The sequence below is a fragment of the Denticeps clupeoides genome, chromosome 1 (genome assembly GCF_900700375.1).
Source record: "Denticeps clupeoides chromosome 1, fDenClu1.1, whole genome shotgun sequence".
In the NCBI taxonomy this organism is placed as follows: Eukaryota; Metazoa; Chordata; class Actinopteri; order Clupeiformes; family Denticipitidae; genus Denticeps; species Denticeps clupeoides.
In genome coordinates, this window is record NC_041707.1 from 21,625,028 (window position 1) to 21,697,116 (window position 72,089).

The 72,089-nt window shown below is 40.8% G+C and overlaps 3 protein-coding genes across 8 annotated transcripts in view; 2 read left to right on the plus strand and 1 right to left on the minus strand.

Annotated features, from left to right (window-relative positions):
* The first annotated feature begins 12,351 nt into the window (after positions 1-12,351).
* htr2cl1 (5-hydroxytryptamine (serotonin) receptor 2C, G protein-coupled-like 1) lies at positions 12,352-39,288 on the plus strand. Of its 2 annotated transcripts, XM_028980995.1 has the most exons (6): positions 12,352-12,529; positions 19,019-19,351; positions 19,448-19,669; positions 33,597-33,797; positions 36,904-37,067; positions 37,240-39,288. In XM_028980995.1, the coding sequence occupies exons 2-6, from the start codon at positions 19,258-19,260 to the stop codon at positions 38,119-38,121; spliced, it is 1,563 nt and encodes a 520-aa protein (XP_028836828.1). In that variant the 5' UTR covers positions 12,352-12,529; positions 19,019-19,257; the 3' UTR covers positions 38,122-39,288. The 2 variants fall into 2 exon arrangements, with proteins under 2 accessions (XP_028836828.1, XP_028836821.1); XM_028980988.1 differs by having other exon boundaries at positions 19,019-19,669.
* A 2,805-nt stretch (positions 39,289-42,093) lies between these two features.
* On the plus strand, positions 42,094-70,228 carry LOC114801801 (wiskott-Aldrich syndrome protein family member 3). Of its 3 annotated transcripts, none has more exons than XM_029000162.1 (10): positions 42,094-42,173; positions 54,657-54,811; positions 55,735-55,869; positions 62,201-62,354; positions 63,229-63,346; positions 64,112-64,189; positions 64,633-64,811; positions 65,819-66,091; positions 66,913-67,298; positions 67,478-70,228. In XM_029000162.1, exons 2-10 carry the CDS (start codon positions 54,679-54,681, stop codon positions 67,633-67,635), a joined length of 1,614 nt encoding a protein of 537 aa, XP_028855995.1. In that variant the 5' UTR covers positions 42,094-42,173; positions 54,657-54,678; the 3' UTR covers positions 67,636-70,228. The 3 variants fall into 3 exon arrangements, with proteins under 3 accessions (XP_028855995.1, XP_028855985.1, XP_028856004.1); XM_029000152.1 differs by having other exon boundaries at positions 42,101-42,291; XM_029000171.1 differs by lacking the exon at positions 64,112-64,189 and having other exon boundaries at positions 42,101-42,291.
* A 1,349-nt stretch (positions 70,229-71,577) lies between these two features.
* gpr185b (G protein-coupled receptor 185 b) overlaps positions 71,578-72,089 on the minus strand; it is a 6,458-nt gene continuing 5,946 nt past the window's right edge. For all 3 annotated transcript variants that reach the window (XM_028981230.1, XM_028981223.1, XM_028981213.1), the window contains exon 2: positions 71,578-72,089. This exon is cut by the window's right edge and continues 4,692 nt beyond it. The gene's annotated coding sequence lies outside the window, so the exon portion shown is untranslated.

A 72,089-nucleotide genomic window follows, 5' to 3' on the forward strand; every position in this document is an offset into this window, starting at 1 on the left:
CATTTTTTTATTTTTTTTTACAATCAGTCATTTTATACTTCATGTTCATTATCATGAAAATTGACCCCCAGAATGCAAATCAGCCATTGGACTCAAATCAGTCTAATACATTCACTCACGCTATTCATGTCCTACACTCTCACACATTCTGTTGCTGATGTAAATTCCCTGGTGTATTGTAAAATGAGGTGAAAATACATAATGATTTAACCTTATTGTTATGCTAATATCACTTACCAGTTAATACGTTCCTGATTTTTTTCTAGAGTGGGTTAATGGCAGGTGCCTTACATAGCACAGTGAAAAAAATTATTTCTTAAAATGGAGTAAATATTGAAAAAAAACTTCTATCAGAAGTTTTCCCAGCAATAATTATTTCTTTGTCGGTTCCAGTTCTAAGTGTGTGTATGCAGTTTCCCATGCCATCTGTGTTGCCACATGCATTATACAGAGAGAACGGCAAATCCCATAATGCCACAGCCCCACCAGCTGTTTATTTTTGTTGGGAACCATCAGCAGGGCATGTCAGTCCCTAAACTCGCTCTGACTGATTCACACTAAAACCTGCAGGCCTGTACTGAGGCCAGACGTCCAGGTCGGAATGCCATCTGTCACTGGTCATTGGCTCAATTCAGGTGCTTCCAAAGAAAAGAAGATACTTGAATTTAATACATTGAACATATTGATAAAACAAAATTAGTTTTTTGCTGTTTTCTGTGTTTGCATGTGTTTGCATGCATGGTTTTTTATTTAAACCCTTTCCACTTAATTTCTTCTTCTTATCTTATTTAATTCAGCTACACTATTGTGCTCCAAAGACCTATAAAAAGTTTATCTGTAATTAAAAATGAACACATCCCTCCAGATGATTGTTTTTGAAGTGTTAAGGTTAATCAGATAAATCCAGATTAATTAAGATTAGATTAAATTTACTTAACTTTTTGCATGAATTGTCTAAGTTGTGATACTGAACTGTCAATGTATGGACTTTTCTTTCACTGTGTGAAATTACAAAACCAAAAATGCTAATGCATTTATCTAAAAATTATTTGTAATATCAATACCTAACTGAAAAATATGAAAACAAAGATGTTTAGATGTAAACAAAATGTATTTGAAAATCCACATAATGCAAAGCATTCATAGCACAGAATAAACAAAAAACTAACTGTGCATATTGCTTGGGTAAATATAAAGAGGCTCTGTGTGATTACCATGGTGAATGACTGTCAATTCAGATGATAAATGGGTTACTAGAGTGGAATGGGAAACATGCTAACACAATGAAAATAGTTTTTTATAGTAATGTGCTTTAGCCATTGAAGTTTGAATGCAAATAATTAAAAACACTGATCTGGGTTAAGGTTTAAGATTACCATGCTTTCAACACAAATTACTTTCAGAGAGAAATGAGCTCTGCTTCATCTTACTTTCTCATTAGTATGCTACACTCTGCCTGTTATAATACATTTTTGAGCTGTTGTGATCACTGACCACCCCTGTGTCTGCAGTCACTGAGAGTCTGATTGTCCATTATTGAATTCAAATGCAGTTGGCAGAAATAATAGAACTTGAAGAACTTGCTGCATGAAGACCGCAGATCATAACAAAACATTGGACCCACAAATATGTGATTGTGGAAAGCATATGGGAATTTGAAGCTTTCTATGACAGCATTGTGTGTGATTATATTTTCTGAACTCATAAGCCTTTCTCTAATGATTCTCCTAAATCGTTTAGATAATACATGTCTAAATGGGTCATGTTATCATGTGATATTTGTCAGTCTGTTCATTTAGATATTCCATTCATTAACAGACATTTCTAGCTACCATAGTCAAGACTAGAATTTTGACCCATTTGATGTCTTTTTAATATACCAAACAACTGTTTTTCTATACCTTTAGATCAACAGAGGGCCAAAAGTCTAGCTTATGGAGAGTTCAGTCAGTGTGCTACTCAGGTTCCATTAATTGGTATTAATGGGTTAAATGATCATCTGAGGCTACTTAAAGGTGGAAAGAGGAGGCCTTGAGGAGTGAAGTGCTGCATCACGATGTTCTAACACATTGGTATTCAGTCAGAAACTCTTCTGCCCAGCATAGCAGATTCGAGTCATCAGCTAATTATCAAAACCTTAATGAGGTGAATTTTCTGTGTTGGAGTTGAACTGTTCCGCATAGCAACAACCACAGGACTGCGACTGAATATCATTGTAGGAGAAAAAAAGTTCCATGATTAAGTGTTTGCTGGTTTGATTCCCACAGGTCTTCAAACTTCAACTGACAGACCAATTTAACTAACTAGGGAGATAAAGCATGCAGAGTCAAACTCAAGAACAGCAGCTCTGCACATGTTCAGGTTCAAGATTATGTGAAGTTTGCTGATGTTGATCGTTGGCTAGTTGAACTGTTGGCTAGTACTTAGTAGACCTCCTTGGATGATGATAAAAGGTCCTATTGTTAACAGTACATAAACTAATGTGTAGTGAGGATGAGTCTAGTCGTATGACATATCTGGACTAGGGTTACCAGACATCTGTACAGTATAGTATGTTCAAACATGTAACAGCCTTACATCAATTGGAGATTGTCATTGGGTAGAATTATCAATGAGCATTGCTCAAACCACGAATTTCCGGAAGCAGAAAAGTATTTTAACATACAGAGCCATGTTGTCCTTTGTTCCTATCAAAGCTGTGCAGCTTTTTTGCTACTACAGTCCTCCTGACTGGCAGGTAAAAAGTTGTCACCTTTGCAGTTCCCTTTTTTCTGGGTTAATAAGCTGCCATAAGAGTTAAAGAAACTTTTAGAAATTGTCTTCGCTGAAAGGTCATGCTTCTTGTGCTTCTCTGAGATTACATCTAAAAGTCCTAAAGCCCCTCTAAAAGTTTCTCATTTTTGCCTCTTTGCCCAATTACATCTGACCAATTACTCAATCTATTGTTAAGCTTCTGTCATTTCCTAAAGGTGAAAGGTCTAGCACGTATGGCCTCTGATGTTACGTCAGCTTATAGTTTTTCATCTGTGAAATTGTGAGTGTGACTGAGGGAAGGAATCATTGAAAGTTCTGCTTCCCTGAGTTGGGGACAATGACTCAGATTTACATTTGTAAATATTTCTCTGTGCAGGTGAATCACAAAAGCAGAACTGGGACTTAAATTTGTTATTCCATTTCCATTTTGAATCACCCTGCCTTTTCTCTGCTTTCATAGTATGCTGTTCATTTCAGTGGTGTCTTTAAAATTTACAATATTTGTCAAATTTACTGTATGTTCCTAGTATACTTTCATGTAGTACATTCTCACATAGTGCATGAATTGTGATAGGATGGTGTTGTCTCATGACAACAAATGGAGGTTTAATATTTGATGTTTCTCACAATGGCACTGATGATGAGCCACTGTAATAGATGGCTGCTTCTCTAATGTCAGGTCATGCACATCCTCAGGATTTACCCCAATAAATTAATGAGAATGCTTGTCGTCACCGAGAGCATGAACTTTAAAATGGGAGGAGATCATGCCAATTATTGACAGCTCTCACCCACCCTACTTCCTCATTCTACACAATGTTCAATTTGTCACATGTGCATAGTAGTATTTAACTGCCACAGCTACTTAACCTATCTAAATGAGAATTGATTTTTTCAGTGCCTATTCTCGACAAGCAATATCAAATACACAATCTCAGCACAATCCTGTCCTCTCCCTAGGCAGTGGTTGGCCTAGTGGGAAAGGAAATGGACCCGTAATTGGAAGGTTGCCAGTTTGAATCCTGAACCGCCATGGTGACACTGAGCAAAAGTTATTCCAAAGTACCGTCCCCAGACACTGCTCACCGGATGCAGTTCAAGGCTGCCCCCTGCTCACTAAGCGTGGTGGTAAAATGCAGAGGACAATCCTTGCTGTGCTACATAATAACAATCACTTCACTTTCACCTCTGGTTTCACCTCCTTCATGGTTATTGATGGTGTTCCACTTAGAGATGTCCTGGGGTGGGGTCTATTCAGTAATTAGTAATTATAAAAAGCAACTCCATAAACTAGACCATGAGCTCTACTTGAATGAAAAGGTATAGAAAAACTAATCACTAATGTATAATCATCTTAGGACCACATCCTCTACCAAACCAAACCAAATTTGCGGTCAGATTATCAGTGCTTTTATAAAGGAATCCCAGTTGTCAGACTAATGAAGCCGCCATTTCTGAACACATCTAAGGTGGGATATCTTAAATAACGTCTCAAAAATATAGCCCAATGTGTTGTTTTATTTGTATGATGCATTGTCCATTGTTCCAACTGCTGGTTAGTACCACACTTCTGCTACACACTGTGACCACTGAAGGTTAAAAAATCTGATGAGCCAAAATCAGCCACGTACTGGCTGTCGTATCACTCCTGCTGCCACGTTGTGTTTAGAGCATCGAATGTACATGCTGTATACATATGAGGGGTGGGGTAGTCTTACAGGAATGTCTTTTGAAATTGCAATTAACAATTTAGGAGGTGCTATGACTGAACAGTAATGCACATCAACCAGAACATTCTTTCTCAGGCCTATAATTTGCACAGGTCCTGTTATTCAATCATTTGTTTTTATATTATAGTAACTATATTATAGTTTTTATATTATGAATCTCTTATGAAGATATGAAGTCATCAGTGTTGGCTTTATGTATGGAAGCACACAAATCACCCATTCATATTAGCTACATTTAACTGCATGCACCTCATGGTGATGTGGTGACGTTTTTATGCTCCCAAAGCCTCTGAGTTACAGTTATGGTCAGAGAATCTATTTAGGTGTCAGCATCTTTTCACATCACAGGTTCACAGTGCACAGTAAAAAACTGTAAATTCTTCTCAATTTAGTGTCAAAATTAACAATGTATTGTGTAAAAATATTTAACACTTGGGTTTATTCACACTATTAGAGTATTATGGAAATGATACACCTTATAGAGTTTTATTTTACTCCAAATTTAGTTTAATAATAACACTGTAATGAATAATGATATATTACTTTTATTTCTCATTAATGTTATTTTTTTACTTTTTCATCATATCATGCTATAAAGTCCATGTGTGTTCCTCCTTAAACTTTCACCTTATCATGGGTGGGTGGTAGTAGCCTAGTGGGTAAGACACTCGCCTATGAACCAGAAGACCCAGGTTCAAACCCCACTTACTACCAGTGTGTCCCTGAGCAAGACACTTAACCCTAAATTGCTCCAGGGGGGGACTGTCCCTGTAACTACTGATTGTAAGTCGCTGTGGATAAGGGCATCTGATAAATGCTCTAAATGTAAATGTATCATGGTGGAGGAGAGCCCTAGTGATCCGAGGAGCTATGTTGTCTAGGAGCTAGGGTCTCCAATGACAAATTGGTCTTAGGTAAAGGGTGAGACAAAGAACAGTTCAGAAGATCTTTCATGGAAGGAACAACAAAGAGTCTGAGTATCTGGCCCGGTTACCAGGGTCCCACCCTGGAGCCAGGCCTGGGGTTGGGGCCCGTGAGCAAGCACATTGTGGCCGGGCTTTCACCCTTGGGGCCCGGCCAGGCACAGCCCGAACCAGATACATGGGCTCATCCAACTGTGGACCAGTCACCCGCAGGAGGAACATGAAGGGTCCGGAGCAATGTGGATCAGGTGGCAGACCGAGGCGGGAGCTTTGGCTCCAATCCCCAGACAAAGAAACTTTGGCTCTGGAACCCAAGTCCTTCAGAGAGGTAGGACACTGTCCTTTATGTCCAAATGGCAGGGGAAGTTGCCACATACACTTCGAAGACCCAAACGTATAGTGAGGGTCTGCTGGGAATGCCTGGCAGAAGAACCTGTCAAGATGGCCTTCAATTCCCACCTCCGGCAGAGCCTTGACTGTGTCCCGAGAGCAGTGGGGGACATTGAGTCCGAATGGACCTTGTTCCGCTCTGCAATTGTTGAGGCGGCTGTTGCTATCTGTGGTCTACCTCTGGCAGCTCTGCAGAGCATGTAATATGGACTAAATAGCCTTATGGACTTAAGTGGCACTGAAGCAATCATTAATTTCTGTGTGAATGAAGGGCTTATTGTGACCTCAGGTTGGAGGGGGAAAAAGCAAAATAAAAACAATTAAGCTTAACTGAATATCTTTGCTCTGAGGTACTGAAAGAAGATTGAAAGAAGAACACATAAAAGGAGTCCACAGTGTTTTGCTGTTAAATGTTGTTCAATAGTTGTTTTTGGCAGCCTGTTTTAATTTTAGTTTTAGTCTAGTCTTTGAGTCAAGCTGTCATTTTAGTTATTATTAGTCTTAGACAGGTCCATACTCAATTTACTCATTTTCTATTCAAGTTTCAGTCAACTAAAACTTGTTTGTCTTAATTTAGTTGAAATTATCCATGACTATTGTAGTCAATAAAAAGTGATGACATTTTAGTCTAATTTTGGTGAATGTAGTCAATAATCCAGTCAATATAGTACAAGCAGACAAAAAAGACAAAAGCAACATTTTCTTTTAGTCAAGCCCATTTCATAATCAAATCATAACTAAATAGCTTTGTCTTTGACTAAATGTGGATGTTTTATTAATACTTTTATTATTAGGTTTGTTATTAAGATTCAGACATTATTCAAATTCATGACAGACAATTACATACAAATATTTAGCCTATTTACAGAGAACATGTGAGAACATATCAGTCATCCTGTGACAATGAAATATGACAGAGTGTCATGGCAGGGTGGGCTCACTCTGCACCGATTAGGGCTCTAAATCACGGACTAGGCATATGTGATTCAAACCCTGTAAAAGGGAACAACGGCCAACACTGCTGCATTAAATGACTGCTTACCTGTCTTTTTGTTTCAGTTCTTGATGACCGTAACATAGCTCCATGTTTAATTCTGTTTTCTTTGTGTTTCTTTGTCCCTTTTGGCCCTCGTGCCGTGTTTGTAATAAAATTGCCTCCTTTGGAATGTCACTCTTCTGCTCCTTCTTTCCCTTTGAGTCGTGACAGAATGCAGCAGAGGAGGAGCAGGAAGGCGCATTAAACCATTGTAGACGCGCTGACATGCGAGGAACTCTGCACCATCCTCACCCCAGGTTGATTGGCGCAACACTGTATATGATGGCTGTGATGATGGCGAATAGTGGTGGGGGAGTGATGCAGGGTATGGGAGAGAGGAAAGGACATGCGGGATTGCAAAACAGGGATTGCACATGCGCAGAAGGGACAGCCCTGAACAGTGGACAATGGTTGCTGGGTGGTCCAACACCGCTTCCCCAGGGCTGAGCTGGTAGGGGTCTCATGAAGCCTCCAGACCTCCAGCAGAGACATGCATTGAGAGGGCCTCAATCCATGTCCTCAAGCCATGTCTCTCAATCCACTGGAGGCAGGGACATGCAGTGGCAGGGGCTGAACAGCACCGCCCTGTGGTTGGATAGTCGATCTTGGGACTGCCTCCTTGCCAGATACAGAAAGGGACGATGGGGCACATAACGACTCAGAATTTCATTTTGATTTAATTTGTTTTCAATCAACATGACGTCACAGTCAGTGGACGGCATGTTATATTTAGAGAACTCAAGTTCATCAAAGACTGATCTGCAGGTCTTCAGAAAAAGAGCTGCAGATGGTCATCAGTCTGGAAAATCAGGTCAGAACCAGGTCAGAACCATGTGTATAACTTGGTCCTTGGTAACTTCCTCTTTCACAATGGCTAATGTTAATTTCACTATCATGAGAGCAATGAATAAAAATTGTGTTTGCAACAGGTTAGCTAAAAGAAGGATCTTGGAGAAAAACTTAAAAAAAATAGAAAGTTTTGAAAATGGAAAACGCTGCATTCCAGCATATGAATCTCATCCTATCTGTGAGTCAGAGTGTTTGTATCCTGCTTTGGACAAATGAAAGTTAATGTTTTGGAAGAGCCAAATCAAAGTCCTGACATTAATCCAATAGAAATGTTGTGGAAAGACCTGAGAGAAGCAACATTAGAAGCTGTTCCTTATGGTGGATGTGCATTCCTTCAAACCGATTAATTAGAATAATTTTTAGGCTAATAATTTTAGGTCATGTATTTTAGAAATTTGGAAATTTACAAAGGGTTCACTATACTGTCACGTCCATGCGGGCATGACGCGGCGGGTGAACGGAGAGGAGGATGAAGAGTGACGAGAAGACGAGGAATGGAGGACGCTTTCACCTGACATCACGGAACAGGGGTTTTAATGGTGAATCACAGGACAGGGGAGACATCCAAGACATAGACACTGGTGAACACGGAACATAACTTCAAAGACCTGACAGTGGACAGAAACGAACAGGGCAGCTTTATACAATTAACACAGGTGAAAACGATTAGGGAACATTACACATGACAACAATGAAACTCCGGTCTGGATCCTGGACCGGAGTAACCCCCATTTCGGACCGGATCGTGACATATACTGATTAATATAACTCCTATGACACTCTGTATTGTTTCTGTGGATTATCAAATGGATAGAAATCCCTAGCTGGAATTTCAATTTTGTTATCATAAAAGAAAATATGGTAAATGCTAATGATAATTTATGTATATTAAGGCTGACTGAGAAAGTCGCTGTTTTAAATTGAATTTTAATTATGCATTTGACATCCACTTCTTTTGTTCTGTGCATTAACATTAATAGGTAATGCAAAAGATTCTTGTGGGAAGTTGTAACTGGTTTCGGGCACCAGCACAGCACTCTTTCAGACAGGCAGCTTACTCATTCTTTGCTTTATCTGTCATGGTTGGAAGCGGAATAAAAGGATCAAACTTTTCCTTGATTGAAATTGGTAAATGTTCTTGTGTTGTGTGTGTGTGTGTGTGTGTGTGTGTGTGTGTGTGTGTGGCTGGGTGGGTGGGTGGCGGTGTGCACCTGTTTTTGGATGGAAAAATATTGAATTTGATCTCCTTGTGCGTTTTGCTGATAGCACATTGAAATTTGTAAAAGACCTTGTGTGTGTGAGTATATGGCTGTGAAAGTAAAATGCTGAACTAAATACCCTTGCAGTATTTAGTAGACCTGCTGTTATAAATGCATCAATGCACTCATGTGCGTAATGTGCATTTGTTGGTGTGTGTGTTTTTTAAGTAAAGTCAAATCTTTTTAAGCCATGGGCCTGTTGACCATTCAGAGCCGATTGAAAACTGTGCTTGAGAAGCTAGTTACTAGTTACAAAGATGGACCGTTGCAGTGTTTTAATTTTAATTTAAGAGAGAGATACAACACTCAGACTGGTAGAAGGAAAATGTTGCTAAAGCCATACATGTTAAAAGCAATACACAGAGAAAAAAAGACATGGCCTGAACCATATTCATTCTGCCTTTGTACATTTTCACTTTAAATCTAGGGTTAGGGTAGACTCTTGGAATTTTATGGGATATTATTTCTGGGTCCCATTCAGGCCATGCCTTCATTGCCCAGTGACATTTTGTAAAGGTCTGGCTTACCAGACGGATAAAGTATGAACCCCCTGTGGGTTCTGAATGTACCCACCACTTGGCCTGTGCTCATTACCACCCTTACAAAAAATCTCTGTCTGGCCCCTTTTCACCTCCCTGTGTTCATGATACTGCTGCTGACATTATCCCAGGGCTAAGTGTGCATGTCTTTGCAGGAAATGCATTGACTTATCCCATTATACATGCTACTGCAGTTTGACTCAACTGACTGTCTAATGAGAGTAATGGGTTTTACGGGCCCAACTCCCACACAGATCTGGGTTAGCACATGTGTTTTGAAGCAAGCTGTAGCTTTATTTCTACGCTTAATTGGACCTAATGCATCACACTGGGTTTATTGTTTCAATCTTTTCCAAGACACTGAAGGTGTATTAGAGCTAAGTGCAAAAATAAATGTAAATAATCATAGTACATGCAGGTTGCAGAATAAATATGAAACAATGGTGAGAAAATGTCATTAGTTACATTATCCTTTTACTTTCATCTGTTATGTAGACAGATGGTATCTCTGATTGCATTCATGAAATTAAAGGTGCCTTTGAAATGAAATCTTACCCTGACATAGTCCCATACAACTGATTGCCTCTCCTTCTTCTTCAACAGTTCACATGTAAATCCCCTATGAACAAAAGAGGGTACTTAACATCCTGTCAAAGCAGATCTCAAAGTACTGATTGTTTGCATTTGTCACCAAAATAAATATGTGAATAAACACATTAAGTTTTAAGCTTTAATGTCACTCATCCCTATTCCACATAAATGCAGAAATGTAGTTACCAGATCTGTCTATGGTGCTGACACCTAAGGGGTTAAGCTTTTCATACTAAGTGTATTAAAAGGAAACAAAATGTAAAAAATACTAAATCTTTAAATACATTATTTGACAATATAAGTTTTTCATCCATGCAACAATGGGGGGTATAGACACCTCTATGCTTGCATTAGGTGCACATGCTCATCCTGAAGTACATTTACCTCTTATTCAATCTACACCTGTATAGAGCTAATATAAGGAATGTTTGATTTGATTTATTTGTATAATATAAAGGATTATATTATTAAATTTCACATACTGTTAACATTGTCATTGAAGATAATATTAGTGATACTGTTTCTCCCCAGTGGATGTCACATTATGTTGTTTTAATGTGCTGAAAGCACAGAAGTGAACCATGGGAAATTATGTTGTATTTTTAAGGAACTCTGGGGCACCACAGAGCTGTAAGATAAGCTTCTGAGCTTTATCCTCTCTAAATACAACCAAGTCGACGAAGGCAGTGCTCATAAGCACTTTACTTGGATCCGATGTGGAAAGTCAGGGAAAGAGCTGAATGCTGCAGGCGTGTGACCCTCACAACGCAAAGTGTACATGCTTGTATGTAATTTAGCTGATGGCACATTTTACTCATGCACCACTAAGCTCAGCCACAGGGGGTTGTTGCAGCAGGGTGTTAAATTTGGTGGCGTTTGCTTATGACCTTAGTGCAGAATCCAAGTGTTATAATGCTCAGTTGGCTGAAAGCAATATAGAATGATCAGAAGGAGTGTTGCTATAAGCGAATGAAGCCAGCTGTATAATGATGTATGTACATACATACTAGATATTAGGGTTGGATTTTGGGTACATTCAACATTTGGTAATTCTCAAATGTTACAAAACTGTACTGTATATGGTTCTAAACATATTTACCCACAATTTGTCAGCACAGTGATTGTAAAGTGTGTGCCGAGAAGGGTTATAATGGTACACAAAGATCATGCGTCTTTGGATAAGAACCTGCTATCCATTAAAATTGTGCATTGGGTCTTAAAAAAATATTCTTCTCCATTGCTCTAGGAGCAACCAATGGGGCCAGACACCTTATGTCACATAGTTTCTGCATGAAAGAAAACAGTTAATAAATAATGAAGAGGAGGAATATATGGTGCTGATTCCTGGGCTAATAAGTGGTCAGGGACAAATCTTATTAAATAGTAAATGCTGCTAATTAATTCATCATAAATTCAGCATAGACTCGATCATCTCCTCAAGTAACCCTAAATGCCCATAGGTTTTGCTTCATATGGAGCATTATCCTTCCTTTCTTCTGACTCCCAGAATACCAAGGGAGCCTTCGCCTTCTGTGTGGTTGAGGGGTGTTCAGCATGAATGAGGCATGTTGGTTGCAATGCTTCAACGACATCCTCTCTCTGCTCAGGTCGGACCACACAGAGGAGACGACTGCTTCCTTTCTTCCTTACCCCCTCGCTCCACTAGGTATACGCACCAAGACTCTAAAAGGTCAAAAAGCTTTTTAGTAGTACTACTACTAGTAGTAGTAGTAGTAGTAGTATGCTGTTGTTTTTTTTGTAGCAGAAGAAAGTATAACCTCACGTGAGTTATTTAATAACCTGTGTCTTCAGTTTTGTTCTGTATTGTAAAAAAAATTAGTAGGTGTGTCCAAAATTTTGATTGTTAGCGTGCGTGTGTGGGTACTAGGTTCTGATTTCTCTGCAAGTGAATTAAAGGCTGTTGAATCACATTTACATTTATGGCATTTATCAGATGTCATTATCCAGAGTGACTTACAATCAGTACTTACATTGCCAGTCCCCCTGGAGCAACTCAGGGTTAAGTGTCTTGCTCAGGGACACAATGGTAGTAAGTGGGGTTTGAACCTGGGTCTTCTGGAATCCCAGCAGCATCTTTCTTTTCCTGGTAAGTGAATGGGCCAAATTCAGCCTTTTTGACCAAGCTTACAAAATGAGATCCTCTGACTTCATGGGGGGAATCCCAGTTGATGTTCCTAAAAGTGTGACAACAGCCTGTCTTTCTGCTAGGCTCTGAGTTGGAAGGTAAAATAAATTGGAAAAATCAAGCAATGGTTTCTCTTACGAGATCAGTCCTCATTCTCTTCATTTCTGTTTTTTTACCAAAAAATGTTTTTCTCTTTCTCACAGGCCAGGTATATGGCGGTAGATCCCTGGCTGTGCAAAGGTAACACGAGGAGGGCAGAGATAGAAGAAAGCTGCAAGTGTTTGTCTCTGGAGACCCATCAACCCAGTTGAGGTAAGATTTCACGTACGAGAATTTAACTAAATTCCACCAAAGAGAATAAAGCTGATCTGCGACTATTGCATGATATTAGTAACATTTGAGTGAAGAAAGCTAAATAGTTTTGGATTGTTCACATGGTTTGTTTGGGTGGGTATTATCACAGTTATCACACTTTTCCCATGTTAGTCACATTTAACAAACAAGACAAAACAAGTAAACATCAAATGTCCTTTTAAGTGAAGGGAGAAAATAAATCCAAAACTACAAGGCCCTGTGTTACAAAATGATTGCCCCCCTCTCCTGTTAAAAAATAACTTAAGTGGTTCATTACACATTACAATATCTCTAGCCACAACCAGGCCTATTTTCTGCCACATCTGTTCTGAATCAAGAAATCACTTAAATAAGACTTGCCTAATAAAGTGATATAGACAAAAGATCCTCTAAAGCGAGACATGTCGAGATTCAAAGAAATTCAAGAACAAATGAGAAAGAAAGTTATTGGTTGTAAAGCCAACCACAGTGACGCCATTATCCACAAATGGCGAAAACATGGAACAGTGGCGAACCTTCCCAGGAGTGGCCAGCCAGCCAAAATTACCCCAAGAGCTCAGCAATAACTCATCCAAGAAAACCCCACATCATCATCCAAAGAACTTCAGGCCTCACCTGCTTCAGTTAGGCTCATATTTCATGACTCCACCATTACAAAGGTACTGGGCAAAATGGTATGCATGACAGAGGACCAAAAACCACGGCTGAGCTTGGCCCAATTTTGCATTAAACTTTTTGGAAGGTGTGTGTCCTATTGCAAGTAGAAAAAGAACATAATACCAACAGTAAAGTACGGTGGCGGTAGTGTGATGGTCTGGGGCTGTTTTGCTGCTTCAGGACCTGAAAGACTTACTGTGATAAATGGAACCATGAATTCTGCTGTTTACCTGTGATAACATGGAGGGAACAGAACAAAAGGAGAATGGGATTGAAGAAACACACTTTACTGCTGGGAACTTGCCCACCTGCTACGGTGGCTCTGCCTCACACACTGGTTGTCACTTACACCTTACCTCTGATACGGTAACGGTTCCACCTACTGGCAGGGAGTTAGTCTATGGGTCTTTACGTCTATACATTCTCAGGACACCACACTACCAAGAAACCCTGAAGGAGAATGTCCAGCCATCTGACCATGACATCAAAGTGAAATGAACTTTGGTTCTGCAGAAGGACAATGATCCAAAACACACCAGGATCTCCACCTCTGACTGGCTAAAGAAAAATCAAATAAAGACTTTAAAGTGGCCTAGTCCTGACCTAAATTCTATTGGGGTGATGTGGCATGACCTTAAAAAGGCGGTTCAAAAACATCCAAGTGTAAAAGTGAAGTGATAGTCATTGTGGTACACAGGACATGGTTCACACAATGAAATGTGTCCCTTGGTGAGCAGCAGGCCATGACAGGCACCTGGAAAGCAGTGTGTGGGGACAGTGCTTTGCTCATCGGCACCTTGGCGGATCGGGATTCAAACCGACAACATTCTGATTACGGGGCCACTTCCTTGACCACTAGGCCACCACTGCCCCATGTAGGCCACCATTGCCCCAGGAAAGATGTGTACGTGTTGAAGAGAAGCCCAAGTGCCCATACAACAATTGAACATCTGAAACAACAACTGAAATACAACAATTCTGATGAGTAGGGCAAAATTCCTCCAAAGCACTGTAAATGACTCATTGCAAGTTATTGCAAACGCTTGATTGCCCTCTAAACCTAATAACTGGTTGGGTTATTAGCAACAACTGCAATCACTTTGTCAGCCAGGGCCATGTAGGTTTGGAATTTTATTTTTATTATAATAATAATAAAATAATAAAATAATAAAATCCTTCACTTTACTTCAATTTATGTATGCTTTATATCTGCCAAATATATATATTTTTAAATAAAGTGCCTGAGCTGCCAGAAAAATTAATTTTTATAACAGCACTGGATTGGATTTGGATTTGGACTGGACTGGATCAGAACATGTTCTCTACACTACACTGCAGATGCACACACACACATACACACACTTACTCTCTCTCAATCCCTTTGTTCAGACACTTTGCATTGTAATGCAAAAATGGTTGCCCTTTTTTGTCCCAGAGAGGGGCCGTTTGGCCCTAGGGTGGTAGTAGCCTAGTGTTTAACACACTCGCCTATGAACCAGAAGACCCAGGTTCAAATCCCACTTACTACCATTGTGTCCCTGAGCCAAACACTTAACCCTAAATTGCTCCAGGGGGGACTGTCCCTGTAACTACTGATTGTAAGTGTGGATAAGGGCATCTGATAAATGCTGTAAATGTAAATGTAAACGTATCCCCCTAGTTCTACCAGAGAGGGGCCATGTGGCTTGGTTGTTTTTACATAGGGCCAAATATTTTTTACATGTTTTTTATGGGGGGATGGGGAGTGACACATTCCAATGGGCCACCCATTTACAAATAAATGGGAGCCAACTGTCTGTGATTGAGTTTTAGTTTCAAATCAAGGGGCCATTTGGCCTACCTCTGGTAGGGCTGAGGGGGTCAGAAAAACCTGGGAGTTCTAGTGTTAACAGGGGAAGAAGAATGATTTCAAGCTTGACCCTCCTCTTAAGGCATCCAGTCTGATATTCTAAATCAGTCAGCATGACAGAATGATCTGCAGCCTTGTGCTTGTCAATATTCTCACTTGTGTTAACAACATGATCACTGAAATTATCTCAGCAGGTCCTTTTGTGACAGAGCTTAAATGCAGTAGAAAGATGGACAATTCATCTCCTCACTCTTTACAACATTCTGAAGTAAATGCAAATTGCCATAATAAAAAAACAGAAGCGGCAAACTTTATGAAAACCAGTATTTGTGTCATTCTCAAACATTTTGCCCATGACTTTACAAGATAAATAAACATAGGCACACAGACACATATATATATGTCAGCACTCAAATTGCAGTATATTGATACATCAGGTAAACAATGGGATAATGATGCAATTACTGCAATCTTATCAGATTCAGGTCTGGTGAAATGAATGCATAATAACATAATCCGTACCTTTTTTGTAGCAATAATTAGTTACTTGTCAGTCATTATGATAGAGACAAATCTTTGATGAATACATAACAAATGGCCTTTAATTAATAGGAAAAGCATCCTCATGTTTAATGAGTTGAACTCTGCTGGATATCATGGCCTGGTGGTATCTAAGGTTATAATGTCAAATTGGGTGAAGAATGAGGCCGTGTACATGACATCAAGAAAAAGGAGTGATTTTTAATAACGGGAATGCATGATGGCAAAAACAAATACCATAAAAACAATGTATGCAGCTTCACACTTGGTCAAAACAGGACAGGGAAGTGTGAAAAATGGGTGAAATTGTGTCACCTGGTGAGCAAGTATGAGGGGCCATTTAGAAAGTATTTCAGGCTTTTGTTACACAATCACATGTGAAACACATACACATTTACATATGAAACTGTCACGCATGTGTCCTTGAATGTGAACTTTCATATAGCAATAGTGAACCTTTTCACATGATTATATGCAGAAGATGTCTCACTATGATGGCATATTAGGTCGGTGATGCAAAAAAAAAAAAGGATTTTGAGGAAAATGTCATAATGAGGACCCTGAAAGAAAAGCATATAAGCAGTAGGAAAAAATCACACAAATTTGGGAAAAATTGTTCATTTTTTTGAAAATTAACTTGCAAGCAGATGTTATTTACAACTATAATAGAGGGTGACAGTTTCATATGTGAATGTGTTTCACACATGTTTGTGTAACAAAACATTATAAGGAGCCATTGTCTTAATTTCTAATTTTGTCTACTCAATTAACTCCATACAGTTTGGAGAGGCTGGACACCCAAAATCGTCTTAGTCATGTAACTATGGCTATTTATGGATATCTAACATGGATGATATTATCAAATTCATGTTATGTATATGTTCCATGCATTAATTCTCCTATCCATGACAGAGTCTAAAAATGTATTTCGACTTTCACTCCTTTGCTACGCTCTGTAAATTGGAATGTCTTGAGTACAGGATGGGGACTAAACTATAACGTATAAATATAGAAAGTATGTCTAATGAAAATGTCTCCCATTGTTTTGAAGAAGATTTTATTGCTCCCATGGTGAAGGAATTAAGCTATTTTTGATTATCTACAAATAATGTGTCACATGACACATTCCAGAAATGCTTCATATAAGGTGGAGCAAAAAAGTATTTGGCAGCCACCGACTGTGCAAGTTGTCCCACTTAAAAATATGAGGGGGTCTGTAATTTTCATTATAGGTACGCTTCAACTGAGAGACAAAATGTAAAAAAAAAAAAAAACAATTTATGATTTTTAAAGAATTTATTTATATACGGTACAGAAAATAAGTATTTAGAACCAACAAATAAGCAAGAATTCTGACCTCAAAGGCATGTTACTTCTGGCCTAGTGGGTAAGGAGATGGACCCGTAATCACAAGGTTGTGGGTTTCAAACGCAAATTGCCAAGGTGCCACCGAGGTGCCACTGAGCTTGGTGCCACCAAGCTGTCAAGACCATACACCTACACAAGACTGGACCAAGCTAATCTACAATAGGCAAGCAGCTTGGTGAGAAGAGATGGAACTGTTGGAACAAATATTACAAAATGGAATAAATACAAAATCAATGGTCCTTTGACCTGGCGATTGATAATGGTGATGAAACAGCCCAGAACTACATGGTCAATGAAACTAGTCAATGACCTGAAGAGAACTGGGATGACAGTAACAAAGGTTACTATTAGTAACACACTATGTCATCATGGATTTAAATCCTGCAGTTCTTGAAATGTTCCCCTGCTTAAGACAACACATATCCAGGCCCATCTAAAGTTGGCCAGAGACCATCTGGATGATTGGTAGAATGTCATGTGGTAGAGGATTGGTAGAATGTCACATGGTCGGATGAAATCAAAATAGAATTCTATAGAGTACTCTAGTAGTGAACTCCAATAGAGAATCTGTGCCCAACCACAGCCCCAAAACATCACAGCTCTTGAGAAGATCTGCATGGAAGAATCAGCCAAAAATACAGCTACAGTGTTTGCAAACCTGGTGAAGACCTACAGGAAACATTTGACCTCTGGCATTGTACACCAAGGTTACAAGTATTGAGGTGAACTATTAAAAAATGCTTATTTGCACCATTATACAATAATAAAAAAAATTATAATACAATTGATTTCCTATTTTTTTTTTTCATTCGGTTAAAGTGTACATTTGATGAAAATACAGACCTCTCGAATCTTTTTTAATGGGACAACTTGCACACTTAGGGGCTGCCAAATATTTTTTTGCCCCACTGTATGACTGTTGCCTCATAATGTATGACTGTTGCTTTTCCATAATAGTGACTACTAGCATGGCTGCTGCAATATAAATAAACCTAGATATAAATCTGGAGGGCTCTTACCCTCATTCATAGAATCATTTTGCTATTATGTTATGTTAATTTTTAGAAAATGTGACTTTAGATTTGCAAGATTCTGTAATAGAAGCACAGATTAATTCCATATTGATATGTCTGTATGGTCAAGAGAAATGGTGTCAAAATCTACAACCCACAAAAACAATTGCTTCTTCATTGGAAATTTAGGCATAACTTTATTTCAAAGCTCAATTTTCACTTTCATCCCAAAGAACATGCATGCATCCACTTTACTGACAGAATTCCCTTTCCTTGAAGTGAGATAAGTTAGGAACTACAAGAGCCCTGGGAGAGCATCGCAGGTCCTCCTGTATATCCAAACAGATTTCAAATGCTATTCTGTCAGAGACTTTTTTACATAGAATGAAATTCAAAATTGAATTTTAAGTGAAGGCCAATATTACTGATGCAATCAGATGTTATAGCCATATGTGACTTTCACTGCATGACGTTAGACATGAGCTGATACATTTCTTATAAATGAGCTGATACATTTCTTTTTTCTGTCTTGTATGAAAACGCTATTCAAGTGTTCAAAGAACACTGCCTTCTGTCTGCTTGAATTTTGACCACCCAGGAACATGGATTAACCAGCATAAATCATAACCATTACTGATGATGTGTTTGCTAATGAAAAAGGCCAGGTTCTGTGAAAGTGCTTCTTTCTTGATCAAAGATGCTTTGCATTTCAACTTGGCCAAATCCTCATCTGAATAGCCATTTTCAATGGAAGAAGTTAATCTGTACATGGACAGATTCTACAGCAAGTAGTTTGGACAGTGGTCGTTTATCAGAATCAGATAAATGTAATACAAATTGTAACTTGTTGGCATGTCACAAGGATGGGGTTGATACACACTGGTGTAAGGATTATGTATGGCTGTATTTAAACAATTATTTAGAAATTTTTTATATATGCAGTATGTTTTTATATGTAATTCTCTAAATTCATTTGAACAAGCTCAAGTTTACTCTATCTCCATTTCTCGTTCCATTTAGGAATCCATGAAGGAAGCTGGAGAGCATGAGAGATAAATGAGATCAAGAACAGAAGATGTCATGGAGATTGTCAGTCCAGTGCTTCTTGAGTTGACTTAACCCTGAAAGCAGCAACCCAGCACAGTCTTGGTGATCTTTGCTGGTGGTCCTACATGTTTGGGTGGGGTCAGTGGAGTCTCCTTGAAGCAGCACTAGGAGGGAGGATCCCATAGAACAGACAATCTCTATTTTCTCTGAATATGGGTGGTCCTCATGGTCTCGGGCCAGTTCTGGGAAGCTTTGGTGCCTCCACAGCAGCTTCCCTGGATGTAGTGGGGTGGATGTCTTGGCCAGGTAACACCTCAGCCAGCAGTCTGCTCAACCAGACTACTTTGCTATGGACAGAGCCTTCAAGGAACTCATCTTACTCATTATCGTCTTCCTCGCAAGCTATAGCACAGCTGGATACAATGAAAGCCAAGAACTGGCCAGCACTACTCATCCTGGTCATCATCTTCCTCACCATTGGGGGCAACATCCTGGTCATCTTGGCTGTATCACTGGAAAAGAAGCTACAGAATGCCACCAACTACTTCCTGCGCTCTCTGGCTGTGGCTGACATGCTGGTGGGCATCCTGGTCATGCCCGTCTCACTAGTCAACATCCTATATGGTGAGTGCCCACAGAGTGTCACACTGAATAAGCTGCAAATCACATATCATAAATCCCTGCTGGTGATGCTTTTACATTGCACAGATGCAGCACAAACCAGCCAGTAACAAACAGTGTGTGGGGTCCATCAGTTCTGGACCTTTTTTGTTATTTATTTGGTTAAGGCCATTGGCAGCAGGTGCACACTCACAAAATGAAACTCAGATGGACGGTTGGATCTGGAATGTCTCCCCTTATGTCATCATAAACATGTTGACGCTGAGGTCAGCATGGTCCCCAGGATTGTTTTGGTGGAGGAGGTGCAACAGTCTGGGCAAAAAAGTGAAGTGATTGTCACATGTGATACACAGCAGCACAGCACATGGTGCACACAGTGAAATTTGTCCTCCGCATTTAACCCATCACCCTGAGTGAGCAGTGGGCAGCCATGACAGTCGCCCGGGGAGCAGTGTGTGGGGACGGTGCTTTGCTCAGTGGCACCTTGGCAGATCGGGATTTGAACCGGCAACCTTCTGATAATGGGGACACTTCCTTAACCGCTAGGCCACCATTGCCCCACCTGTGGGCAAGTATCACCAGTCAGCCCAAAACAGATTTGGTTATTGTACATGGCTCAGTCACTGCACGTTCTTACCTCAGAGACATCATAAAATCCATCATCATCCCACAACATTCTGTTGATCTGAATGATATGCTCCACCACATTGTGGCAGAATTGACATGACTTCAGGAAGTTGGAGTGCCTCATATGGTATGGCCATCAATGTCCCCTGACTTGAACCCATATAGAACACGTCTGGGAAGAAGCAGAGACTGAATGATCATACCCCGCCCCCACGTGACCTGGCAGATCTGCGTGTAGCACTTGTGGAAGAGTGGAACGCATTGCCTCAGAACAACATCATGAGGCTAGTGAGGAGCATGAGACGTCGCTGTCAAGCTGTCATTGTGACAATGGTGGAAACATCTGCTACTGACATTGTCATTTTTTGGTTATTTGGAGCGAGCCCTGTTACTGTCTAAATTTTTGGGGTAATAAATACTAAACTTATTAAAATTGTGTTTCTTCTCATACATTATTAGTAAGGGAACGTATTTCATCAAAATTCAGAGCAAATAGGAAAAGCACTCATATCCCTAACTTATGGTGAGTAGTGTGTGTGTGTGTGTGTGTGTGTGTGTGTATGTATGTATGTATATATTGTATGTGTATACAGTACAGGTCAAAAGTTTGGTGAGCTTGAAGAGGTAATCACCTCAAATGGTTTTCCAACAGTCTTGAAGGAGTTCCCAGAGGTGTTTAGCACTTGTTGACCCCTCTGCCTTCACTCTGCGATCCAGCTCACCCCAAACCATCTCGATTGGATTCAGGTCTGGTGACTGTGGAGGCCAGGTCTCCACTTTTTTTAAGTACATAACTCCACATGTGTTGATTCATAGTTTTGATGCCTTCAGTGAGACTCTAACAATGTAAATGGTCATGAAAATAGAACACATTGAATGAGAAGGTGTGTCCAAACTGTATGTATGTGTGTATATTCAAATGTATTTTTATTTGTTGTCTAAACTCTATTGTTACCTTGAGTGCCTTGAGAGTTTGGTAATACATTTTTAATGAGCTCTCAGGGAGGAACATTTTATATATATACATAATGGGTCATTTTTCACAAGCCCTGGTCAGCCACTGTCAGCAAAAGCGCTCATTAGCAAAAGTCCCTGGAGAGAGGGAACCTGGAGTGTCCTTACCCTTACCCTACCCCCATTCCACAGGTTCAATCTGCCAGTGCACCTAAAGATAAAATCAAAAGCCCATAGGGGCTTGCTGTTCAGCACAACACATATATGGAGCACAGCCCTTAATGTGAGCTTGTGTAACAGAGACTGAACTCCAGCACTTCTTAAAATGTCCTCCTGAGCCCCAGCACAGGTACAGTGTGTGAGTAGCTTGAGCTAAAAAATGAACATGTTCATGACTTGGCCTCAGCACCTGTTTCTTTTCTTTTTTAATAAATGAAGCACCGCCTTGGCCCTTCTGTGCATTTCAAACAGCTAAAAAGATGCACAGTGGTGCTCGTTATAGTTGTTGTGGCTCATTAGAGGGACAAAGCATCTTTTGACTAAGCGTTTCTTGCCCTCTAGCAAGCAGTTACTCCTGATGGGTCTCCATTGATCTGGAGGTAGTGTAGCTACATCCACTTAGCTGTGGAGTGGAGCCGATGCTGATTGACTTACATGACAAAGCCATGTAGGGGACAAAAATGGGTATTGATTAGTGGGAGACCTCTTACTGAGCCCTGATTGAACGATTGATCTAATGCACAAACCTCAATATAAACATGTAGATATGAGGAACAAACTCACTGGAACACCTGTGGGGGTAGAGCATTGTCATCCCCCACACACAAACACACACACACACACACACAGCTCCACATTGAAAAAAGAAACGAAGCAGAAGAAGATTCACACACACTGTCACATCCAACGTCTGACACCCAGTCAACGCTCTATAGCTATTAACTTTTCACTGTCAAGAAAATCCACGAGATACAAGTTTGATGTGCTGCTTGCTGACATTCACACAGACAAACACACAAGCATAAACATTTTCTCTCTCGCTCTTACACCAGCTCCTTGGTTCCCTGTGTCATTAACCTAAGTAGACACTTAGCATGAAGATATGGTTCCAACCTAGCTCTCACTCTCACACACACACACACACACACGCACACAGACCAACATTAAATTCCGCACACAGCATCAACTGGAATGGAAATTTGTCCCACATAAATGGATGTGACATGACTTCATTAACACTGCGAGATAAAACACCTATCTCTGCTGCTGTACTAGCTGATACAGAAAAAGGCTTTAGAGACCTTTTTGTCATGGATTTAACTTGTGTAGTTTGGCCACATTTGAAATGCACATTTGATGGAGCCTGCAAGCCTCTGACCATGGCCAAGACTTCCATAAGATGATTGGTATTCTGTATGGCGAACAGTGGGTTTGTTGAAGGGCTTTGTTTGTTCTCTCTATAGATCCAAAAACTCTGACTGTGTCTTGGGTATTTCATATTCTCAGAGATTTCAGGGACAATTTTCTCTGAGCTAAAATCAATTGCAGCAGATGCTGTCCATTCAGTCTCTCTTAATGGCACACAGACACTTGTGTGCAGCCACATCACAGATGCCTTCATCATGTTGGAAGCATGTTAATGGAAGGCCGCAGATGTTCAGAGAGCCTGCAGGCTATTTACTCTGCCTGTGCTGTGTCATGCATGTGCATGTTTGTGTTCATATGCAGGCAGAAGTGTGGTGTTTTTCAGAATTAGTGAGAGAGGGAAATCTGGCTAAAGCTCTGGCAGTCTAACCTCGGAGGTCAAGGCAATTACTTTTATCACAGGCAATCAGTGTGTGTGTGTGTGTGTGAGACTGTGTGTGTGTGTGAAATGGTCCAGTTCAGTGACACATTCCCCCACAATCATGAAGTGTATCTTTCCAAATGTGAATTATACTCTATGGGCAGATTACTTGGAGCAAGGAGGGTGATTCTTTTATATTAAACAACTGAGGAAAAGAAAGTTACTGAATGGCAATCTGGCAAAAATCTTGTGATCCTCCAGGCGATGTGTGTGGATGTGCTGGGGTGGGTTGGCTGTATTTCAGAAGCTAGAAACCGTGCAGACTGTTTTGTGGTTTTGGCATGTTTTCATTTTGGCCACATTAATGAATTGTCTGGTGTACCTGAGATGTATGTGAAGTCACAGTTAGATGATACAGGAATCTGTATGCATGGAGAAAGAACCCTTAAATAGTGAGAGTTAACATCAGCATGAAATTAGTTTCCAGGTTGGAATGAAAACTTGACTCATACCTCTTGGTATGTCCAACACAGTCAACAATAGGGTTCTCCTGCTCATGGTTATGCAGGACAAATGGTCTTATGAATCCACAGAGCCTGTATGCTACAGACAAAAACAGACTAGTTTTACAGCCAATCCATACAGGTGTGGCTGAAGACCTAAGCACACTAGAGGCATTTCCAATTTCAAGATATTAGACCATTAAAAATTGTTCATTTCGGCAGACACGCTGACAGCCCAGCCCAGAAGGGATGTCAAACTGAAAAAAATTTGAACCCATGAAGAGAATAACAATGTCACAGGAAACCCACCTGATAGAATATTATTATTTGACACCCCTTAAAGCCGCCCATTCCAAGTATTTATTACATACAGTTACTACATTAATAAAAAAAAACTGCTGTAAATGGTGCATATTAATTTTAAGAGGCTGAAAGTGCCCTTGGCTTGTCATTCATCCTCACTTCTTAAGTGGCAGCTTCCAGCAAGTCTTCATGGTACTGAAATGCTATGACATGTCATTGGTCACCCACCTTTTACTGATTCCCCACCATTTACCGATTTTCCTCTTTTGAACCACTCTTACATGCAAGAAAAGATTCACAGATGGGCAGTTTTGACATTGCAGTTCACCACCAAGCTGACACATAGACACTGACAGCTGAAACACCTAAAATTGGAGAACCACTGTGTTACGTTGTAAAATGATAAAAATGGAAATTAGGTCATGCTGAATGTTTACGACCCTGTTATCGACAAATTGAAGGAGGTATCACAAACTGTTAAAGGCTTTTGCTTATTGACTCAAAAGTGTAGTGTACAGTCTGTCACAACATTAAAACCACTGACGTGTGAATTAATGTGGTAATAATGAAACCTGACAAAGGGTGGGATATATTTAGGGTAAATCTATATGAATCCGACTAACCCAATTGTGATGCATCATGGAAATGGCAGGCCCTGACAGTCCTGACAGTCCTGGCATACAGTGATTGGTACCAAAAGTGAAACAAGGAAGGACAAGACAGCAGGTCATACACACCCAAGGGTAATTGCTTTCCTGTCTGGTCCAATCCAACAGAAGCCACAATAGCACAAACTGGCAAAAATGCTTACTGTGTATGGTAGTGCATAGCTGCAGAATGGTCAGGATGCCCATGCTGACCTGTGTACATCACAGAGAGCACCTACAATGGGCATGTGATCATAACAATAAACAGCTAGACATGAAGTGATGAAATGAGGTGACCTGGTCTGAATCATATGGATGATGTGTGAGGGTTCTCTTTGGGGAGAAAGCGAGTAGGAAACATTCTACCTACAGAGAGTTCTGCCCCTTCATGGTAACTATATTTCCTGATGGCCTCATTGAACAGACTAATGGTGTTGTCCAGACGTTTGATAGCTCAGAGCTATTTTAGTAGCGCAATATTACTAGAAGGTTTTGTTTTTGTGGCTGATAGATGGTGAGTCTTTTAAGCAAAGACTGTGATTTAACATTTGAAACTGGCATATAACAAGTTCCTCAAATATTCCTGTTAGGTAATCAGGTCCACTGTTAATACATAAATCAAATGACATCAACTCAAATAAAGGAAAAGCCTTTAAAAGATGCTGATTGTTTTGATTCCCATACAAGTTCTGACACACCCAAGATATAACCAGTAAAGTCACCTAATAAGCAAATGCTTTATGATTGTGCTGGTTTGAGAATATAGGTTTCTTCAGATGCTTTTATGGGTGAACTAAAACAAAATCTCATAAAGTACTTATAAAGGCACAAGTTTATATTTAAAAACACATAATGCATTACCTTATTCCAAATCCCATTCCAGGAATTATTTGAACTACTTGGACCCATTGGCAGTGTACATGGCCATAGAAGGCTAGTTGTGTGCAGCTGGTTGTTTAACCACATATTTTTCACTTTATGAAGAAGCACCCTGACATAGCACAGGCTCTGGTTAGTAAGGCCTCTCCATAGAGACCAGTCGACACAGAAAAACATAGTCTACACAGAAGGACACAAAGACAGTGGATGGCCAAATATTACGATCCTGCCTGCTGTTTGTTGCTGGTGGATGTCTTTATTCATCCGCATTTCTAGTCATAATCCCTTTTTATTGGTATTCAAATAATACTTTTCCCCAAAAAAAATCCATTGTACCTTGGAGGTGCAGAAGCAGATGAGTGACCTGGTAACTAGTGTGTATTTTTTTGTGTTGTGTGTGAGAGAGTTGGAGAGTAATCCTGTCCAGACAAAACAACATGACAACGTGCCAACTGGTGCAGCAGCTCCAAAATTCGCATGCATAACGGCCAACATGTGGTGGCCTTAATCGTTAATGGCTCTATTACATAATACACACAAAGCATGCCACCAAGATTGCTCACAAACACAGCCTAAAACAAATGATGTCTAAACTGGCAAAAATGCACAGTCCCTTATAGTTACAGATATGTGGAGACTTGCAGGATGAGTGTTACAGCAGGACACCAGCAGTATTGGATTTGGTTTGCCTTACAAGGAAATATTTAGTTGGGGTGAATTGGGACACCAGCTGTGGATGCAATGTTGATGCTTCGAATGTAGCTGCTTTTTTTTTTTTTTTTGGTTTGCATATCTGACACAGAAGTAGCTAACGTAAGAGAGATTAAATGGGCTCTTCTCATCAGATGTTTCTGATGAGGTCAGAGTTTTCTGGATTAACTCCAGAGTAGAACATATATCAAAGTGTATCCCAGGGTGCACTTTGAGAACCTTAGGTGTCTCTTCTGAGAGATTCATAAATTGAACTCAGGATGACTATAGAGATGAACTTTTACTACTATATCTTCCTACACTTCTGTTCAAAGGTTTAGGGATCACGTTTAGAAATGTTAAATAACAAAATTCAGAAAAAACCTGTCTAGACATTGTTCATGTAAAAGCTGGAAACGTCTGTTAATTATATCATTTCTGCATAAATGAAAAGAGGCCCATGATCAGCATCAGCAACAATTAGTCCACACTTTAAAATGTGATTATTATAAGGCCTTCAGTCGAGCTGGACGTTGCATAATTAAAGGAGCTGGCCTTCTTCAGACTTCATAATAATTTGTTTGTCAGTCACTGTTTCTTCATATTCATATTTTGTAAAAGTTTTTTTCTTTTCTAAATTATCCCAGGCTTTGAAGGGTACAGTATATAACTCAAATTGTATTATGTTTTTTATTATGCAGGTTTATTAAATACAACACCACTTTTTCCAGACATATTAAAAATATTTCCTTTTATTCTTTATCTTTTTTTATTTCTACTTGAACAACATGTTGCACTAATCCTTATGTATTCCACAGCAAGAATTAATAAAAATATTATGAGCCTTGCAATGCACAACAAAAAAAGCACAACTCACAGCTCCAGTCATAATGAAAGTGAATTTATATGTGTTCTGCACAGCACACGGTGCACAGAACGAAATGTGTCCTCTGCTTTTAACCCATCACCTTTCATGAACGGTGGGCAGCCATGACAGGTGCCCGGGGAGCAGTGTGTGGGGACGGTGCTGTGCTTAGTCTCCCATCCAAGTACTAACCAGGCCCAACCCTCCTTAGCTTCCGAGATTAGACGAGATCAGATGTTCTTTGTGGTATGGCCGTAAGCAATGTTTATGTGTCTTTAAAAAAAAGATATGTTTAGCCCGGCTGCTGATTAAGATGTGGGAGCACGCTTTCTTTTAAATCTAATCTCCCACTTGTGCCAGTTTAGTGTGTCATGGGATTTGCTGCAGTTCTACCAGCCTGACAGAAGCTGCTCCTCTGGATACCAAGCATTGGGGGGGTTGACTGTCCCACAGACGCATTTAAGCACAGCACATACACTCACAGTCACACAGAAACCCACACAGCCTTGCTGACACTTAATAGGTTCATTTCCAATCCTCAGCTCCCATCGTTAATCAATTGAAAAAGGGATGACAACTCCCTCTTATTCTACCTTCTTTTGTATTCAGTGTAAGATGATTACTTTTTTCTGTAGCAAGCAGCAGATAGTATGAATAAGAGAGTGAGAGACTCTCTACTAACTACTGTTAACTACAAAAGCATTCATTCTTTTTTGAGAGTGTAAAGGTAGGCAGGAATAATAATTATTGAAATAAATATTGAAATTAGCTAATCCCACCCATGGTAAATCTGTACTGCTGGTGTGGGTTTGAATCTTACCCTGGGTGAAATTCTGGGCCTTATGTGTGAAAGCTTGTATTGGTTTCATTCCCTAGCTTTAGTTTTATGCAGTTTTATGATATTAAAGTAGCACCAGCATGTGGGTGTGTGTGATGGACCAGTGCTCTGCACAGTGTTTATTCCTGCTTTCTGCCCAGAGATTGCTGGGATCGACTGTAATACCTGTAATAAAATGAATTAGATGGTTGATCTGGGTGGACCCTTGGATGTGCAAGAAATGACTGGATGACTCATTACTGAGATCATTACATTAAAATCTAAGAGCATGCATCAAACCTAACAATCAGGATGCTCTCCTGCTCTCCCATTTGGCAGAAGAAACTTTAAGTGTCTGGTTAAAGCGCATGGTAGCATCTGGCAATGATTTTACTTTGAGGTGTGGCTCTTGACCATACAGATTTACCTGGCCCAGGTGAAGCTGATGTAACCTACCAACCTGTTATATGTTTCTCACTGAAAATTCTGGCTTCACCAGTGGTGGAGGAAGTACTGATGCTTAGTACTTAAGAAAAAGTACAAGTAACCTGCAAAATATGTACAAAATATGTAAAAGTAAAAGTGCTACATCAACAATCTTACTTAAGTAAATGTCCTAAGTACTTACTTTTAAATTTACTTTAAAGTTTTTTTTTTTAAGTAAAAGTACTCACACAATGGTTTGTCTCAACATCTAGGGTGTGCCATTTTGTAAAAGCATAGTACATATACTGACTTATGCCTGTACTGATGTCATTGCTCTTAATAATTACAAGCAATTATACAGTATATGTGTATTGGAAAGTTTGGTGTGCTTATTGTGCGTGCACTCTGCAATACTGTGTGTACCTTAGAATTATGTGGATGTCTACTAGGTATGACAGATAGAAGGAGAAGACTGAAGGAGGTTCAGATAGAAGGACGTTGTATTGAAAATGTGAACTAGTTAATTTTTTGAGCTGTGAACTTGGTTAAAATGTTTTAAAAATTAACTATGATCGTGAACTAGTTCTTTTTCATTATGCTAGCAAAGACATTAAGCTATCTTCTCTGAGCTAATAAACCAGTTTTATCCTACCACCATGTTAAAAAATAATGAAGCTACACTGGTGTGATTTTTATACTATTTCTGTATGTCAGCATACATTTTGCTAGATAATAGTATCATAACATACCCAAAAGCATTGCATACCATAGCATAGCTTACCTCTATATGTTTTATCAAATTTCAACAGGAGTTTGGCAACAATGGCAACAATTCTTTATGTTGAGGCAGGCATGGGATGCAAAGAAATCGCAAGGACTCATTCTTTGCTCCTTTGTACTCAAATAAATTTCTGTCATGATCCGGACCGGCAGGGTGGATCCGGAGTTCGGACCGGAGTTTCATGTTGGTCTCGTGTAATGTTCCCTGATCGTGTTCACCTGGTGTATATTTATATAATTGTATAAAACTATCCTCTTCGTTTCTGTTCGCCGTCAGGTCACTGCATGTTAATGTTCCCTCGTCGTGTGCAGTTTGTATTAAACACTTGTCGTGTGAAGTCGTGCATATGCGTCCTCCTTCATCGCCATGTCCAGCCCCAACGTGACAATTTCCTAAATCCGGCCAAGGATTTCTTTGTGATTCAGAGCTGCAGGGCTCATGTTCACGCTCAGTTAATGCAGCTCTGGGTCCATGTTGAATGTCTCGTCTTCTTGAAATCAAGCCGGTCTACCAGCTCGTGCTGCTAACTGACGCGCGCTCTGCCATCATTGGAGGCGAACTATTTTTTCATGCAAGATTTTGAGGAAATTGTGTTCATAAAATGTAACGAGTAATGGTATAAATTGTAGAAATGTAGTGGAGTAGAAAGTACAGATAATTGCCGCAAAATGTAATGGAGTAAAATAAAAAGTATGCATTATTATTTTTACTTAAGTAAAGTACAGATACCTAAAAATGTACTTAAGTACAGTAACGAAGTACAAATACTTTGTTACATTCCACCACTGGGCTTCACTGGCCAGTCGTAATTGCCAGTGAATATATTTTGCATGATTATGTAACTGCAATGGCTGAAAGAGGTGTAATTTTTTATTGTCTATGGATATAATTAATAATGTCATTCCAGCTTCGTCATTCTACTAACATACAGGATGACTTACGAAAACAACTGGACACTCTCAGGCTTCCAGGTCCCGGTGTTGCCTGGTTCTGGTGCCTGAGGGAATTGCGGTGTGCCAGAAACCAAGAGCACGGGAAATGGCTCTCCTGTCCATCCTAGTATCTAACGTCTGTTCCCTGGACAATAAACTGGACTACCCAGCGGGAATATACAGACTTTTTACTGAGATGTGGCTCAGTGGGCAAATGTTATTGGAGGCTGTAACCAATGGCGACAACACCATCAACTTGGAGGAGTACACGACATCAGTGAACAGCTTCATCAGCAAATGCACTGATGATGTTATAGTCTTCAAGTCCATCACCACAAGATCAAAGCAGAAGCTGTGGATGACAGCAGAAGTACGTGAGCTGCTAAAAGCTCGGACTTCAGGAAGGTTAACAAGGTGGCCCTAAGATCAGTGAGGACCAAACTGTCTCAAGCCATTAGAGCGACAAAGCGTGCACACGGGCAGAAAATTCACAGCCACTTCTGGGACAACGGTGACACACGGGGCATGTGGCAGGGTGTCCAGACCGTCACAAACTAAAACCTAAAAATGTGACAGTGACCCCTCCCTACCAGATGTGCTGAATGACTTCACATGATTCGCCAAACAGAACGGCGTGACTGCGAGGAAATCCAACTCTTCTTCCAATGATCAGGTACTGTGTTTAACCACGAAAGGCTGCTGGACCAGACAATATCCCTGGAAGATGCTCAGTGAATGTCCAGACCACTATCTCACTGAGCACCACCTTTGTTCCAGCGTGTCTCAACACCACCACCATTGTTGTCCTGCCAAAAAGTGTTCAGTGTCGTGTCTCAATGACTAACGTCCCGTTGCACTTACACCCATCATGAAGTGCTTGAAGAGGCTGGTCATTTACATTTACAGCATTTATCAGACGCCCTTATCCAGAGCGACTTACAATCAGTAGTTACAGGGACAGTCTCCCAGGAGCAACTTAGGGTTAAGTGTCTTGCTCAGGGACACAATGGTAGTAAGTGGGATAGTCATGAAACATATGAAGACCACAGCTCAAACCACGTCATCAAGTTCGCTGATGACAAGACGGTGGTGGGTCTCATCAGCAAGAACGATGAGTCAGCGTACAAAGAGGAGGTGCAACAACAGACAGACTGGTGTAATGTCAACAATCTGTTTCTGGACGTGGACAAAACAAAAGAGATGATTGATTATTTCAGAAGAGAACGGAAGGACCACTCTCCACTTAACATAAACGGATCTTGTGTTCCTTGGTGTTCAACTAGAGGAAAATCTTTCCTGGGCTCTACTGCATCACTGTCTGGTTTGGGAACTGCACTGCATTGGACCGCAAGACCCTACAGCGGATAGTGAGGACAGCTGATAAGATCATTGGAGTCTCTCTTCCCTCTATAATGGACTTTTACAACACACGCTGCATCTGGAAAGTCACCAGCATTGTGAAGGACTCTACACACCCCTCACATGCACTCTTCACCCTCCTGCCGTCCAGAAGAAGGCACTGAAGCATTCAGACCCTCACTGCCAGACTCTGCAACAGCTCTACAAGTATTAGTTAAATGTTACTCTTGAACTGCCTGTGTCCCCTGTTTGCACTTCATGTAGCCCAGTTTGTCTCTGTCACACATGCACTTTGTCAGTATGTAACTTTGTTTAATTTTTCAAATTTTACTTGCAGAACCAGGTTCCGGAGAAACGTTTTTGAAATGACAATAAATTCAACCTGAACTTGAACTTAAAAGAATAATGTGTGATGAAAAACTGCCATGAGCTGAAAAATTTCCCATGTGTTTTGCTACACTGAATGATTATCCATTATTTTTATATCACAACAAAGGTGCTACTTTACACCAGTCGTAGTGCATTACTGCGGGAGAGAAAGGGGACTGAGAAAGGGTTGGAGGTCATTCTTATTTAATTCTTACTTCATAAAGGTTGTTTCATAAACCATTGAGTACTTTATGGGAGTTGTACTTTTTAGGATTTGTAGCAAATGCATCTTTAAATAGTTTATATGCGACCTGAGAGTCATCATTCAGTGAAGGAATGCTATATAACAAGATATGCAAATTTTCTCTGCAAGTCTGCTGAGTTCAAATGTCACATTCATGCTGAACTGCCCAGAGTCTTGACAACATTTCCCCTGACAGCGTGCAGATATGCCAGTTACCAAGTCTCATCCATATGTAACAGGCTCTGTGTAACAGGTATTCATTTAATCATCTGGTAACTGCAGGATGTGCATCATTTTAACACATTCACAGTTGCCATTTAACTCTGTGAGGAGATGCTTGTGTGACTAGAATGCGTAAAAATACATTTATTTATCTCACCTGCATTGCTTCATTTTCTTACCACTCATTTTTACAAAGAATCTATTTGTTGTGGCTCCCCCTAGTGGATGAAATGTACCTCTAATTCAGTATTTCACATGCCAGACACTGATTCAAATTTCAGATGTCATCATGACCGATTTGAGTTGTACCTTGGTGATATAATTTCAAAGGTCACTTAAATCAGTCATTTTGGAGTTGTTTTTTAGTATTATTTTTAATATCATGATTTTACTCATGGCTCATGTAATGTGCATGTTATACTTGATATACTTAAAGTGTTTCTATGTTAAACCATTTCTGGACAAAAGCAATTTTGGCCCTGCAGCTCAAGGGAGTGTCAACTGTATATCATTGTTTCAAATTGTTTCATTACATTTGTATTAAAAAGTCCTACCTATAATATTTAAACCATGTGTGCTTTAAAGTAAAAAAATACGCACGAAGAGGCTTTATTTATAAATGTCTGATAAATGCTGTGAATGTATTTTTAACATATTAGAGGATAGAGGGTGTGATAGTGAGCAAAATGTGTAATTCAGACAGTGGGGTGGAAGATCATTACTTTTAAGTTCTGTCTCCTGAGGTCTTTTCTTTTCCTCTCTACCCCACCTCTTTGCTTTTAATCCTGTCATTCCTTCATGCCCCCTGACAGACTGGTCGTTCCCCTGCTCACCCCCACCCTCAACATGCCACTAGACTCAAAATTCTCAGAATTATTTTTAGTTTTGGCAATTACAGAGGACTCAGACTGTTATAAATGTGACAGGCAAAGAACAGAAGAACAAAGTGAATGGACATAAATAGAGAAAATCCCTCTCCAGCAGGCATCTTTTTTTTCTTGCTGCCAAAGTGGCAGGGAGCCACCCCTTCCCCACAGGATTTTAATCCAAGCCTCTGCAGGCCTGCTGTGTGCAGGGATACCCCTGAGTGGTGATTATGGATCAGACTTGACCAAATGCCAGTCATAAACCTCAACGCTATGAGCTAAAGTGCTAAGCCAGTTCTAACGGTCAAGCTTCAGTCATGTGTTTCGTTTCATTTACCATCCTGAAGCAGTCCTTCTCCTGCTCTCTCTCCGTTTCATGCTGTCTCTGTCTCAGAGACAGCAATAGACAGAATCTCTTACACCCCTTTTTCATTCACCATTAATGTACATAATAAAGGCTTTCTTTTCATGCATCACTCCTTTCCCTTCATCTACAGCTCTGCCTCTGCACCTCTATCTGCAACCTGATCAGCCTTCTTTCTTTGCATGATGGCATCAGTAACAAAGCAGCTGTTCAATTTATTCAGACATTCATTAATTTAACAGAAACATGAACGCTATTAAAAGTGTTTTCTCCCTTCTGTCCTATCTTTACCTCAGATTATGCCTGGCCACTACCCAGCACTCTCTGCCCTATCTGGATCTACCTGGATGTGCTCTTCTCCACGGCGTCCATCATGCACCTGTGCGCCATCTCGCTAGACCGATATGTGGCTATCCGCAACCCAATCGAGCACAGCCGCTTCAACTCGCGCACCAAAGCCATGCTGAAGATTGCCGCTGTCTGGACCATCTCCATCGGTGAGGAGAAGCAGCATTCAGACCTGCTGTCCAGCTGGAGCACACAAGACCTTGCAGCCAAACACTGATTTAAACCTAACCCTAAAGTACACACATGCACACGGTATTAAAAAGTATGTACATGCTATCGCTTTTTTTTTTGGTTTTTGTTTTATATATTACGTGTATAGATATACTGAAGCATGGCTCTTTAAGGTTGGGCTACCTGGTAAATTGTAACTACATGGGTTAAGTGTAAGGTCAGGTTTCCACAGGATTTATCTCAACAGAATCCGCTTGATCGTTATCTGTAACTACTCTTTTTGTTGCACCCATTTATTTATCCGTGTATATCCTGAGGATGCTTTTTTGAACAGATTGCCTACAGTGTTTAGTGCTATGTGTAATATAGTCTTTCACAATGATTCCATTCTTTCATTTGCATTCCTTCATGTGGCTGGCAGTGATAGTCAGGAGCAGAGGAAGCAACTTGCTCAAGGACACAGTGGTAGTGAGTGGGCTTAGAACCCATGGAATGTGTTGTCGTGTACTGCCATGACTCTAAATCATTTAAAAAAGCGATATATGTCAACCCCTTCAAATTTCAGGAATCAGTGCCATAGACTTTAGATTATTCTGTGTAATATTATATTTTATTCAAGTACTTGTTAATGATGTAGTGACTACATCTAACAAAGCAACGCAATGGAGTCCAGAAGTCGTTAAGGAGTTCATTTGTAGACCAGTGAAAGGATTCAGGTCTTCTGTGCAGATAGCTGCCTTGATGAAAGCTCTGGTTAGACTGAGAGGTGGGTCTATGCTCCTTGAAGCACTTTGGCAGTTCTGGTGAGCCTGTAGGGAATGCCGTACGTGAGTGAACATCCGCTCTCGTAAAAGGCCCGGATCTCTGTCTCCGTCACTCTGTCAGTTTGGATTGTCAAGGCTGCAGTATTTCCTCTGACAGCTGGCGGGGGCTGAGCCTGCGTTCGGTCAGTCTCTCACAGTGATTCGGACTGCCTTATGTTCCGTTTTCGAATCAAAATGTGCTTCATCCATGTAAGTTTTTGTTTATTTTCTTTTTTGTTTATGGCTATTTGATTTGGCATCAGTTAGGTAAGAGGACGCTCTCTGATCATCTTTATTAAATCCTCAGCATCTGTGTTTCTTTATTTACTCCTGCCAATGCACCCCCCCCCACACACACACACACACACACACACACAGACACACACAATCTCTCTCTCTCTCAGATTACGGTGGGGAGGTGACTCATGACAGCTCTACCTAGAGAGCATCTGTAATGCGAAGTGACAGAAGGAAGCCATTATAATTTCCTACTTTGGACCATGTAGGTGTTGTTCTGCAACAACAAGTTCAAGACGACAAGCAACCCGCTGTCACCTAAAGGCTTCTACATTTCTCCTAGTCCATCTTTCTCTCTCTCTCTCTCTCTCTCTGTGTGTATGTCATGCCCGAGGTGCAGAGGAACGATGGAGTTTTTTTGTACAGGGAAAAAGTAACGTCAAACAATCCACCATGCCTTGCGCTAAACAAACGGGTCATCTCTGGTTATTTGGTGTGCTGAGTGTCACGCAGCCTGACACTGCTGCCTGCTAGTACAATGCGCCAAGTCCAGAACCTTACGCGTAGCTCAGACCACTCCTGGGCTTACACCCATTCCTGTATGGCACATAGACAACATAGAAACAATGAGCACAAGCCAATCTTGCGGTGACAACATTAGACATGGTAGACACTTCAGGGTTCAGACATAGAGAACACCTGGGGATCACGCAAGCAACTGCTGACATAACATGCTGCAACTGACACTCGTTACATGGTGAGGGTCCCTATCCATGCCGCAGTGCCCTAGGGAGGGACATGATCAAGAAGCAATAACCCGGAAGTGAGAGAAGGATAACGGCAAATGCACACTACGGGATGAGGACTTACCTGGAAGTTGCGGCCACTCACGACACGACAAGCAAACACAGACATTAACCCTAATACTCACGGGAAGGGGATTGTGTTGTGGGAGGCGGAGCCAGGGTGGACTAGACAGTGTATCTCTCCAGAGACTCTATTGTCCTCTCATTCTTTTTATCTAATTTAGGAAAGTGAAATAAAACATTCTTTATTGTCAAAGCAATAAAGAATTCAGAGTTTGCTGTGAACAATGTCATATTGAAAGGGATTGTGCATAACAATTCAACACATTCACCGCTGTTACAGAATGTTACAGACAGTTTCAGCTTATATTGCAATTTGTGACAGTGCAATCCTTTCAACACTGTACGTTTTTTTTTTAAACGATAATTTGAAATAAATATTTAGAACAAATATAACTGAAGAAAGGATTTGCACGATATTCAGTTTGTCCGACCGCTACACTTTCCTTTATTTTTAAACCCATCAACTTCAAAAGCCTGGCAGTCCTTAAGGAGATCTCGCTCTTCCTTTCACATTCTCCCGCCCGCCCCGTAGCTTCCTCCAGGCTTCTTCTTGCATTAGAAAGGCAACTGATGCACACTTACTTGGGGCGGATTTACACATCCTGATATTTTAAAATCCTTGCCCATATTACACCCTCTAATCTGTTGTGGCCTATTTTCATTTTATCCTCAAATAGTTGAACCTTGCTCATCCCTGATGGTCTGATTTAAGTATCTGAATAAAGGATAAAATCCAATATTTAACATCTAAAAAGGAAAAGACTGCATGTTATTTACAGAAATTTTGTATCATGTTTTTACAATATATGTTGCACTGTCTCTGGTCTATCTATTATGTATTTAATATTATAATGTACAAAGCAAAAAGTCAAAAAGAATTGCAACACACTGCATCACATACATATGTGTCCATGTCCTATGTATTTTTCCCAGGTAGGGAACCACTGGCTTTGACAATCTTTATGTAGAGTCTGTTAGGTTATTTTGAAGGGACAGCAAATTAGCACATTTATACATTCTGTACCCTGACTATTTTACACTAAATCAAAGTGTCATACCTTAAGTGTTAAAATAAATAAAAAAATCTGAGAGGTGTACTTACTTTTGTGAAATACTATACATAGTATCTCACTACACATACTGTACATAATATTTCTCTGTCTGTCATTTCCCAGGCATCTCTATGCCCATCCCAGTGATTGGGCTCCTCAAAGAGGACAAGGTGTTTGTGAATGGCAGCTGTGAGCTGAAAGAGGAGCGGTTCATGCTGGTGGGCTCCTTCGTGGCCTTTTTCATCCCTCTGGTCATCATGGTGGTCACCTATTGCCTGACCATCCAGGTGCGGCAGCTGCTGTTTTAAAAGCAACATTCAGTTTGAACATTTTCAGCAGTTTCAGAAGAGCTATACTGAAATCCAAGCACTGTCTGTGACGCTGATCCTGGAGTGTTTAGTATTTAGAGCCACTCTGTGTTAATGACCCTGTTGCATTTTCTCATGTTTATTACAACAGGTTTTGCAGCGTCAGGCCACCGTGTTCCTCTACGAGGGGAAAAACTCATCCTCCCAACAGCCTCTGCAGCCACCAGCTCCAGTTCCTATTACACAGGCTACACCTCCAGCCCCAGGCTCTACGTCGTCCACCTCTTCCTCCCTGACTGTGGTGGTGCCTTCCTCTGCCCAGCAGAGCGGCCTGAACTGGCTGAAGAGCAGCCTAGCGGGAGCCACACTGCCCCACAGCTCCACTGCATGCTCCATCATCCCGGGCTCGGAGGCGCCCTCGCAGCTCAGTTCCCCGGCCGCTGGAGGCAGGGATGGAGGCGGCGGGGGCAGCTACCATGGGGGTGGCCGACGGGGCATGATGCAGGCAATCAAGAACGAGAAGCGAGCGTCCAAGGTGCTGGGCGTGGTCTTCTTCCTCTTCCTCATCATGTGGTGTCCCTTTTTCATCACCAATGTGCTGTTCGCTCTGTGCCATGAACCTTGCAACAGTGAGCTGATGGCCAAGCTGCTCAATGTCTTCGTATGGATTGGTTACATCTCCTCGGGTGTCAACCCACTGGTTTACACGCTCTTCAACAAGACCTATCGTCGAGCTTTCTCCAACTACTTGCGCTGTCGATACCGGGGCTCATCCAGTGGAGCAGGGGCGCTCATTAAGCCTGTTACACTCAACGTGATTTCTTGTCCCTCCCATGTTGTCACACCTGTCCTGGATTGTGGAAAAGATGGGGCCGTGGACCGTAACAGCAACTGTAGAAATGGAGACGGCAGCACTCTGAGGAGCCTGGAACTGGATGAGACCTCGGAAGGGTTGGAGATGCAGACTGGCTTGCCAGAAATGCTGTCTGTCAACAGCTGTTACACCTCCAGGGAACACACCAGCAGTGTATGAATGGTTGGTTGGACTGGGAGGGCCCATCAGCAACCAGGAACCTTGCAAGTAGCCTGTACATGGAAACTGGCAGTGGGATTTCCAATAGGGTTTGTCATGGATGAATATTGCACCTGTCTTACCTCCTTAACAAATCAGCAAATAATGTTGAGGCTACTTGCAAATGCAAGTTATCTCATCTAAGAATGAGAAGAGTTTGTGTTTACGTGCAGAAATAAGTGTTATTTTGTAGTGAATTGGACAGTTTTTGTTTCTTCCATTATGTTTCTTCCATAGTTGACCTAACAGTACTGGATTGGCAAGCCCTGCCTATAGAGCCAGAGCGCCCTCATGTGGTAGTTGTAGTCATTTTCTTTGTCTGCCAAATCAAACAGTAAAGTTAAAACATTGCTAAAGGCTGTTTACCCGTGCTTAGCAGCAGTATATTTTTTTCAACCTATAAACAGGGTACTAGTGGACTCCATAAGGCTTATCTCATTGTCCAAGAATCCTAACCAAGGAAGCGATAGAAAGTGTGCCCACAGGAGTCCCATGTTCCAGCTGAGAATGCAGCCTCATTAATTACCACAGCAAACCTATATAATGGAATGTAATTCAAACCTGCTCTTTCTTCATGGATCAGACGTGTGTATGCCGATGGAAAGGGATTTATTCAGAAATAGTGCTTCCAACCTCATAGTTTAGGTTGCCCAGAGCCTTGTGGCCTTTAAGTGCAGACTTAATTTTTTTCAAATTGATTTTTGTTGTCGTAGATGTGTTTTAAAAAAAGAGAGTGACTATGTGGCAATAGCATGAAGCTGACCTGAATTTAAATACTCAAATGTGACAGGTACCATGCACAAAATATTACAGATAATATTGGTGCAGCAGGCTGAAACAAGTCCATGAGTGTGTAAACCATTCGGAGAAGACCCAGACATTTGAACATTGCATCTGAAGGATTTTCAAAAAACTCAACCTGCTGTGTATATTGCTGTTAATGTTAAACAGTAGCTGTGTGTGGAGCTAGAAAACATGTTTGTATTTAGCCTTGCTGTTTTAACTGCCATTTTTATACCATTGCCTGTGAATGTTTGTCCATGAACACTTACTTTGTTTACACACACACAATGTTATCTCATTTTTTTTGTGATGCTGCTATCTATTTATTAAAAGTTCATTACTTTGTGTGCATTAGTACTCAATTGATTGATCTGGCATGACACTTACTACAGGTCAACTGTAGTGTCTACTAAAAATCTACATATAGCATTTATTACTCATATGTTTATTTATATGTTTTAAATTTTATAGTCTTGTTAACAAAATTCTGGTTTGATTAAATATCATATTTTTATATAAGGAGAAATGGAACACCAACATAAAATGTTTCCCCCACTAATCAACTTCAGAAACACAAGGAGGATATGTTGTACAGGTGAAGTGTTACATAAAAATGGGTATAAGTGAACAAATTAAGGGGGGGGGGGGATAAAATAGATATCAGTCAAAATAAAAAGCAAGAAAAGTTCATTTGAAGGGCTAACTTTATGTACATATCTTTGCTGAAATTATTTAGTTTTTAAATTCTTGTGTTGTTTTTTGATCTCATTACTCAACTAAGCAATAATGGTATAATATTTTTAACTGGGAGCTATTAACCTGACACTTTAAATATATTATTTCAGAGTTTTGTGCAATTTGATGAAAATGATAGACCACACTGACCCCTGTTGGCAAACAATGGCAACAAAAGCTCATGACGCTTGTCAAGGCTTTGTTGTGACCTTTATATACAGTACAGGCCAAAAGTTTGGACACACCTTCTCATTCAATGTGTTTTCTTTATTTTCATGACCATTTACTTTGGTAGGTTCTCACTGAAGGCATTAAAACTATGAATGAACACAGGAGAGTGATGGACTGCTGCGGCTGATGACCTGGCCTCCACAGTCACCGGACCTGAACCCAGTCAAGATGGTTTGGGTTGAGCTGGACCGCAGAGTGAAGGCAAAGGGGCCAACAAGTGCTAAACACCTCTGGGAACTCCTTCAAGACTGTTGGAAAACCATTTCAGGTGAGCTCTTGAAGATCATCGAGAGAATGCCAAGAGTGTGTAAAGCAGTAATCAGAGCAAAGGGCGGCTATTTTGACGAAAGTAGAATATAAAACATGTTTTCAGTTATTCCACCTTTTTTTGTTAAGTACATAACTCCACATGTGTTCATTCATTGATTTGATGCCTTCAGTGAGAATCTACCAATGTAAATGGTCATGATAATAAAGAAAACTCATTGAATGACAGGTGTGTCCTGTACTTTATGTGATAGAAAGTTTTACAATTAATTGAATTTTTTAACCCTTATTTGTTAGTGATCTAATATGTTGGTAGTAGCAGCTAGTACACTGTTCAAAAACTCAAGGTAACACTTAAACAACACAATTTTACTCCAAGTCAATCAGACTTCTGTGAAAACAAACTGTCCACTTAGAAAGAAACACTGATTGACAATCAATTTCGCATGTTGTTGTGCAAATAGAATAGACAACAGATGCAACTAGCAAGACATCCTCAATAAAGGCGTGGTTCTGCAGGTGGTGACCACAGGCCACTTCAATTCCAATGCTTTCTGGCTGGTTGTGCTTTCACACTAGTGGTAGCATGAGACAGGGTCCACAACCTACACAAGTGACTCAGGTAGTGCAGCTCATCCAGGATGGCACATCAATGCGAGCTGTAGCAAGAAGATTTGCTGTATCTGACAGCGTAGTGTCCAGAACATGCCGGAGGCGCTACCAGGAGACAGGCCAGTACATCAGGATACGAGAAGGAGGCCGTTAGATGGAAACATCCCAGCAGCAGGACTGCATTGTGCAAGGAGTACTGCCATAGTCCTGAAAAATGACCTCCAGTAGTTCACAAATATGCATGTGTCTGCTCAAATGGTCAGAAACACACATCATGAGAGTGAGAGTGGCATTTGCCAGAGAGCACCAAGCTTGGCAAATTCCCCACTGGTGCCCTGTGCTCTTCACAGATGAAAGCAGATTCACACTGAGCACATGTGACCGACATGACAGACAATGCAAGACAATGCTAGACCTCATGTGGCTGGAGTTTGTCAGCAATTCCTACAAGATGAAGGCATTGATGCTAAGGACTGGCCCGCTCGTTTCCCAGACCTGAGCACATCTGGAACATCTCGCTCCATCCACCAATGCCACGCTGCACCATAGACTGTCCAGGAGTTGGTGGATGCTTTAGTCCAGGTCTGGGAGGAGATCCCTCAGGAGACCATCTCCCACCTCATCAGGAGCATGTAGGGAGGTCATGCAGGCACGTGGAGGCCACACACACTACTGAGCTTCCTTTTGACTTGTTTTAAGGACATTACATCAAAGATGGATCAGCCTGTAGTGTTTTTTTTTCCACCTTTAATTCTGAGTGTGATTCCAAATCCATGGGTTGATAAATTTGATTTCCATCGATAATTTTTGTACGATTTTGTTGTCAGCACATTCAACTATGTAAAGAACAAAGTGCTCAATAAGAATATTTCATTCGTTCAGCCCTAGGATGACTTAATTTATTGTATTGAGCAGTGTATATTTTTCCAGCATCTGTGTGCCTCCCTTATGATCTGCGCATTCGCTTTAGCGTTGTGGTTTGTGAAGGTGGGTCAACTAAATCTATAAACCCATGGTGAAACGTAATCCTGCTAGACTGAATGGCTGTTTTTCACCATCTGACGGCGTGCTTTGTACGCCATTATCTCTCGTTTGGAGAAGCGTAGACGCGCGTCCGCCGCACGCGCTGAACGTCTGGCCAGATCGTTGTTTTACTACGAGCCTTGTAGACGCTTTCTCCTTGAAATAAGACCAACGGATCCTTCCGACGCGCTTATCGCGGCAGCAGCAGCAGCAGCAGCAGCAGCAGACGGGTGGGTGGCGCTAGTCTGGGCCCTGCGTGCGGGAGTGCTGCGCATGCGCACTGCGCCGCGCCGAGCAGCGGACGCTGGCGGGGGAAGCACGCACGCCGTCGGCCGGCGGGCTCGCGTTTCCACACGTCCCAGGTTGTTATTAACGCAGCGAAAAGCGGACTATGGGGGACATGTAACGATACGCGGGTTTTAAAAAAAAATCCGGACCGGGCGGAACGCAGACGGCGTCGCATTGTTGTGCCGCGCGCAGGTAAATCTGACGTGTTTCAGTCTGTTCTTATTTACGTGCACGGCTTCCTACGCAAACGCCCCGTTTATGGGACACACTAGCATTATTATCATTATCATCATCATCAGTATTATTATTATTATTATCGTTTGGAGTCTTCTTTTAAAGACGGATTTACAAGTTCATTACCAGGAGAGGTCCAGCCTATAGTAAAAGGGCCTTTACTATAACAGGCGGAGATTATTCTAGCGGGTGTGAGTTAAATACCCTTTCAGGCTTGTCGCGGTGTGATCTGCGACGCTCACAAAATCAATACAATCAATAAACAAAACGTCGCATCCGCACGAAGGTAATGCGGTAATTATTACAGATTAAATGCCGCGTTCATTGTATTGTGTGTGTGTTTTTATTGTTCCAGTCAGCAAGATTTGTAAGACACACCTCTCGATGTGTTGAATATTATCTTGATTCTCTATTTATTTATTTATTCTCTGTTTTATTAATGATAAAAGGCTGTTTGAGCGTCCTTGTCCCAAACACAACAAAGGGCTCCCCAAACAAAGGGGGTGTGGGGGGCCGGAGAGCTGTCTGCAGGCACCGGGTCAGAAGAGCAGCCTGCTTTCTTCTTTTTTTAGGAGACTGTTTTCTTAGTGCCTCCTAGAATAGGTGAGGGTGCGAACTTTGACCTCTTAACAGGAGACCGATCTTGTGTTTTTTGGACTGGGGGGGTGACATTATGTGGTGTTATTTGCGCCGCAAATAAATTCACACTTGCGCTTGATTTATGCCCGTTTGCAGTTGGTGGGTGTGGCTGTTGGTGGGTGGCGCCATGATCAAGTTGCTCATCAGTACTGGCCCCTCCACCGATTGTGCCGTAATCCGTACCATCTTACCAACCAACTGAAGTGATTGTCATTGTGAAACACTGCAGCACAGCACACGGTGGCACAACTAAATGTGTCCTCTGCTTTTAACCATCACCCTTGGTGAGCAGTGGGCAGCAGTGGGGACGTTGCTTTGCTCAGTGGCACCTTGGTGGATCGGGATTCGAACCGGCAACCTTCTGATTACGGGGCCGCTTCCTTAACCGCTAGGCCACCACTGCCCCTTTAACTGGGAACCAGTTTCGTGTGTAGAAATAAATTCTGACTGTATATACTGTTAATCAAACGTAATTTAAGAGGTGCTTTTAGAAATTGTTTGGCACTAAGATGCTCGAAGCATGTATTGAGTAGACTCTAGGCCAGAAAGTGACTAAATCATTTTTCTGATGGTCAGGGAGCATGTGACAGGTATAATGACAAATAATGTAGTAGTTAGAGTACACCACTGATATGAATGCTTATCATCACAAAATGATATTTCAAAACATAATGCTTCTTGAAAAAATGTTTTTCCTTCTATTGGCTTTGTATTGTAGCACTTTGCATGTTTAACCCCTTAAAAGCATCGTAAATCAGCACCACAGACAGCTCAGCTACATGGGAGTCTGGGCAGCAGGTTCTGGAGATGTGAAGGGTTAAAAGCTTGGTGCTGTTTTTATTTTTTTGGATGGTTTTTGTCTGTTTGTGAGTCATGCTACTCAGGGTTTCTCTCTTTGTGGTATACGGGGTTCACTATTGTTTTCGAATTCTTTAGAGGGGAAAAATGCAAAGTGCAAACATTGCCATTCTTTTCACATGCACTACAGTGGCGGGCTTTCATGGTGCACCAGCACAAAGCGCAGTCCAAATACCTGAGCGTTCACTGTCCCAAGACAGCAGCTGCCTCTGTCTTTTTCTCTCTCTGCCCCCCTCTCCATCATTCTACATGGCACACATGGGCAGTGCACACTAGATCAACTAAACAGCTTGTTCTCGTAATAGAGTAGAGAGCAGAGCATGTTCGAAACATCTCACCCTCATGCTCTTTAGCTTGGGTGCATAACCCTGACTCAGCCGGAAACCTTTGGAAACGTATGCATAATCAATGAAGTGAGGTTACGGCCATAATTCCACACCACTGCGGTGCTCACTGAATGTCTTTGGGGGGCAAAGTTGATATGTAGTTATTGATTGGCAGTTTTACTCATGTCATCAATCTTGGCTGAGCGGTCATTATCAGTGCCTGGTGAGGAAATGCATGTTAAGGTGATAGAAAAGTTGCACTTTAATTACATGTTATGTCCCTGTTGTGGTTTTTGTCTTGGCAGTATCAATATAGTCATGCTCATAATACATTGCGGTACAAAAAAAAAACTTGTTCATTATTCACTGACTACTACTTTATTAATGGAGGAAATGTATGGACATGTTCTATGAGTGTCATACAGCCACATGACACGTTTTCCCTGTCATTTCTTTCCATGTCACTCTTAAAGTTGGCCGAAGGCTAAATTTCCCAGCTATCATGCACATTTCTTGACAACTGATGTGATTAAGTTTTGTCAAACTTCTGTCAGTCCCACAGATGACAGGAAATACCCGGCTCATGTTCAGGACTACTTTGTGATACATGGGTGAAAAATGGGTGATGAGTGCTCGAGATTCAGGTTGCCATCTGAGGGGCCTGAGGTGTCATCTCCTGAATTGAGTGGCTCAGTGGGTCTCTGTGGATTCTCGAGTCTAATTATAGTTCACTGTAGCTCTAAGTTAAGGTGACCTGATGCTGTCAACCAGGAGAGGAGTTGCTGTTTGATCTGGGTGGGATAATAGTTCTGTTATATTTGATAAGTATTTTTCTGCATGGAATTTAGCGTTTGTAGACTGAAGCCGATCTGGTCTCATTCACACTTTTTCTAGGACAGTGCATCAAGTCACCTATCCTGGTTTGCTTCAAAACAAATTGTCTGACTACTTGCCAGCTACGCCCATTGTTGGGAAATTTCATCCTAAAGTAATAAATGACTATTTACTATTTCTGTATAATGTGCATGTCATGTGGCCACTTTGCCCTGCAGTTTACCACTGGTTATAAATGATTTATAGACCGTTTCACTGATGCACTGATCAGCTCATGGTGATAATTATACACAGCAGTCAGTGTGCACAGTAGGGGTTAAGGATAATGTCCATTATGCATTATAATCAGTAAAATCAATCCATTCTCTAAACCGCCCCACACTAAATAAGCAGCCACCCAAATCAGTCATGATCACCTGTTTTGTAATTGATAGATTGTTCCTGTTTGTTACAGAAATTGTTATTGATATGTTTTATGCGGCAACAGTCGGTAATGAAAATTCCAGTATCGACCCAAACCTGTTTGCGAGTGGGAGACTCATCTGTTGTCATTATGGCCACTTGCTCCAGCCTCACTCCTAGCTACTGATCCTGATACCTAAAACAGGAGTTAGTGTGTGGAGAAAATAACGGGGACAGTGGTCACATGGGTTTGCTGGTTCACTTGTTGCAATTGTGCTGAGGACAACACATTTGATTGTGTGATGAGGTGTGTGTGTGTGTGTGTGTGTGTGTGTGTGCATCTGTGTGTGCGCCTGTAGTGGACTTAAAATTTCTCTAGCAATTCTTTTTATATATTTTCAGCTTTGTCTAGGGTGACCAGGTGTCCCACTTTGCATTTGAGCGAGCAACAATTTGACCTTTTGTTCCACTTCCTGCATTTTGGGATAATTGTCAGTAATAAACATGTACATCTAACCATGTACAGATGAGCCACCGATGAACAGAGTTTCTACTCTGTGTAATAATTCTCATTCAAAAACAAAACCTTCATGCAAATGCAGTCCCGACACAGCAGAGGCACGGTAATATCCTATATCTGAGAGGAGAGCAGTGAAGGCGCTAATAAGATATACATCAGTGAAACCTGCAGAACCAGGACACAGTGTGCAATGCAATATAAACGTCAATAAAACATACAATCAGGATCTTATTTACATACTCATGCCATGTACAGATTATAAACAAGACAACACAATATGCATGAAGTAGAATAAAGTACTGTCCAGTTATTGAGTGAATGAGACTGGACCAAGTCGCATTGTGAATATGGGACATGGTGTTATAGATAAGCTGTTTATGAGGGGGATGACTGAGGGAATAAACTGTTCCTGTGTCTGTTCACTCTGGTGTGCATACTTCCACATCATCAGCCTGAGGGGCAAAATTGAAAAAGATTATGTCCAGGGTGTGGGGGGGTCTTGATTGATGACAGTAAGTTAGTGTTAGTTTTCCATTTGTAATCTGTGTGTCTGTTCACACACACACACTCACATAGAGCCACTTTCTGTGTAAACCCAATGAGAAAGTAAATGAACACATGCTGGGAAATCTTTTGAGTGGTTTTATCAGGAGCATCTCTGCTTCTAATGTGCCTCTCTTATAAACCTTTTGCTTGAGGTTCTCGCTTGATCTGTAATCAGATATCTGTGTGAAGTGCCTCTTTATACCCTCACTCTGCTGCCATCGCCAGCCCACAAAAGTGCATTTCTAAAGGCTTGCTGTCTTCCTTTTTTTTTTTTTTTTTTTAACAAGCAAAAATTTGAATAAGAAGTAAACCATGGCAACATACGCACCCTGCCTAAAAATGAGCGTCATTTCTCTTTTTGTCTGTCCCATCCAGAGCTTTGGTGCAGTGCCAACTGTTTTGTGTCATGCTGCTTCAATTGGGCCCATTGTGGACTATTTACTGGGTCTTGTTTTATTATGAATAAAAAAACTGATAGAAACAAGTCAGTCAGCATTATTGTCATGTCACCATATACAAATACGCAGAGAGATGAGATTGCAGTGGGCAAAAAGACATAGTGCAAATGGAATAACACACAACACAAACATTACAAAGGACATTGTGCACAGACATTGTGCAGGTCGAGACAAACGTGACAAATTAAGCAGACAAGTAGCAGCAATATGATAATATTTTAATATACTATATTTAGTATATAAAGTGTATATTGTATATGATATATGATAATGATTTCATATATCATATACAAAGCACACTTCACACTGAACAGCAAAACATTAATCCACTCACAGATCAGGGGAGAAATAATAATTTAAAATTATTCAAATGGGCTGTCAAGGGTCAAAATGTGATGCTAGATGACTACAGAATATTTAATTACAGCCAGTGGTCAGGTCATCGTTGACCAGAAAAAAAGTTTTGTTGATAACTACATACAATTCATTACATCATTCCATGATACTCTAGAATCCATGCTGGTGCCAGAAATCTCAGGATACCTTTAGCGGTCTTGTAGGGCCAGAGCTATTAAGTTAGATGTTTGTATATTTGTTTATATAAGATTAAGTAAACCCAGTTCTCAGATTCAAATTCAAAGCAATTAATATAGTTTAGCATAAATATTTCAGCAGCAAAGGCACATGTCAACTAGCTACCTGGCCACCATCTTCGTCTCCCCATGGCTTCTCTTGTCTGGGGTCGCCACAGATGACCAGTATGGTTGTCTGAATAATTGATTTCGTAAAAGATTTTTGGCATCACTCCCAATTTACATGGGCTTGGAACCGGCACCAAGAAACGTGCTGTCACATGTGTCCCCAGTAGGAGTCTGTCACATGCGTCCCCAGTAGTTGTCCCCAGTGGGTTGTGAACAATCTACCTGGTAAGAGATGCAAAAGCCGTCATGAAATTAAATCAATATTTATATTAAAAAGTGACAGATACTGTGTGACAAGGGATTATAAGATTTGTTTAATAGGATGACTCTGATGGTGATTACACAATGATCAGCCTGGGAAATGCTAAATGAGATTTAGCCAACTTTAGCATGTTAGTCAATGTATTAAATAACAGCAGAGCTCTTGGTCACACGTCTCTGAGCTTCAGACATTTTTGGGGCGATATTTTTATGCCCTCATATAAGATATAGCATGTTTGCAAATGACATGTTTACTAGTTAACATTCAGAATTCCAGAATGAGGAAGGAGGATGCGTCAGAGCCATCAATCATCTCCATTGGCTCCTCCCCGTTTAAACACACATACTATAGTGGAATCCTGTTGTGGAATGAATCTGCATGTTTCGCTGTTAGTCAGTTCCTGCCAGTTCAATGTTGATGACATTTCCATCATGGAGTCTTCACTTTTATTACTGATTTCTGTAAATAATTGTTGTGGCATTAATCTTGAATCTTGAATTAACACACCCATACAACGTCTATCAAATCTGCATGATGCATGATGGTTGTCACTATGTGCATCATTACGTAGTCTACCCCAGAGATGGATCATTTATGCCCATCTAGAGCAAATCTCTCCCTAGTACCATTGGTACCTAATTTTTTTAAGTCAGGTTGCAAAAAAAAAGGAGTGAGCAGCAGCAATAAGAGATGCACAGTTCATTTTTGGGACTTCTGAGACATTCATTGGAAAACCTGTAAATGCCTCTCTTTCAGCTGAGTGTAAAGTGTTTAACTGACTGTGCATGATAGCCTCGGCAGATTGCTGCCACTTGGTCGCTCTGTGGGAGATGTGTGTGTAACGGCCCTGCGCTGACTTTTAAACACACTCCTGCCGAGCTCTCACTCGGCTTTTAATTCCATTAGAGGCTCGGTCTGCCTCTAAATCCTTGTCACTCACCAATCTGCACTGGCATTCAAAGGGCTTCTGTCACTGTGATTGTTCTGCCCGTACTAATCATGATATCATCTACACCATATGCACAGTAAGCAGTGATGAGGGAATACATTTCAGGAGCAACAAATTATCTAAATAATGTAAAGCCAGAGAAACATTAAAAAACGTTTTTGTAACATACATGAAATTGGCATTCTTCTCATTACATTACATTGCCACATGCTTTGTACATATACAGCGGGGAAAATAGGTATTTGACACATCAGCATTTTTATCAATAAGGGGATTTGGTGCAAAATGTCCAACAAATGTAGCCATCAAGCCAAATATTGAATTTATTTTATTTTTTTGTCCCACTTAGTAAATCCCCTTACTGATAAAAAATGCTGATGTGCCAAATACTTATTTTCCCCGCTGTAAGTGAGGTACAACACTCAAGCTTCAGAACCATGGGAGGGCCTAGGAGAGGGCCAATTGCCAATCCGTTCAATAGGTCATAGTGCAAAGGGGTCGAGTAGTAGCAGCACCTTAAATGCAAATTAGAGTGCAGCACTCAGAATAGATGGGTGTTCAAGTGATTCTTGTGCATAATAAGGGATGCCATCTGTTTTGAGTATAATTGGTGGCATGTTCTTCAATATCATCGAACCAAATATTAGAACAGTCTAAAATCAGGTTGCTTTACATCTGGCAGTGCCAGATGACTAGGGTGGAGTAAATGTGTTATGATTTGTCACATGACCTCGGTCACATGGCAACGTTCAGAAGGCATAATAGAAGCATAATAAGGTTTTTAATGGGTGATGCAGAGGCACAGAAACATCCACGTTGTTTCTCATTCACAAACATACACAACTGAATACACTTTAATAAAATATACACAAATGGAAATACATACACATACTTGTGAAGCCCAGACACAGGCAGCTGGAGAACACTCACCCCAAGGCTGACAGTGAAGTGAAGTGAAGTGAGTGTGCGCTTTTCAGTCTGCGAGAGCAGGACAGGTCGAGGTAATCTGGCCCGTCTCGGGGGAGAGCATACATCTGTTAATAATAGTCCTGGACAGACATTTTCCTCAGTCTGACTTTTCATAAGCATCCTAACCTTCTGTTGAAGGCCGCATGAAGTCCCTGGGGCTGTGTTTTCATATTGGCAACTTCACTTGGGAATCTTTCATGTACTTTAAATATGAGGTGTACTTTGGTTAACAACGATTTTACCATTTGCAAGTTTGGTAAGAAGATGATTATGGGGAACATATACTGTGGCCTTTGCCTGCCCTCAACAAATAGAGAACCTTTCTCTATGATCTAACATAGATTTCAATAAACAGAAAATAAGTGAAAGTGAAGTGATTATCATTGTAATACACTGTAGCACAGCACACGGTGACACCATGAAATGTGTCCTCTGCTTTTAACCATCACCCTTGGTGAGCAGTGGGCAGCCATGACAGGCGCCCGGGGAGCAGTGTGTGGGGAAGGTACTTTGCTCAGTGGCACCTCAGTGGCACCTTGCCGATCGGGATTCGAACTGGCAACCTTCTGATTACGGGCCCACTTACTTAACCGTCCCAGCAACCATAATCTTGGGAGCATTAAGATAAAGATGTTCCAACCAAATTTATGCCCAATGGCAATTATTTTCTTCGAGACACGGTGTAAAATGCAGCAGCACTCGGGAAGCTGCGACTTTTTACTGCACGTTCACCTGCTGGTTATGGTCTTACATACATTTTACATTTTCTTTATTAGATTTGACTATATCCATCAGGATACACTACAAGGTTTTATAGGAAAAACGTCTTGGACTGTCCCTGTAACTACCGATTGTAAGTCACTCTGGATAAGGGCGTCTGATAAATGCTGTAAATGTAAATGTAAGTCGTTAAGGGCAAGTCTAAAGTCAAGTCAAAAGTCATTGTTTGTGCAACTTGCTCAAGTATTTGTCTCAAGTCCCCATCTCTGGGGGGGTGGGCATGATGAGAAAAGTGGAGCTAAAAAGAGTTAAAGCACCTCCACACTAGAGCTGTAATCACGTTACACCCAACCCCGGGTGCCAGAGCCTGGGATTGCTAACCCTCCCAAATTGTCTGGGACATCCCGAAATATGGGTGATTTTGCAACAAAATGCAACACAACCACCAATGAAAAGGCATCCTGGAATTCTGCACTTTATTCCGCCGAATATTTAGTTGACCCCTAAACTTTTATAGCCTGTTAACTGACAACACCTGTTCAAAAAACAGTAGTCATATTTCATTATCACAGGATCATATTTCTCTCCAAATAGGCTAAATCATTTTATTGAATTGTCTGTCTGAATTAATAACAACAACACTAATAATAAGATTATTAATTAAACACCACCATTTCCCATCTGACCCATGCCCCCTTTGTTGGACATGTTTCACTTGTGTAACCAGACTTTTGGATATGCACATCAGGTTTGTTCTTAAATATTTAAATACGGTGTGCAATTCCATGCCTTGGTTGAACAGATCAAACACACCAAGCACCCCCTGCAGCGCTAATGTGTGCCTTAATCACAGGGCTGTAATCAGATGATGGTTGAGCTCATGATTGCAGGAGCCAAGGTTAGTCAGGTCCCATCCAGACAGTGTTGTGCCGAAACGTCTGGCACTGTCACCTCTCCACACATCTTGTACTAATGACGCTCTAATGCAGTGGCTGCTCGTCATTAGACCACCATAGATGCACCATCTGGCTGTAAGGCTGTGCACTGCCAGCAGACGGGCTAAAACACATTCCAGTGTGATATGGAATGGTTCTTAATGTGTCCATTTGCACATGAGTTCATGTTGTTGCTGTTTTTGCATGTTGATTTATTTTTTCTTAGCTTTTTGGTCTCCTACATGTGTTGTGCTCTCTGTGTTTCTCTCGCTCTGTCATCTCATGCTGGCAGTGTATTGCAGGGAAGTACCGAGTAATTGGGAGTTTTCTCGGGTGCTGCCGCCACAGAAACGGCCTCCATGGTGCAGTGACACAGATTTTGAGTTGGAGAAAGCGCAGTGACACTCCCTTCATAAGCTTCTTTAAAGCAAAGTGGCACACAGACACACACACACGGAGATAAAACCTGCATCATGGTACACATAGTAAGAAATACGGCTGCTGGTTTACAAGAGCAACAACCTGTCCTGTTGGGAGGTATATTTCACTGTCTGTTTGTCTCTCAATCTTGCACATTTTCTGAACAGGACATCACCAACACACTGACTGATCAAACAAGCACCCAAGCTCTCTCTCACACACAGACACTCCCACACAGTTGCCTGTACCAGAGATCCATGGTCCATGGCTTGTCTGATTAATTAATGAGGAAAGCCTGATACGGCCGAGGGAAATGCAGTTTGTGGAGTGGGGTGAGAATATTGGAATATTTGACTGGATGAGGTGTAGTTATCTGCCTTTTTATTGTGTTGTGCAGCTTTGTAGATATTGGCACTGGTGTAGTAAGATTTGCATTTATCCAGAGCGACTTACATTCAGTAGTTATAGGGACAGTGCCCCCTGGAGACACCGAGTGTTAAGTGTCTTGCTCATTGACACAATGGTAGTAAGTGGGATTTGAACCTGGGTCTTCTGGTTCACCGTTGTGAGTGTTACCTACAAGGCAACTACTACCTTTACAGATACATTATAAGATGCTCTGCTAGTACCAGGTGACATTAGAGTGGTGTATTTTGTATGTATCATTATCAAATTCACTCACAAAGATGGAAAAACAAAGCAAAGACTGAAAAATACCTTTAGGTTAGGGGTTAGGTTTTGTATTAATTTTAGCCTTGTTACAGATAACTGGGTTAAGCAATATGACCAATATAACCCCAGGCAATATGACCAATTTCACTGATCACAGCAGTGACTTCTGTCACTATCTGTCCCTACTATTTGAGACAGTACTGGTTTATTCAAACTGGCTTTGGTTTTTAATTAATTATATTATCATACCTTTATTTTATAAAAAATTATTATAAAATTATAAAGTTGCAGCAATTTTGCTGTAAATCATACTATCTTGAGCTCAATGTTTTCATGTGTTATAGTATTCACTAGTGAGCTAGAGGTTGAAGTCAAAATATTTCATGACCCTCTTTATATTTAATAGTTTACTTAAATCGCACATGACAGACTCTTAGACTGACTGCTAGGCCGGTCAGGACTGGAGACCCATCTTCACGTCTCATTAGTGCCGGGGTAATCTCTTCACGCCTCATCTGTCAGGCAGTGCCAACTCCATACCCAGGTCACTGACTTGGCACTCTGCCATTCCCACAAACCCTTCTATGGCTGCCGTGGTAACAGGCGTAGCTGGCAGGGCCCACATCCCCCTACCCAAATAAGAGGCATGTAGTCCCAGCATGCTCACTCCTCGTCTGGATATTCATGATTTTGATGCCCGAGGCGAAAGAGCATTCCACCCCAAATCCGTTATTTAAAGTGCGATTCCCCGCTGTGAAGGGAGTAGTGGTGTGTTGTGTTCGTTGGAGATGAAAATTGTGAATTGAGGGTCATGCTGATTTAAATAAATATATCTATTTATGGGCAATATATCAATATAACCTTACAATTACTATATAACATTTGTGTATGTGTGTGTGACACCAACACGCCCAGAGAAAATCATATTTTTTGTGATCTCAGCCTTAGCGTATGATTATTAATGATTGTACTCACTTAGCAGCTTATGCTGTGTCAGATGTGATTAATTTATTCATGTTGGTCACACAAGGGCTTACAATTTTAATCAGTATCCCGGTCTAAAAAGGATGATCTGAAAGGCAGAGTATGAGCACTTGCATTCAGTGTATTGTTGCCTTGGCAGCACTGAGATGCTGAGCCTTATAGCATTTTTCATGGACCCATGCCAGCACGGATTGTGTCTGCTTTTCCTGTCTACTCTTTTTCATATTATTTTTTGGTTGGTCAAGGTCACATACTTCTCATTTTTATGATCATGGAAGTTCAAGTTCTAGTTGTCTACATTTTGGTGGTGATAGTCTTTGTGGACTAGGGTTTAATGACAGAAACATAGCAAGAAACACATAACGAGGGTATGGCAATGATCACACTCAGACTAGACGCATTCATGTTCTTAAATAGCTTACATACAGGTGAACACAAATCATGGCAAATCAGGGGACATAGGACATGGAACACTAGGAAAACCTGTCCCGGAGTGCCAAAGACAGTTCAGGTCATGACAGTCAATAGTTGTGACTGCAATAGCCGTGTCTAAAAAGTCTGTCTTTGTTCTACCTGTCAGATAATGTTCCTCTATAAATAAGTCAGTATAGATAAAAATTCACATTTTTACCAATTTTTTCTGTCTTGGAGGGTATATTGGGTTGTGATGTGGCTTTAAAAGGCTTTCATGTATTTCACTGTTTCAGTTGCTGTACAAAGCCGCTGCTGTAATGCTGTAACATTTCATAAACTAAGGCTCACTTTCTCAAAGACACTGTCCATTCTTGAATTTCAAGAGGGACCTCCTTTAATTGGTCAGTGAGCCATTCATTTGGAAATCCACTGATTGGAGGAGGAGGGGCAGAGTGTGAAACATGGCAATAGGCTTTGTTTAAATGTTTTAGGCTTTGGTGACATCCTGAATTAGTGTAGAATAAGCTTTATACCATCTTATCAATCATATGACCATTTTTCAAGGAAATGGTATGTAGACAGTTGCCTATGGGTGATAAAATTAGAACCTTGTGTTTTATCTGGTGAGTGTTTGTGGTATGTTCTTTATGGTTTGGCTTTGTGTTTAAATGTTACAGTAAAGATGATTGAAACATACACTTCTTTATTTCCCAGGTGAAATCTTTGGAAATCAGCCATGCCACTTGTGAAGAGGAGCATAGAGCCTAGGCACCTATGCCGTGGGGCACTGCCAGATGGAGTGGTCAGTGAGCTGGAGTGTGTGACCAACAGCACACTGGCGGCCATCATTAAACAACTGGGCAGTCTGAGTGAGTGTGTTACAATCTCCCTTCCTAACAGCCTATATCTTCCCATCAGTGTCTGTCTTCTGTGTGGGCATTTTGCTTAGTAGTATGTAATCTACAACCATCCTGTCAACAGAAATTGACCATTGATGAACTGCAAAATGTAAATTGAGACTATAGTATTAATATCTACTAATATCTACTTATCTACTAGGGTGATATCAACATAATATTGGTATTCTATATTAAGGGACATCTCACTAACCTCTCTTATTTCTTGTGTTAATAAACAGTATGTAAGATATGTGATTAGAAAATTATTCTGAAATTGTTCTGTCCTAAAAATGCAGTTATAAAGCTTCTCTTGATTAATGGCAGCATTTTAGTCCTGTTTATAGTACCTATTATCTACCACAACCTCATTCTGTTTCACACTGATTAATGTAGCTGTGCATCTATAATTTTCATGCAGTAAAAAGATCTTTTGGTCCCATTCCTCATTTAATGTGACAGGCTGTCAGCATGAATGAAAATGTCTTTAAATTAAATTGTCTATCGACCCCCCCAGGACGGCCAAGGGATATATCCATTACAGCAGTGCAATACAGTGAGTGCAGGAATGTAGATCAGTGTAGTTCCTTCATGCTTGCTTTCTCTCAGATGGTGTTGTCTGTGTGTGTGTGTGTGTGTGTGTGTGTGTGTGTGTGTGTGTGTGTGTGTGTGTGTGTATATATATGTATATACTTTTTTTTGTGACATCTGTTCTAACCTGACATGATTTAATTCAATGATCAACACAGCAGTAGCGCACTCATAGCAGTGTGCGGTTGTGTTGGTTGAAGTGTATCTAACACAGGAGCAGAGAGTGGTCCTCCACCCAAAAGTCCCCAGACAACTGATGCCATTGAGTATATACATGTCTCCTTACTCAATATTTGTCTTTGCAGGTAGACATGCTGAGGACATATTTGGGGAGCTGTTTAATGAGGCCAACAGCTTCTACATTCGAATGAACAGCCTGCAGGAAAGAGTGGACCTACTGGCTGTGAAGGTCACCCAGCTCGACTCCACTGTGGAGGAAGGTAGGTCTCTTTGCGACTTTATTGCTCATGCAGGACCCATAATTTAGCTTTGTGTCCTTGCCTACGGCCAAGTTAAAAATGAAAAATTAAGACTTGGACCAAAAAAATGGACATCCGAATAAATGTATACAAATCAGGTTTATGTTTTGTACTGGACCGTGTGGGTGCAGGTAAATTGAATAGTGACATGCAAGTTGACAAGCTTTTTGATTTCCTGTGGCAGATCTCTGCAGAATCATGCACATTATGTAAAAATTGATAGATGAGTAACTGGAACCCACAGATTACATTTCAATCACTTCACACACATCAGGATCAGAAATGCAATGAAGGTTTTGATTTTATTCTGTGGTGCCTGTGAACTAGGGCTGCAACTATCAAATATTTTTGGAATCGAGTTTTCTGACGATTTTTTTCATCAATTAATCGAGTAATCGGATAACTCATACTTTTTTCTCTATCAATAGGTGTTATGCAACATGAAAATCGTAAAATGAGCAAGCAATTGGCTGTTCTTCCTCACAAAAAAGTTTTTTTTATTCGAACTCAATACTTTTATTAGATCAAAGCTTAAAACCTTTGGGTTACTGGCTCCAGAACTAAGCCCATTTAATTAATCTTTCTGTGAAACATTCGTGATGTACATGAAAATAAACTATGAAACATAGGTTAGCCTATTTGTCCTTAGTTTTATTTAAATTTAAAAAAGGAAAAAGAGGTGCACTCCCTGCTATAGCCCATCTCAGAATAAAGAGAAGAAAGTATAAAGGTACAAAATAGTAAAAAGAAAAAATAAATATAAAATTCAAGTATTACTTATAATCCAACTTAAACAATACAGTTCAGTTTCCAGTTGTATCCACATGAGGTAGGTAGGTAGAATGTTTGTCTTTGTGCAATGTCATGTGCAAAATAGAGAGAGAATTTGTCTTAGTGCATGTGTTTGCAATGCATGTGTAAGCCTGTGCCGCTGTGATGTACAACAATTGCTATAAACTCGCCCAAAAGTAAATCTATATGCTAATTTATGTAGATTTGTCCATCTGTTGCATTTATTATTACTTCATTATATATTTGGGGAAGGTGTGTTTTGAGATGTAACCTATCAGTGTGTGTGTGGCGTCTGTAGTGTATTAGCTCTCTTGCTCACGCCTCATCACTATCGACTCATAACACAAATAATTACAAATAATGTACGTTCTAAGAAGCGCTAATGTTAGTTAGCAATCTGCTTGTCTGCTTGTACAAGTGCGGGTTACGTGAGTCTGCTTGTACAAGTGCGGGTTACGTGAGAATTTGTTCGGTTAAGGTGCTGCAGTATTGACAAAGTACTATTATGGTAGTGTATACACCGCACTACATTGTCCACCTTACGCAGCGTAAAATGGTCCCACACTTCAGACATTTTATGCCTTTTACGCACACCGGTATCTTCATTTTCCGCCAATAAATCGCACCTGCTAAAATCGTTGCAATGCGCGTCAGTTAAAACAGTCCATGTAAAGAATGATTCCGGTGCTGCGCAGCTCCGCACTGCGTAGCTCCGCGGGAGCGATACGATAATAAATGTCCTTTGGTGAAGCCTCGAGGCGAAGAATGTTCCGAATATTTTTTGTAATCGAATCATTCAAGTTATTCGAATAATCATTTCAGCCCTACTGTGACCTGAAATAGTTTTTCAGTGGAAAAACTGAAAAAAATCTATTGATTAAACAATATGGTCCTCTTAGTCTCAGCATGTCTTCCAGGCATATTTTACATCTGTTTGAAGCCTTTCAGAAAAGGGTAATCTCAATTCCAAAATGAGGTTGGGACAGTGGTGGCCTAGCAGTTAAGGAAGAGGCCCTGTAATCAGAAGGTTGCCAGTTTGAATCCTGGTCTGAACAAAGCACCGTCCCCACACATTGCTCCCCGGGCACCTGTCATGGCTGCCCACTGCTCACCAAGGGTGGTGATTAAAAGCATAGGACATATTTCGTTGTGTGCACTGTGTGCTGTGCTGCAGTGTATCACAAGGACAATCTTCTCTCTCCATTCCACAGCTAACAGGAGACCTCTTTTGTCATCCCACCCCTTTGGCCATCCCCTTTTCTTTAATACTTGTCTCTAGGGAGGTTGTACAACACTTGTACAACCTCAATTCCAATGAAGTTGGGATGTGGTGTAAAACCTAAATAAAAACAGAATACAATGATTTGTAAATCCTTTTCAATCTATATTCAACTTAATACACTACAAAGAAAAGCTTTCTAGTGTTTAAATTGATAAACTTTATTGTTCTGTGCAAATCTTCACTGATTTTCAATTTGATACCTGCAACATATTACAAAAAAGCTGGGACGGGCATATTTACCACTGTGTTACCTTACCTTTCCTTTTAACAACACTCAATAAACATTTGGTGGCAAAGATGGAGACTCGAGTCTGAGACAAACAATGACTTGTGACCTGACTTAAGACTTGCCCTAAACAACTTGAGACTTGACTCAGACTCATAAACAATGTTAATTTCATGGAATTATTTATATAACCGAGTGGAAGGCAAAAAAATAATATTCAGACCACCAACCCCACATTGCTGGCTACGGCAAGCCATGAGGGGATAAAAGTACCCCAATTCCAACAAAAACAATACATCCGCTTTAATATTTTAGATTTTTCTCTGAAATGCTCATTTCAGAACATTTATCCTTGAATTTAAGAGGGTATTTGGTTGATGTGGTTTATTTTGAGGCTTTGTGATTATGATTGGAACACCAATGTGTGATCTGTCTTTATAATTGATATTTGTTAAGTGAAACTGTGGGACATGGACCCTGTATTTATTGTAACCTACAACCCAGCATTAATCTGCATTTAGCACATCATTTGTAAAGCCCTCTTGAATAATTCTGTGATCTATCACAGATTTCTTTTTTCTGTTCCTGAGCTGTCTGACTCTGTGAGGAGCAGCACTGCTCTTGAATGTGTAATGAGGATCAAGGTAGGAATGTTGCCCAAGAGGCTCAATAGGATCATTGATATGAAAGATCTGAGGCTGGTTTGCCTGGGTGTGTTGCTTAAAATGATTAGCAGTCAGTAGCTGCCTCCACTTCTCAGAACCACGAAATTAAGATCAGATTTAAATGCTGTATTTTTAATTGTATTTTAAGGGAATAGCACTGCAATACTTTTTACTCTTTATGTTTTAACTGATGGGAATGGCCTAAATTATGTGATGGGGAGGGGGTCCCCTGTTGGTCACTTCATCAACCCGGGTATGATGATAAAGAGGGAAAAAAGAACCAAAGTGTTCTTATTCCTACAACAGTGGTATATTACGTATCCAACAAAGAACACAGGCACAACAGGCACAAGGAGTGTTAAGAATGCCTAAAGACAAATATCATTCAGGGAAACATTTACATTTACGGCATTTATCAGACGCGAGCGACTTACAATCAGTATTTACAGGGACAGTCCCCCTGAAGCAGTTTAGGGTTAAGTGTCTTGCTCAGGGACACAATGGTTGTAAGTGGGATTTGAAACATTGATGGTGGAGAAGATACCATACTGTAGGATACTGCAGATTTTTGAATTGTTATGTACCCACAAACTTTAAGATTGACAAAAAGTTTCCCAATTTGTTCCCTAAGTTGGGTCATATAATGTTTCACCCAGCCAAACAGCATTGGTATTGTTTCTGAGCCTGGTATTAGCTGTGGTTACCGAACAGCATATGGGCCCAGGCTGTGATGCGTGTTCTGGTAAGAATACCAGTCTGTTGCGGGGTGTGAACCGTAGGTATTTGTTTTGCTAGCATATCTGCCTTGTACATTTTGTGAGAATCTGCAAGCACCCATCTGGTTGGTGGTGATCCCCGGTGCTGGTCTGTTCCATACGGCAGCGTTGAAAAATCCCCCACCCACCTTAGGATCGGAGGGGATTTATCAAGGGCTTTTCTGCAGTTTCACGCTGTCTGAGTGTTATCCGGTGGGGTATAATCACCAGCTTTTATAGAGCGTAGGGGGAAGGCTGACTGCTTGTGGCATGCTGGGCTTGATTAAACCTTGTGTTAGGCTATCTCGGTGAAGCTGTAATAACTCAGATGCTGCAGTGAGCAGCTTAGCAAAGCTCTTTTGAGGAAGCTCTGCCCAGGGAAGGAGTGGGTGGCTGATGCGTGCTGTGAGCCCCACAGTGGCATGTTTGTCACATCTCCTGCCCCTTAATGAGAAGGAGTTGGTATGATGGAGAGGTTACAGCATTAAGAATTGTGCCACTGACTTGGAGTAATGGGGTAATTTAGCAATTACTTAATTAAAGGCTTACTTACCTCTATCATGTTGTTTTCTTGCCAAGGGCTGCTATGCTAATAGGGTGGTAGAAGCCAAGTGGTCAACAAACTTCACAGCCAACTATCTATTTTTCAGTGTGTTTTAAACCCCATTATTTAATGGTGTAATTAGTGAATAAATATATGTCTAATTATATTATAGTAGATATATATTATATTAATAATTATATTATATTAGTAGAGTCACAGTAGAATGTTCCAAAATGTAATTATGTTTTAAATACTGTTGGGTAAATTGAGCCCAGATGTGTGGTTATGAATCAATTTGAGAATTGATTAATCAGCACATGATTTTTAGTAAATTATTAATAATTCCATGTGTTTGACAACTCTAGTAAGTCTCATGGTAATTTTAATAATAAAGTTCTTATAATGAGGCATGGACAAAAAGGGTGTCCCCAGAGGTGGTCCACGATTATTATTATTAAGTCAAATTAGAGTAAGTCTCTTCATTATCAGTGAATGGACCCTAGTTTTTATTGCAGAGATTCAACTCAAGAGAATTTTTGTAAACAAGTGCTTAAAGCTATTACAAAAAACATAAAAGAGGAAAGGGAGGTACATTTCATTCACACTCACATTCATACAGCTATCTTGATAAATGTTAGGGTGATGGATTTCACCTTAATCGGATTATTGTGGTATAAACGGTATAAATGGCTGCATGGTATAAAGGACATCCAATATAAATTTGGCCAACGGGAGAGGTTTCCATTCTACCGGCCTACCACAGAAATATTCGCTCCTCATGAAAATGGCAAAGTCGCATCACCTGCGGAAAACGACACCTACTTGCAGCACGAGCCAATAGTTTTGGGTGATAGCACAGACCGCATGGCAGTGTTTTGACAGATCCTTAAAAAGTCCTAAATTTGTGTTTCCAAAACAACAAGGCCTTAATTATCATTAAAAAAGAACTAAAAAATTTAAAATAAAACAAGCCTTCAATCTCTCAGTAATCCACGGGCACTGCAAGCTGCACACTTCCTGGTTTACTCAGTACTATCAAGACTCCTTGCCTGATGGGTTTGTGCGCAATGGTTAGGGTTAGGTTTAGGAGTAGGGTCAGGTTTAGGCCATGACATGGTGGCATTCGGAGTACGCATGCGCACACAGGCGCAGAACTGATCAGGCACTGATTGGGTACTGACAGCGCACATGGAAATGACCAGGGGCATTTAGTGTTATTTAAATATTTTCGGACAATATCATTAATGTAAACTCTACAGCTGAATACAGAAAATCCTAAATATTTTATATAATCACTCACATCATAAAAAATACCATACCACTTTTTGCCCAGATATGGTTTAACCTGGTATACGTTTATACGTTGCGCGGAAGCTATCATGCAAGTGGAACGGATTGACAGCCTGTTTGCCATAGCTTACATTGCGTTGGTGTGTGTGAAAGTCCCGCCTCTACAGGAAACATATGTAGTGGGTTGCAGTGGACAGAAACACAAATTATATACAATTCATCGTTTTACAATGGATTCCATTTTATTTGTTGTATTCCGTGATGCCATCCACGTTTTCCGTCTCGCGGAAGTCATAGGGCCCTAAATAGACCTATGCATTCATTGATAAAATAGCACAAGGGATACAACAGGGGGATGAAGGGGGATGGGGGATGGTTTTGGCCATTTTTATCCCCCCTCAACTGGAGTAATGAGTATAAGTCACGTAAGGTTCATTCTTTATCAATGTTTATAAGGTTTGCTCTTGTTCGTTGTGGCTGGCTGAAGTCTTCTGATGGAAGACCATATCTCAGAGCGCAGGCCAGAGTTTTCTTAGTTTTATGGCCCTCTCTATTGACTCTGTTCTTTGTCAGGAACTCCCTACAATCTCCCTGTTTTCCTACAATATTGATCTGTAAAATGTTTTTTTTTTCTGAATATCCATTGCTGTATTTATATCCATTGCTTGTATTTTGTTACATCCAAGCTTTGCATATATGTTAAGAATTGTTTTTTTTTTAACCCCCTTCACTTCTCAGTGTCCCTTCAAGACATCAACATGAGGAAGGCATTCAGGAGCTGCACCACCCAGGACCAGCAAGTGGTGTCCAGGAACTCCATCCCAAATCCAGTGTTGGAGATCTACCACCACGTTGACAAACCCCCACCCCTCAACATCCTCAGCCCATACAGGTGACCTCAGAGTGGTCCTGGCATAGTTTTGTGTCCAAACATCCCTTCAGATTCAGAACAGTACTTTTTGAAATGAAAGCATTGCTTAATAACACGAAACAATTTCATACAGTACCAGTCAAAAGTCTGGACACACCTACTCATTTATGGGTCTTTTTTTTTTTTTTTTTTTTTTTGGGTCTCTCCAAAGCAGGGAACTTTTGCTGTGATGGCAGCATTTCACACTCTTGTCTTCTTTCCACCACCTTAAGTTAGACAACGGAGATGGTTTTCCAACAGTCCTGAAGGTTTATGCTGAACTTTTTTTACCATTTACTTGTGTTAATAAGCATCTCATGACAATAGTGAGCAAAGCAATCATGAAGGTAAAAAGACAGATCCATGAAACATTCTCTGTTACAAAAATACTGAATATGTTTATTGCATTGAATTCTTCAAAGTCTCCAGTCTGCCAGAGTAAGTGTGTCCAAACTTTTATATTATATATTATATTATAGTGATACACACATTAAAAATGCATCCAGAGAAATGAATAAATTCTCCCAACCCCAGAAAATGCATGCACCAAGAACCTACATTATTGGAAGCTCATTAATTCTGTATAAGACAATGAATTATGCTTATAATACTTATAATTATAAAATTATAATAATTATTGTTATTGCATTTATGGGGTTCACCTAATTCATCATAATGAATTGACAACCTCAGACTAGTATTTCAGTCTTTCTCATTTTTATAGCAGCTGTTCACAAGACACATAATGATGATAGTGTCTGTAGGTTGATATGCATATTCAATCCTCCTTCTGTTTTTCTCTGCTCATTCTATCCTTGTCTTTGTCTCTCTCTCCATTTCCCTTTCCTTTATGTAGGGACGATAAGAAGGACGCTCTTAAGTTTTACACTGACCCCTCCTACTTCTTCAGCCTATGGAAGGAAAAGATGCTCCAAGCAACTGAAGATAAAAGGAAAGAGAAAAGGCGCCAAAAGGTGCGTTTGAATGTGCATGCCAGTGTATTTACATACACATGACTCAAACCAAAGGTAAGGTTATCTAAAAATGTTTTTGTTTACATAATTTATTAATCATTAAGGATCCAAATGTATTTGTTTATAATATATTACTATATATTAGTAGTTGTAGTAGCAGTTGTTGTTGTAGTATTAGTAGTATTATTACAGATCAACATGAAAAGAACTTCTTGACCATTTTGTCTTTCATTTACATATGTAATACTTGATAGGCAAAAAATCATAATTGTGTTTTTGCACATAAGCTTAGTTACATTAATAACATGTGTGTGTTCTGATGTGTTGTAATTAACACACACTGACTAATTTAACCCTCTTGTTCTTTTGCACCCTGCACACTCAGTGTTTTTAGTAAAACACAAAGTCTGATTGCAATTCAAATCTGAGGTTAATAGCAGCACAAGTGCCTGCTGCGCTGCTATTAAATTGTGTCTACTTTTTTCGTGAAATGGTCCGGTCTGGCGAAAGCCATATTTCTACCCAGAATTTGAGTTCTCTTTAATTTGCGCATAAATAAATTATTAAATAAACATAATTCCAGAAGATAATAATTCCCCTCTAATATCTCTCTTTCTGTATCTGTCTCTCTCAAACACACACACACAAACAGGTACACATTCACACACACAAATTCTGTAAGTGGTTTTGTGGATGGCTCTGCATTTTGAGGGCACCAGGTCTAACCTCCCCAGACTTTACCCCCTCATCCCTCCCTCTCTCCAGACCAGCTGCCCGTCCCACTCAGACCAGGCTAAGCACCCGCTCAGGCAGGCCCCACCCAGAAGCCCCCTGTTTGGCTCCGTAAGACACCTCTGTTCATTAGTTGCCCTCTGTCTTTCCCCTCCTCTGTCTGCATCTTTGCCTTAAAAAGAGAATTTCCTTTGTGGTTCCTGTGTTTATGGGTTTTGTGGATTTCTGTTATTCCTTGTGTTTTATAATGAAACTTGTTCACCTGCACTTTTCAAGCTTGAAGGTCTGGGTTCTTTATGTCGTGTAGTGTTTGTAACCTTATGTGTGTTCTGAAGACCTTTTCCACTTTGATTTATAGGTGTGGGTTTGGGAGAAACAGTTTTTTCCCCACTCACATATAGACTTGTCTTGCAGTGAATGTTGTTTCCCCTTTCACCTCTGAGTCCCTTTTCTGCTGGCAGCTACTGAAGACCCATCAGTATCCCTGGCTGCTTTGTGTACATTTATTTTTATGTCACACCCTGAATCATTTTCTTTGTCTCACTTTCTGGCAGGAGCAGCAAAAACAGGTGGAAGACCCAAGTCGCGAGGTGAAGAAGGTGCGGAAAGCGCGAAATCGCCGCCAGGAGTGGAATGTGATGGCCTATGACAAAGAATTTCGTCCTGATGCTCGCTTCACACCCTCACCATACCATGGCATGTCCTCCGAAGGCTCAATGTCTCCTGAAAGCAGGTAAATACATGTGACTTGCCTGGCTTCCGTGAGTAGCTCTTTGCTGCCCTCTAGTGGCGAATTTGGCTACCGACCTCTATATTACAGACACACAGAAGTGGAATATACCCTGCTCATGAAATACACTGCTAAAAAATAGGAACAATTTGAAAGCACATCAGGTCTTAATAGGCAGTGTGTTAGAAATGAAAAGATTACCACATTATCTAATGGATGAAAATTATCAACCTACAGAAAAATCTGAAAAAAGATGCGTCAGGTTAGTCCATTTTGTCAGCAACTCAAAATAAAACTCAGTAGTTTGTATGGACTCCACATGCTTGTCTGTCTGGGCCTGCTACTGATGAGATGATGGATGGTGTCTTGGGGTATCTCCTCCCAGATCTGAACCATGGCATATTTGAGATGAACACTGTGCAACCTGGCAGCATCAGTCAAAAGGAAAACAATATCCCAGTGGTGTTCCCAATGGTATCAATTGCTTCATCAGCAGGGAACTACCTACATACTCTTGCCACATGAGGCCAAGTACTGGTATGCACCTCAAAGAACCCAGGACCAGTCGTGCTGAATGATTTTACAGGCATCATAAAGTTCTCCATGACTTCTCAAGAATCTTTCATGTCTGAAGATGAGGCCATCTCAGTGTTGCACTTCTATTGCACCTGATGTTAATTTCACTGAATCTGATTAGCATGCTGCTCACATTGTTCATTGTTCATTGTTCAAGGGTGGTAGTAACCTAGTGGGTAACACACTCGCCTATGAACCAGAAGACCCAGGTTCAAATCCCACTAACTACCATTGTGTCCCTGAGAAAGACACTTAACCCTAAGTTGCTCCAGGGGGGGACTGTCCCTGTAACTACTGATTGTAAGTCGCTCTGGATAAGGGCGTCTGATAAATTCTGTAAATGTAAACGTAAAGAACAGATGCTCTCTTCAGATGCCAAAAGAACACACCCTGAGATCATTTAAATTGTGGACGCTCTTGTCCCCTGTCTACAGGTCAGTCACATCAGACCACTCATACCCCGGCAGCCCCAACCACCCAGCTCAGCAACAGGCTGCCGTAGCCAGCGCCTACTCAACCGCTGAAGGAAAGGAGCTCCTCATCGCTCCCTCCCAGACGCAGTCCCTGGACCGGCCCTACCGCACCTCACCTGCTGCCTCGGCCCCGGCCGGACGTCAGACTCTGGGCAGGGTGCAGCCTCCACATGGAGCCTCAGTCCCGGACGCAGCCCTCAATGGTCCTCGTCAACCAGTCTCCAAGGACTACAGGTGTGTGTGCCCGTGCGTGTGAGAGAGATCAATGAATGGCATGAAGAGCAGTTTAATATATCATTATACATTCATTAGAACCCTATTGAATACATGCTAGACAGAGTGCATGGGGAGTGTTTGCTAATCAAGTCAATCAAGTATGTCTTCTAGATTAACAGAAATAATCTGATGGACTTGTTGCTAGTTATCTCTGTGTTGGAGGAGCCCTTTTGTTGTGTATTTCTGACCCTCAGAATATGCACTTTGCACATTTAATATGGCAGGAGTCAGCAGAGCCCTACTAATATGCCCTCCTGTAAATATGTAATATATAGAAAACAGGCCAATATTCCATCTTCTCCCTTCTTCGTCTTTTTCCCTCCATTCTCTGTAATTCTAATACCTCTTTAAGTAACATTATCCATTGGTCATAATGCATAAATCATTATGGTCCATTAAAGAAGAACCCCAGTGGGTGGGGAGTGCTGCTTGTGTGAGTGGTGGATCCGAGTTTAGTGTGTGTCTTGGTCCTAAACATGTACGTGTTTGTGACAGAAAGAGAGATTTTTCCAGGACATTCATTGGAGGACTGAACAATGTGTTCTTGAACAATGTGTCCTTGAGAGTTACCCTCTTAGAATGTAGCAAGTTTACTCCTAGAGACCAGTGAAAGGCACCATACTTGAATTTATTAAATCATAAATCTGAATATAATTGCTTAATATGCTCTGGGCAGCTTTCCCTGATATTGTTAAGCAGCCATTTTCCAATGGCCTCTAATGGAGTCATACAGGGAATATAAGTGCTTCAAATCTGTCTTTCTGTCTGTCTATCTGTAGCGGCCCACAGAGTCAGCACCAAGAATACTTTGTACCTCCTGCTCCGCCCCCTCCTCCCCCGCTCATCCCCTCCGCCCAGACCGCCTTCAACAGTCCAGCAATGCCCCCGCCCCCTCTACCACCTGGTGCCATGGCTGCCCTGTCCCGCACGTACAGCCCTTCACCACCAGCGCCCGCCCTGCCGACCTCCTACGTACCCTCACCCTCACACCCGCCCCATGGAGCCCTGCCTGCAGCCCCACCTCCACCTCCCCCCAGTGGGCCCCCAACCCATGGTGCTGGGGCCCCGGTCCCAGCCCCCAGCGAGACCCCAGCGGCTGCCAGGAAGGTGCCACTGATCCCGATGAGCGACGCTCGCAGCGACCTGCTGGCCGCCATACGGCGAGGTGAATAGTTATCTTCATTAACATCAGCTTCACTGCTGTGGTGTAATCATCATCATAGTAAAATCATATTTATATAAAAAATATCAAAATATCAAAAATATTTCCTTTTTCTCCCACACACACTCTGTCTCACAAACTTTGTTTTGGATTCGCATATATAATTTTTTACAATTTCTTAGGTATCCAGCTGCGTAAGGTGCAGGAACAGAGAGAACAGGAAGCTAAGAAGGAGCCAGTTGGGAATGATGTGGCCACCATCCTGTCCCGCCGAATTGCTGTCGAGTACAGCGAGTCAGATGATGACTCCGAGCTTGATGAGAACGAGTGGTCCGACTGAGAGAGTCCAGCAAGGATGGCGCATCATGGTCCCTCTGTGTGCACCTTTGTCCAGTGTTGTCTATTGGGGAAATGGTTCATTCATGTAGCACTCAGCTCATTGTCAGCTTTTTACTTTAACCTGTGTATTCAAGCACACATTCAACTAAAAACAAACTGCCTAATACTTCATGTTAAGAGTGACTGGTATGGACAGTGATTGGATCTTGAAAGCCGGAATGATTTAAACTTATATTGAACGGTTTTATAACGAAAGTGCTTTTGAGTAGATTGGAGTTCTTTGCATTTGTAGCCTACATTCACTATCTGTTTTCTAATTTAGATGGTGCCATCTGCCCCCCCACATCGTCCCATCATCCATCCTTCAGATTTGTGACTAAATAAGCTTTGAAAATGCCAGCTGGTCAGCTACAGCAACACTAATTTTAGATCACCAGTCATCTCTGGTGATCTCTGATGTTAACTGTGTCAGAGTGAAGGGAGGGGCTCAGTTCGAACTGAAACAGGTTCAGGGAAAAATAGGGTCTGAGAGGCTCATTTAAAGTGAACTTTACACTAAATTATATCTGAATAACTAGTCCAGAAATCAAAAAATCTTTTGTGTAGCAATATTCATTCTGTTTCAAGCAATATAGTAAAATCTATTTCTGTACAAGTAAAATAGTGGTTAGACAAAGCAGAGCATATATGACCTTGGAGACAATCGGAGGGAAAAACACAAAATTATATACCATGTATGTATCTTTTATGTTTAATTGCTACTATTTATTTCTGGTAGAATTTTGAAGTTATTATCATAATAATTATTATGATTATTATTATAAATGAACATGGTAAATAGGCAGAGTGTGCAGTGTGGTTTTCATGAATTTATTAAGACTGGTTTTCAAAGAGGTATTAAAGCCTTCAATTTACTAAACTCAGAATTCTTGCTCTTCGAGAAAAATGATCTGGAAAACATTTAACAGCCATTAAAATAGCATTTCTCCCACATCCCCTGATTTCATGTTTTTAGTAGAATAACAGCTGCAGCGCTGCTGACTGTGGAGTAGCATTTTTGTAATTGTGTAGTTGAAATTTTCTGTAATTGTGATATTCTGAGAAGGAAGGTTTAGAGTAACCCTTTGGGTTTCACACAAGTTGTCAGAGTATGGAATTGAGTAAAAATGGTGTTGAATACACCCAATAAGGACACAAATTCAGCCAGACCTCATGAATTTTGTGGCAATTCTGTCAAACATCGTGTTACGAAATGCATGTGTGACAATGTTTTCACTTTATCTCACAAACTTTCATTTTCTCCTGCAATTTCACAGCAAATAAATTACCTAATAACATCACAACATCTAATATTTTAGGCATTTTGAGGGTGCTGGCACTGTGAATTTACTCATCACCTATTGGTTCCATGTACTTAATTACTAGAGGAATTGAATTGTTGTTTAAAAAAAAGCAAACAGCCTATATGAGAAACTTTGTCAGTTCATGTGCATTTTTCCTGCATGAACTAGCAAGCTTACTAGATATATAGGTGTCATTTATATCCACGGTCCCATAATTCTATGCTCTAATTCAGATGCTGTTCTGACAAGTGGTTCTCTTTGGTTCTCTGACAACAGGACACCTGTTACATATCAAATGATTAGTTGGTTAGTAAAGACATAAGTAATGGCAATGTGTGCACCCTTTGACAGAGACTGAGGGCTCAATGTTTCTGCAGAAAAAGCTTCTCCACCCCTGTGTGTCATGTGTGGAGATGCGAGGATTTAAGTGTATAAATACAGTCCTTTGTTTAGTCCTGATAAACGCAGGATTATTATGGTGAGGAATATGATGATATTCGTACGGAGAAACTCGACCCTTCGACTTGGGCCCAGAATTCAAATGAATGTCTGTAAGATATCTTGTCAATGTATGCCAAGGTGTATTCAATAGACCTCTAAGCACTGCATTGCAGATGTGCATGAATGTAAAAATACCTGATACTTCATTGCTAGATGGGACAAACAATGTTAGAATGGATGAGATAAGATGCATCAGATGAAACACAATGTATTTCTGACATTTAGTTCATAATTTGACGCCAAGCTCAAACATGCCTTTGACAGCAAAGCAAAGCTGACATTTTGTACGATTTTCAAAATTAGATGCTCTTCCCATTATTCCCAGACGACTTAGAGATGTGTGTTATTCTGGCAGGGAGCAGTAATGAAGACCGTAATGTAGTGCATAGCTGCCTACAAACGAACTGCCTATTTTTAAAACCCTGCTTCTGTCTGTGTACTGTATTCTTAGTGTTCCATTTCTTTTATTTATTGCTTGATTGTGCCACAGTGTAGCTGCGCAGTGTGACGCTGCTGCCACGACACCTCCTGGACTGGACGGCTGCACTACGTCACACTGCGTTTGTATCCTTAGCCTGCAGTTTGTACAGATGTCTTCTATGTCTTTAATAAACTGTTGTATAGAGTTTTTATTTTTTAAGATGGCTTGTTAACTCTGGTTAAATCACTGCTGTATGACTCACATGAAATAAGCTGTAGATGATGCATGTTTGAAATAGATAATAAAAATTACACACAAAAATATCACTAGATGTTGTTGATGGTGATTTTCATTCGTCCTCTCTCGCTTTATCGGGCTGCGAGTTCCCTCTGTGAAGGGCGTGAGTGGATTTTCCCCCCCATGTTCGACTTTTTTTTTGATGATGCCTCCGCTTTTGCCTGATGACTCATCCACCAAAAGGAAGCGAGACGGCCAGCGACAGTTTACACTGCAGGCGCTAAATGATGCTGGGGTGGCAGAGAAGGGTTTTCAGCGTGTGCGTGTGTGTGCGTGATACTCTGGGGAATGGAGGCTATAAATGGAAGTCAATTTTAAGGAGGAAGCTACTTGCATTAACATTACACAATGGCAAGAATAACAGCAGGTCGGGGTTCAGGAGAAGCGGTGCGCTCGTGCAATCTCGCCACCTTTTCGCCGGTGACTCGTGTTAGTGGAATCCCATCACATTTTGAGGCCAGGTGCCACACTCTTGTGTTGATGTGCAGTGATTCAGAGCTGTCGAGGCGGTGATACTGTCACCGTCTGTATTCTCCCACTCGTAGCACGACTGCCTCACCGCAGCCGGGGGAGGGTGGCCTGTGACTCACTGGTGTGTGTGTGGCCGACAGGAGGTAAGATTGTATTTGTGCATTTGTGAATGGAGGCGGTGTGTGTGTGTGTGTGTGTGTGTGTGTGTGTCGATCTCTAACCCTTTTTGTAACACAAACAGCAGATGGAGCTATTGTTCATGTTATCGGCAGTGAATGTCCCAAATGTAACTGAGGACAGTTTTGGAATAAAAAAAAATGGCAATCTATTCACTTTTAGACTAGAACCATAAACATTGGGTCAAACTTATATTACTTAATCTAGAACAGAACCATTTGTTCTGTACTGAACACTTTGGGGTGTACTTTCTATATTATAGTATAGTAATGTGGGAAAAAAACGTATGCTACTGCTGTTCCAAGGACAGGCACACAATCACTTGAATGTGTGCAGAATAATAAAATAATGCAAATGTAGCATTAGTACATTGGCCTCCATACTAAAATGCTGATAATCACTCATATCAGCATTTTGGTTGCCATCATGTAGGTCAGCTGTACTGTGTATACTAGTGATATTACATATAACATAATAATTGCCCAAAATTTCATTTTACGTCCACCATCACAGGTTGGCATTACTTCTGCACCGGTTTGCTGTCACTGCTTTGTACAGCCACGTTTATCAGCTCTGACTAGGAAAGTGTGTTATGTAAGCGGGCTGATCTCAATAATTCATATGCCGCCCCTTTAAGCTCCAAGCAGTCTTCCGAAAAGTGAGCGGCCCCTGCCTCATCTCACAGTACAGCAAGATGCCTTTCTGAAAAGCCAGAAATGCACGCAAACAACGATTAAGCCATTTTCTCTTTTATTTGACAAAGTATTTTCCTTATTCTTTTATTCTCCATCTTCTATTTACAGTAATAAAAATAAATCATTTTCATTAAGGAGTACATTCGACACTTAAGAGTGCAATGTGTAGCATGTTCCTCTCATAAAGTGCATCGTCATCAGATTTAAATTCACATTACCAAGAAAAAAACGTGGAAATTTACATCACAGTATCATGAAGCATTTATGCGTTGTCCTCTACCCATCGTACATGGGCCTGCATCCCTCAGCATTTGAACAATGTAAGGACACCATTATTAGTGGCTCAAAATGCACTGAGGATTAGCTCTGGAATTCTTATACAATTCTTTTTTTTGTGTCCCATTTGCCAGTTCTTTCTTCTACAACTCTTTCTTTTTCATTTACCCTTTAAATTCTTTTTGAAGGCATTTTTCCAAAAATTGTGGCAAACCTTTTCTCACATGTTTTTGCGGCTTCTAGCTCATTGGGAAGGCATAGCTAGATGTGGATT

What these genes read in the sequence shown, in the direction of transcription:
- htr2cl1 (XM_028980988.1), top strand. Translation starts at nt 19,258, where the DNA reads ATGGGTGGTCCTCATGGTCTCGGGCCAGTTCTGGGAAGCTTTGGTGCC. An exon ending in ACTAGTCAACATCCTATATG is followed by an intron (nt 19,670 to 33,596) that starts GTGAGTGCCCAC and finishes TCTTTACCTCAG; the next exon opens with ATTATGCCTGGCCACTACCC. An exon ending in TGTCTGGACCATCTCCATCG is followed by an intron (nt 33,798 to 36,903) that starts GTGAGGAGAAGC and finishes GTCATTTCCCAG; the next exon opens with GCATCTCTATGCCCATCCCA.
- LOC114801801 (XM_029000162.1), top strand. Translation starts at nt 54,679, where the DNA reads ATGCCACTTGTGAAGAGGAGCATAGAGCCTAGGCACCTATGCCGTGGG. An exon ending in CGACTCCACTGTGGAGGAAG is followed by an intron (nt 55,870 to 62,200) that starts GTAGGTCTCTTT and finishes TTCACTTCTCAG; the next exon opens with TGTCCCTTCAAGACATCAAC. An exon ending in AAGAGAAAAGGCGCCAAAAG is followed by an intron (nt 63,347 to 64,111) that starts GTGCGTTTGAAT and finishes CCCTCTCTCCAG; the next exon opens with ACCAGCTGCCCGTCCCACTC.